The sequence below is a fragment of the Phoenix dactylifera genome, chromosome 2 (genome assembly GCF_009389715.1).
Source record: "Phoenix dactylifera cultivar Barhee BC4 chromosome 2, palm_55x_up_171113_PBpolish2nd_filt_p, whole genome shotgun sequence".
Lineage (NCBI taxonomy): Eukaryota > Viridiplantae > Streptophyta > Magnoliopsida > Arecales > Arecaceae > Phoenix > Phoenix dactylifera.
In genome coordinates this window covers 14263339-14335243 of record NC_052393.1, presented here as the reverse complement: position 1 = coordinate 14335243, position 71905 = coordinate 14263339, and the positions used below count along the sequence as shown (strand labels likewise).

The following is a 71905-nucleotide window of genomic DNA, read 5'->3' as shown; positions in this document are numbered from 1 at the left end:
TGAAACAAGTTAAATAGTTTAAACGGTTTTGCATTGCCACCCTTAGACAATATTAATATGTCTTTAATTTAATTTTCCTTACATATAGTAACATCCTAGATTTGGTTGCACATGAAGCTTAGCTATCTTATTATATTCATATTCATTTCTATAATGTCAATATCCAATTTCATGCTGCATATATAGTGATATCTTTGATTTGATTCTTATAAAAATTAATTTTTCTATTTATAACCATATTATATCTATATTGTTAATACCTGGTTTTCTGCCTCATTTATAATGATACTTTTGATTTAATTGCCAAAAAAAATTAACTATCCTATCTTTATCTATATTATCAATATTTGATATCTTGGTTTAAAGACTCTGGTCTTATTAGATTGGCTCAGGGCCCTTCTGCTATACTTAAGATCTTGTCCTCATTTTCCCTTCGTTTCTTTTTTTTCTCTGGCTTATAATTCTTTTTTCAATTGCCTCCTCTTTTTTTCATTTTAAATTCTTAATGCCACAAAGGTTAAAGAAAAAAGAAGGCAAAATCGATTGCTTTTCCTATCTTCTCTATATTTCTATTTGTCTCTTACATTTTTATGTTATTCTCTATTTTCTCTCTCAAAGTATGATACGAAGAAGTTTTAACCAAAAAAGCCCTATACGAAGAAAAGGTAGAAAAATAGAAATGGTTTGGAATTCTAATGCAAGATTCATTTCTTTTTCAGCAGACTGCAAGGCCGACTTCATGTACTTGATGGTACACAAAGCATGTCGAGGACTACTAAGTGCTACCGCCGCCGCCTCTACCTCGACCGTGATAGCTGCGTCTAAGAAATGTTTGATTGAGAAAAAAATTATTTTTTTAAGCCAAAGTTTTAATTTTTGCCCTCCTCGATCGCTTGTCCTCATCTTTTCTTCTTTTCTTCTCTCCCATCTATTTATGCCCAACTACAAATCATAGAGGAATATATAAACAACTGTATATGATTTCTTTTCTATCACAATTATTCTCTCTAATTCTATGGTTCATGGATTTTTCATAATTTATAGCAGAATTTTTCTTGGCGTTAGAAAATCTTCACTCTGTTTTTGTTTTCATCTCGATCTGAGAAGAAAGCATGTCCATGGATTTGGCTAAATTTCTCTTTATTTTCTTTGCTTCATGTCAAGCCGTTACCTTGCCGACCTTGCTGTAGAAATAATGCTTGAACTTCTGAGTTTTGTTATGAGTTTGCTTGCTTTTCCTCCGCTTCGATGCTCTCTTCTCCGGTTTTTTTTTTTTTTCCTTCCCTCTCTCTATCATTATTTTAGGTTCTTGCTGTCTTTGGTGGAGCTTTTATTAGAGTCGCTCACGAAGGGCAAGACATTATGGGAGTCCATAGTGGTAGCTGAAAAACAGGAGCCACTTAACCTCTTTGGCATTGATGACAATGTCGATTGCCTCTTCCATAAGCATAGCCTTGCCGCCGTGCTAAAAAAAAAAAAAAAGAAAAGAAAATGAAGAGCTTATTTGATTCGTAGAAAAAGAAGGAGAAAAATATGGTCAATGAAAAAGTAAAGAGGTGTTTTTTGTTTGGTTGAAGTTTTTAAATGAAAGAGACGAAAAAGTTGTAATTTCGTGGAAATATAATTTCCACATTTCATGAAAAAGTATTTTTCATGAGAAACAAGAAAAAGTTTTTCATATGAGAAGCATGAAAAAGTTATTTTTCCATGAGCCGAGAATCGAAACATTTTTATTTTTTCTTCAAAAAGGCCCTTCAGCTATCCTTATTTAATCCAAAACATTAAAAACCTAATTTTTATTAAGGGTATAATAGGAATTACACGTAACTTTTCCAGAAAAGTGGATGACTAACCAAAGGGTAGTTCTATATACACCCCCCCTATTGCTCAGGACACCCCCCAAAAACCAAAAAAAAAATACCCAAACTAACCTTTAGTGTAATTACCATATTGCCCTTGAAATTTTCTCATACACCCCCCCTTCCTCCTCCTCCGTTTCGTTTTGAAAAGAAAAAAAAAACCCCCCCTCAAACCCCCCTTAAACCCCTCGATCCATTTACATCGTTTAGGCGATCTTTGAAGGAGATTTAAGCCCCATTCGAAGCATGGACAAGCAACTAGTGATTTGGGACGAAGAATCGGCCGCAAAGGTACGTGTTCCACCTTGTTTCGAAATTTTTTTTTTCACGGTTCGTGCTCCGTTCGGCACTGGATCGCCGAACAAAAGGCTTCTGTTCGGCTGCACAGTGCTGAACAGAAGCCTTCTGTTCGGCTGCACAGTGCCGAACAGAAGCCTTCTGTTCGGCACTGTGCAGCCGAACAGAAGGCTTCTGCGCGGTTGAGGGTTGCCGAACAGAAGGCTTCTGTTCGGCACTGTTCAGCCGAACAGAAGCCTTCTGGTGCCAAATCGCGTGCCGTGCTGAATTTTGTGCCGAACAGATCCTCTGATTCATTAATTCTTGGTGATAAATTATTTTACTGGTCGTATGTGGAGTGCATAATCATCCCGCTGCAGAGAATCTGGAGGGGCACTCATATGCAGGGAGATTATCTGAGCAGGAGACGGAATTGTTAGTGGATATGTCGAAGAGTTTGGTTCGTCCAAAGGACATATTATCCACATTGAAGGAAAGAGATGCCCTCAATGTTACGACTATCAAGACTATCTACAATGTACGTCAACGGTTTAAGGTTGCAGAGAAAGCCGGGAGGTCTGAAATGCAACATCTATTAGGTAAATTATCAGAGGCTAAATATATTGAGTGGCATAGGAATTGTACTAATACGGATGTTGTGCATGACTTATTTTGGGCACACCCTAGCAGCATTGATTTATTCCGTGCATTTCCCCGTGTGTTGATAATGGATTGCACGTACAAGACGAATAGGTATCGTCTTCCGCTCTTAGAGATTGTGGGGGTGACATCTACTGACATGACATTTTCAGTTGTTTTTGTATACTTAAATTCTGAGGGGGAAGAAAGCTATACTTGGGCATTAGAGAGATTGCGCAGTGTCATAGCTGATGATGTTTTGCCTGAGTTGATTGTTACAGATAGAGACTTGGCTTTGATGAATGCAATTCATAGAGTATTTCCTACTGCTAGACATTTATTATGTAGATGGCATATTAGTAGGAATGTTTTGGCCAAGTGCAAAAAATTTTTCGAATTGAAGGAGAAATGGGATAAATTTATTATGAGTTGGAATGTACTAGTGCTGTCCTCCACGGAAGACGAGTATAATGATCGCTGGAGTGCACTGCAGAGAGAGTTCGGTACCTATCCAGATGCACTACAGTATGTGTCAGATACTTGGCTGAGCAAATATAAGGAAAGATTTGTTGCGGCGTGGACGGATACATGCAGGCACTACGGAAATGTGACGACAAATAGGTATCACAAATAAAGACTCATTTAATTTTAATTTGCCTCAATTCTTATATCTAACTTTCATTTGTTTACTAGGGTCGAGAGTGCACATGCAAAGCTCAAAAAGCAGCTTGGATCAAGCCAAGGAAGTTTCGAGTCATCTTGGACTAGAATACATGGATTGATTGAGTTGCAGCACAGCTCCGTTAAAGCCTCATTGGAGAAGAGTTTATTGGTAGTGCAGCACAACTTCAAGCCAGCTGAATTCAAAGAGTTGCGAGGTTTCATATCTGTGCAGCCGAACAGAAGGCTTCTGTTCGGCACTGTGCAGCCGAACAGAAGGCTTCTGTTCGGTTGAGGGTTGCCGAACAGAAGGCTTCTGTTCGGCACTGTTCAGCCGAACAGAAGGGTTCTGTTCGGCGATCCAGTGCCGAACGGAGCACTGGAGGCGGGGGAGGGGGGGGGGGCTACCTCGAGGTGGTCGTGGAGGCGCCGGCGAGGTGCTCGTTGCTCGGGAGATGGCCGGGGAGGTGGTTCCGGGAGAAGCCAGCGAGGTGGTCGGAGATCGGGAGAATGCCGGCGACGAGAGGGAGAAGGGGGAACGGGGGGGTTTTGGGCGTTGGCGAGGTGCAATGCACCGACCGGCGACGAGAGGGAGAAGGGGGAGACGGAGGGGGTTTGGCCGCCGGCGAGGTGCTTGAGGCGAGGTTTTTTGGGCGGAAGGGAGAAGCCGGCGGGTATTTTGGAGGGGAAGAGCGGGGTGGGGGGGGGGTTTGGGGGGTGTAGAGAGCAATTTAGGTGAGGGGGTGGGGAGGGTGGGGGGTAATTTAGGAATTTTTAATTTTTTAGGGGTGTCCTTAGCAAATGGGGGGGTGTAGAGAGTATTTAATTTTTTTTTAATTTTTGGGGGGTGTCCTAAGCAATAGGGGGGGTGTATATAGAACCACTCCTAACCAAACATAAACACTCTATAAATCCATCATTTTTTTATGGTCAACCAAACATGCCAAAAGTACTTTCCCAAGCATTCTCTTTCTAGGAATCTACTTTCTAGAAATTATATTCTTACGAGGAAAAATGCTTTCCGCAAACTAAATAAACCTAAAGTAATTAGGGCTCGCTGGGCTTATCTTGGAGGTATTTGGGGTAGAGGTGAGGAAGGCCAGCCAAGTGAAGATGAGCTGGTGGGATCAAGAATTCCTCACCTAGAGCATATGGCATATGTCGTTATGGATGCATTCTTCTCTTTTGAGATTGGTAGACGACTCTTCGTTTAGGATCAAGTTCCAAGAGCAATGCAGAAGTTTTTTATCGAAATAATTTTTTTGAGAAAGCTAATTAATGAAAATATGATGTTGAAAAAATAGTTTTAGCGTGCTCATTTGACTATAGAAAAGTAATATATTCTAAAATAGCTTATTTTTGATTGCGCATCTACTTCTTATAAAAATTATATGAAATATTGATTATACTCTTAATAAAAAAATTTATCTATAAATTTTGATGAATTAAGAATAGTTTTGAAAAAAATTACTCCCAACTCTCAATCAGTGAAATAGTAATCTTTTTTTATAAAATATAAAATTTTATTTCTATTGAAATACTATTTTTTATTAAAATATTATTTTATTTTTTTGAAAACACTAATCAAATAAATAGTTTTCTTCATTGTTTTTTTTTTTTTTTTCCTGCGAACCAAACGTGCCTATAAGAGATGAATGGAGAGGTTAGATTGCAACAAAAATTATATTGAATGAATCCAGGGAAAAAAATTAAAATGGGCAATATGAGGAAAGTTGAGAGGGTTAAAAGATAATTTTACTATAATAACATATTACTTATATTTTGTATCGTATATATTGTCCGATATTATTTAAAACATCGGGCATTGTGCGGCCTTAAAAGAAGAGGTAAAAGACATCACCCTCCAGCTGGATTCCTTATTTTAATTTGATAGATATAATGCATTGGTGCCCTCAAAAGTTTTGCACTTCCAAATTCTCCAATATCACACGTGCATCTCACGTGTCCAGCGTCCCCACATCTCCACTCTTTGCAGGGAGTCACACGTGTGAACCATCCCACGCTTCTGCCAACCACCCGTCAGCCAGCTAGGATGAAACGCTCTCCGAGGTCCAGTCACCGGACTAGGCTTACCTTCCGCAAGAAATGAATCGCGTTGCCCCCGACCGCTGCAGGCTCTCCGCGGTCCAAATCATACCTCCTACCCCACGGAAGTTCCCGACACCTAGCGGGGAAAACCGATTTCATACTGGGCCCCACCAGGAAAAGGCCGTCACGGGTCATTAAATGAGTTGAAGCATAAGTCTCGATAAAGTGTTCTGAAGCCAGGTGGCGCTCAACTTCATATCCGAGTCATCGTCTCAGCGGTTCGGATTTTTAAGTTTTGCAATCCCGTCACCCCCGCAAGCGCACCCAAGAGACGTACCCCAGACGAGCACATACGTTATTAACCGTGTTATGTTAAATTTTCCTCAACTAGGCCGGTTTATGTCAGTTGGGTGATGGTGGGGTATACATGGTCTATTAACACTACAACAAGAAATATATTTAAGAACCCCTCTCGGGCGGTCCCGGTCATTTTCCGGCATTCTTTAACACCATGGCCACTCTTCCCCCATGCCTCCTTCCTTCTTCTCCATAAGATCTCCACTAAAATTCTAAAGTATATTTCAAGAAGGACAAAAAAAAATTTCCCATCCCATGGATTCCTCGCCTCCGGCGACCCCATTCCCGGACCTCAACCTCGTCCCCTACCCGCTTCCCTTCCCCAAGCTCGAGCCTAAGCCCGAACAGCCAGACATCGACGGCCCCTCTCCGCCGGCAGAGGACGGCTCTGGGCCCCGAGAACCCCCTCCCCCGAACCCTAACCCTAACTTAAGTTCCCTTCTTAGCCCGGAGGTACACACTCCTCTCCAGCAGCTCTCCCCTACCGCCGATGAGGACGCCCTCTTCGCCGAGTACTTCCGCCTCGCGCAGCTCTTCCTATCCTCCTACAAGCGTCCCGTCCCCCGCGCCACTGGCGCCCGCTCCCTCGTCCCGGCCCCGCCGGCGGGGCCGCCGGCGGCTCCGGGGCCGGAGAGCAACGGGTCCTCCTCCGCCCTCGTCGTCTCCAAGCGCCGCAAGGCCCGGTCGGCCGAGATGGTCCGCGTCTCCTCCCTCAGCGTCCGCGACCAGATCTACTTCCGCGACCTCGTCCGCCGCACCCGCATCACCTTCGAGTCCCTGCGGGCTCTCCTGATCCGGGAGGAGGAGAAAGCCGAGAGCTTGGGGTTTCTTGCCAAGAGAACCCGCGCCGACCTCAAGGCGGCAGCGCTGATGGCGGACCGCGACCTCTGGCTGAACCGGGACAAGAGGATCATCGGGGCGATCCCTGGGATTAACATCGGCGACGTCTTCTTCTTCCGGATGGAGCTCTGCGTGATCGGTCTCCATGGGCAGGTGCAAGCCGGGATCGACTACGTGCCGGCTAGCCGGAGCTCCAGCGGTGAGCCAATCGCCACTAGCATTATCGTGTCTGGTGGCTATGAGGACGACGACGATAGTGGGGTGGTGCTTGTCTACACCGGCCACGGCGGCCGGGAAAGAAACCAGCTGAAGCATTCCATTAATCAGAAGCTCGAGGGGGGAAATCTGGCACTGGAAAGGAGCATGAATTATGGCATTGAGATTCGGGTCATTCGAGGGATCAAGTCCGACCGGAGCCCCACCGGAAAGGTGTACGTCTATGATGGGTTGTATAAGATTGTGGAGTGCTGGATGGATACTGGGAAGTCTGGGTTCGGTGTGTACAAGTACAGGCTGATAAGAATGCAAGGGCAGGATGAGATGGGCAGTGTGATTCTGAAGTTGGCCGAGGATTTGAAAGTGCACCCGCTGAGGGTGCGGCCAGCTGGTTATTTGAGCCTCGACATTTCGATGGGGAAGGAGAATTTCCCTGTCTCGCTGTTCAATGACATCGATGATGATCGGGATCCTTTGCTGTTTGAGTATCTTGCTCATCCCGTTCACCCTCTTGCTGCTTTTCAGGGAAAGCACACCGATGGAGGAGGCGGGTGTGAATGTACGTCGAATTGCTCGGTTGGTTGCTGTTGCGCAGAGAGGAATGGAGGTGAGTTTCCTTTTGATGGAAATGGGATGCTTTTGAAAGGGAAGCCATTGATATATGAGTGTGGCACCATGTGCCGGTGCCCACCAACTTGTCCTAACCGGGTGAGCCAGAAGGGGTTGAGAAAACGGTTGGAGGTTTTTAGATCAAGGGAGACAGGGTGGGGGGTTCGGTCACTTGATTTGATTCGAGCCGGGTCCTTTATCTGTGAGTTTAGTGGGGTTGTGCTGATGAAGCAACAAGCTGAGGTGCTTTCGATGAATGGCGACAGTTTGGTGTGCCCTGGCAGATTTCCAGGAAGGTGGGTGGAATGGGGAGACATATCTGATGTCTTCCCAGATTATGTGCCGCCTGACTTTCCTTCTTTACCTGATCTGAGCTGTTCGATAGATGTCTCAAGAGCAAGGAATGTTGCTTGCTATTTGAGCCATAGTTGCAGCCCGAACGTCTTTGTGCAGTTTGTAGTATATGATCACTATAATGTGTCGTATCCTCATCTAATGATTTTCGCAATGGAGAACATCCCTCCTTTAAGAGAGCTCAGCATTGACTATGGTGTGGTGGATGAATGGGTGGCGAGGCTAATGATGTAGTTAAAGATTGCTAAAAATGTTGAAGTCTGTCATAATGGTCTTTTCTGTGAACATTATCATCAGAAGCTGCTTTTGTTGGGTAAACATTCCAAAGGTAATCTACTCAATCTTTTATAGTATATAATTTTCTCCTCATTATTGATGTCATTGCTTTCTATTTACTTGTAATAGCCTTCTTTAATTTGGTAGCAAATTTTGATGCCATGGCATTTACCTCACCTAACCTAGAAAACACACATGCACATGCTTGCACTCACATGCATTCTGTACAACTGTTTGCTGATCAGTAAGAGTGTGTGCAAGCAATAAAACCTTTTCTATAACAGTTGCATTTTCAGTAAAAATGCATATCTTTCACTTTTATTATGATGTTTCGCTACATTTCACTATTTAAATATTGAGACATGGAAACTCTCTTATTTGTTGTCTAATGCCAAAGAAAAATGCTTTGGGACCCATCCTGGTACTAAAAAAAAAAATTCCATTGTCATGTGGAACAAGAGGATTAGTGCTTCAAAACACAAACCTGTCATGTATTGCATTGCCCCCTTGAATTGTGCCAATTCCTCATGCTGTATGGCATGGATTTTTTTTGGCTACCTTAGGAGTACCTGCCAAAATATCATGTCCATACAAATAGTGTTGTATTCTACTTTTTTATATGTTGGTGGTAGTAGTATATTCAAGTATATGCAAATTCACAAAAGACCTTGTTAGTGTTGCTCTAGTTAACATAATAAATGTTTTATATGCTCTTTTAGAAACCTTGAAATCATGGTTTGCACGGACTCATCTAGAAGGTGGCAAATGAATAATATTATTAGTTACTATGATAGATGGCTCTTTACCATCATTTTCAAAACTAATGTGAGATTGGCTAGTAATAGAATTATGTTGAGACTTGAGAGTGTAAATCTCTTTTAGTCAATGGAAGTTAGAGGTTAGCAGAGGTACCTTGTTAACAAGAATTTTATGGTTTTTGTGATTTATCTGCATTTCACAAGTGCTCTCAACTATGGGTTTAGTTGCTGTATTTTTTATTAATACTCCAAATAGGACGTTACACATTATGCTTTTATAAGCTTGCTTTTTTTACCTTGCCATGATTTTATTTGGTATGGTATGCTAATGGCTGTAGTCAAATTTTTATTTGTAGAATTTTTTTGTGCACCTTCAGTGATTTTTCTGTAATTGTAAGTTTAAATACATTTGCATCCTGAGTTGTGACAGGTCCATTTTTCATGTTCAATTTTTTCCTTAAGTTGGGGATAATTGTCTTTAGATCGCAAGGTCAACCACCGCAAGCTCAAGTGTCACATCTTGATCATGTTAGTTCCTCATAGCAGTACCTACTTTCTTCCCTCTTATAAGGAACTCCACAGCTACTGAGTCGAAGGGGATGGATCATGGTGGGAGTTTCAAATACAAACATCTGAGCATGTTCAGAGACTAAACGCTACATCAATCCACAATCAATTGAGAAAGCAAATCACAATTTTCTCTGCATCAGTATCATGTTAACTAATGTTCCCATGTATTTTCTTTTCTAGTCGTCCCCAAACTCGTTCAGTTGATTTTCTTGTACAAATACTTGTTGTCTAATATTTTTGATGAATTATTGACTCCAATATGTTTTAGAATTGAATATTAATATATTCGCTTTGATCTCAAGTTTGCTACAATTCTTCTTATAAATTTATCTCAACCTATTTGTTAGAAGTATATCACTCGTGAGTTATTTATTCTTCATATTAATATCAACCTCGTCTTTTGTATTGCAGCAATAGTTTCTCCAGACACCACTTTTTAAATCACTTTGGCTTAATTTTCTTGTGAATCTGGTTTATAGAGAGCTGGTTATTCTAGTTAACCCTGTTCTTTTATCTAGTTAGTACTCATATCCATTTAGATATCATATTTCTAGTGACAATGCATTGTGGTCCAGAAGAATGAAGTTTCTTGATGAGTAAATATGGATGATTTACTAAAAGGGATCTTGACAACTAGTCTGTTCTTTCTAACCTAATTCCAAAAAGGTCCTCCTTTTTCGATAAAGACAAGAAGCCCCTAGTATTTAATGAACATGGAAAAAATGGTTCTTGATGTCCATTTTAGTGTTAACTCTGTCAGCTTTATTTAGTTATGGAAATTTGATGTTTTATAGAATTGCTATTATGGCCCTATAGAGATTTGAACTCATTAACTGTTTGAATAAATGATTTTCTTCCACTATCTTGCCCACCCTCACTGTCTGGAGCTGTTGTCATCCACCCGCCCACTAGAGTAACCTATTAGAGGCATGTCTTAGATCAGCCAAAAGATACTTCGAGCCAAAACAAAACCTATGCTTGTTTTCTCTTAGCATGAAACAAATCACAGACGACGTCAAAATCCCATGACCTTTGTTTTATTTGTTCTTTATTCTACTACTCTCACATCCCCGTCTCCCAACAATACTTCAATTACTTTCGAGACTCCACTAAATATTTCTCCTCTTATATTTTTGTCCATCTTATTGAAGTTTGGATGGGATTTAGGGAGCTAATAAAAAAGAGGAGAGTTCCTCCACCCATATGCTCAATGCTTCAAGTTCCCTCCTTCGAGACAATTGGGACCTTTCGGCCCTAAAATGGAGAAGTCGATTTTTGCAACCTCGATTGTTCATGTATTGTGTGATGGCTTAGCAACGGCTCCTCCCAAAACCAAGACTTGTGTAATGGGTATTCAAGTATATTGGCCTCCGATATACCTACAACTGCACAAACTGGATCGCCTTTGGTCTCATGCTCCTCTCTATCACTACTCTTGCCTTCCATGACGCTCCACATCTACACCCACCATGTATGCGAACTTGACCATTGATTTCTTCAAGATTCCATCCTCTGGTGATCTTGACTTTGCTATCTATGGCCTATATGCTGCCTGGCCATCTTGAGCCTTGTCAAGCATTAACATGACAACCGTCCTTGGCTAGGCCTAGTCATCATCATCTAGGTCAGATTCAACATGACTACCTCATTTTCAACATCCTCAGTACCTCACCAACCTCTTCCATCTTCCCTGCTTCCCCTATGATCTTAAATCCCTTTGTGTCATGGTCATCATCTCCTTCCAATTAGTCAGACACTAACCATCCTTGCTCCCTTAAGCATTCAACATCATTGACCTCGCTACATGGAAAGAAAATTGAGTTAAAGACATGTCAACATTGTCACTTATTTTCTTTCATGAGAGAGACTACAAAGTACAAACAGAATCGGATATTCAAATACGAATCGCTTAGATGTCTATCCATATTTATATCTGCTTTTCTTTGATGGATATTGATCCAAGAGGATCACCTAACATGTCGTGGACCAAGTTTGTCACTTTTGATTGGTTTGGACGAGTTTCGGGAGCAAGAGCCGCCACATTGAGAGTTGGCTTGCACATTAATACTTCTAGAGGCTGTAACTTGCTCATGCAACATTTGCTTGAGATGCTTTTTTATTTTGGACAACCTTTTGAGATATATGATGCTGCATCCATCCATAAAGGGTTCGACACATGTAGTCTGGTGGGAGGGCAAATTCTCTTATTTGAATCTCAAAATAGGACGGTTAAACTAAAAGTTTTCTTCTTTCTTTTCAAAAACACTTTAATTGAGAATATCTCAGAATCCAAAAAGAATTGACCAAAGTAGCTGAAGATAAAGCTAATTTTCCATCTGTTTACATTTGCTACCCACTCAGCCCCCGCCCCCCCAACTGAAAAAACAAACCATATGCAAACATGCACATAGGAAGTCCTTGCTAGAGAATGATTTTGATTCTAGGAGAAATAGTTTTCTTATGAGAAGGTGATACCTATAATGGATGGATGGGAGAATGCTAGTATAGCTGGATCAAAGGTGTAAGCGTGGAATCCAATATTGTCAATGCAGAGCATGCACATGGGCATCTTATTGAAGTCCTTATATAAAAACGATTCTGAATTTTTGGCAGGAAGTACATGGTAAAGAGATAAGGGTGGGGAGGATATTTTAGTAACGTAGCTGGATTTAAGTGCAATTGAAAACCAACATTATTATGTTTAATCTTCTGAAAGAGTTGGTCAAGTATGGACTCTCCCTTAACCAAGCTATGTATTGGTCAAGTATGCTAGGTTGGTTCATTTTTCTTACCAAAGCCTGTTACTTTATCAGAGAATTTCTGCCTATAACTGAAGATTGTTATTCAGTTCATATGTTGTCCTATAGGGGTTGCAACCATATTAGAAAGACTGATATCCAACCTGGTTTGGACCTAACCCACTGATGAAGTTAAGATTAAAGGATCAAGCATGGTTCTTGAGTTCAGACCCAATCTTCCAACATGTTAGTTATGGATTCGTCCTGATCTAACCCAAATGAACCTGATGCAACTTGTCAAATTGGTTTGAAATTGGGGATTAACCCTGCAGACTTAAGCATGGTCTTGGACTCAAGCCAGCTTGATGAAAACCTGGGTCTAGCTATCCCAGATGAACTTACTAGGTCCATGTGTAGTCCAAATGTCCAGATACTAAGACATTGATGCCTGGATTTCTATTGATGCTTTTTAGTGGAGAGGCGAAAAACTACTCAGAGAACTGGAAACTCGTAAGGGACATTAGGTTGAAGTCCATTTTAGCACACTAACATAAATGCTCTTTGTTTCCATTGTCTAGCATGGAAATGTTATCATTTTTCCCCATTTTCATGCCTTTTTCTTTATGATTAATAAGCTTCTTGCAAAAATTAAAAAATGTCAGTGCTTTATGTATTCGATAACATATGATAGAAGATGCTGACTTGCCCTTTTCATGAGCATATACCTCTTCCTTCTTATCTTCTCCTCTTTTGTTTTTGTTTGCTTCTCGAAAATCAGCCATGCTGGGAGATGATTCCCTCAATTTTACTTGAAACATTTGTCAGGGTCATTTTTTGATTTGATTGCTCATGTTCATTTTCCCTTAAAATATTCCTTCATGATGATACTTTAAAAATGTTCCACTTCATAAGAAAAATATAGCTACACCCTCCAAGGTTAGTCCTTATCATTTCCCACTCTTGAGACATTCATGTTAGAATTATAGGTTTGTAATAAAAAATTTTGTTATATAATTGTTATATTTATAAGGTCAGGCTACCGGGTGTATTACATTATAATTATTATGTAACTGTAATGCAACATGATTATATAATTATATAATTATGGCATTACAATTCCTGTTATAGTTGTAGTTTGGAGATAAATTAGATTAAACCATTGAAGTCCGCAGTCCACATGAAACCAACAATCTTTCAAGAGGAATAACATGTGAGAGAAATAACAGATTTTGATGATCTTGGTTTTATTGAAAAAACCTTTTTGAGATCTACAATTGATATCTAATAGCCCTCAATGAACTTTTACTGTTCTTTTGCTCAAAACATGGCTAAAATTTATTGTTGTAATTTAATGACATTTTATTTGATTTTTTTGGTAAGGCATAACTTTTGCACAAATGAATTTCAATGATCTTGGACTTGTTCAAGAGGACCTTTTAGGATTTATGGTTAATATCTCGTCCCTTGGCGAAATTCCAATGCCCTTTGGGTCAAAAAAGTGGCCAAAATCTATAGCTGTAGTTTTGTAACGATTTTCTTCCAATTTTTGGAATTTTAGTTATATTAGGGGTCCCTTGGAGAGCAATTTTAATGGCCAATATTTTTTTCGATTAGATTGAAGGGCTGTTATAGCTTCTGGACAAAAGGTTTACTGTTCTCTTTTATGTAGTATAGATTATGTTTCTCGAATCAGAATTATAAAACTTGTAATATTTGGTTGTATGTGTGTGGTGGTTAGAATGGGTGCTAGCTTGAAATATGTGGAAAAAGGGTGATATTCTTATGTTTAACCTGCAATTCACTAATAATATAGTTTTTCAGTGTGCTTATTTCAAACAAAATAGCTTGGTTTCACCTTTCAATTTTCATTTCTTCGTGATCTTTTTACGTGATCTTAGGTCAAAAATGTAGCTTGTCAAAATTATGATATTATCAATTGGCAGCAGATTACATGTATCAGCTTTCAGTGTGGATTAGGTGTATACAGGTTAAGTGCTGGTTTGAAGGCTACTTACAAGACCTCAGTCATCGACAAGCTTGGGTGGAAGTTGATCCCTGCAAAAGATAATATAATTTTCTTGTATGGGATAGTTCGATTTGATTAAAGCTGTTTGATTTGCTTGTCCCTTTATATCATGCCTGCGAATATGCTTTTTGTACCTTCTATCATCAATCACTTGTAATTTGGAATAACTTCAAATGTGGTTGTAGTGTGATGGTGGAGGTAATCTAGCACTATCTGGGAGGATTCATTTTAAGAGAGGCAGAGAAGACTTAGCATAAGAACATGTTTATTTATGTTGTGATTCTAGGAATGGTGGTGAAAATGTAATACTAAGTACATATGAACATTGGAAGCTAAACATGTGAACAATAAATTGGCGTTATGTTATAATTAGGAATGCTAAGGGGCTAAGTTCCAGGATTATGTTTTAATGTTATATAACTTTTAAAAATTATTAGCAACAAGATGATTTTCAGATGATGAAGTATGTGCTATTGAAGTTGATACTTAATCTGAGATCATGTCCTTTAGATACACGCACCGGTACAATACGGCATATAAAATCGGTTCCGACCCCTTCTGGGTCAGAACCGATCGGGGAAGAAGAAGAACAGGAAAGAAGAGGAAGAAAGATGAAGAGAGAAGAGGAAGAAGAAGAGAAAGAAGAGAAGAAGAAGAAGAAGAAGAGGAAGAAGAAGAGAAAGAAGAGAAGAAGAAGAGGAGACTTACCGGTACCAGGCCTCATTGGGATTTGCTCGCAGGAGAAGAGCGGAGGAGAGAGCATCCTCGTCGGGGCTTGCCCGCGGGAGAAGAGCAGAGGAGAGAGCATCCTCATCGGGGCTTGCCCACGGGAGAAGAGCGGAGGAGAGAGCATCCTCGTCGGGGCTTGCCCGCGGGAGAAGAGCGGAGGAGAGAGCATCCTCGTCGGGGCTTGCTCGCGGGAGAAGAGCGGAGGAGAGAAGAGAAGACACCAGAAGGCTCGGGAAGAAGCAATCCGGCTCGCGAGGGAAACGCGCCCGCGAGGAAAACGGCGCGTGAAAACTCGTTCGGGTTCCAGTTTTAAGTGGAGAAACCGAGGGAAACGAAGATGCACTCTCGCGCGCTGTGTCCCCAACCCGGTTCGGTCCAGTACCGGTACTGTACCGGTGCCGGTGCGTACCGGTACATCAATACGGCCGGTATCGCAGACCTTGCTTAGTTGTATATCAATTTCATTTGGCTATATAGTTTTAAGGATGGGGGACTTTTTTCTTGTTTAGTTCTTTCCATTTAGTTCAGAGTATTTTACACTAAGCATTTGGATCATTTTGAGGGTGTCCTCTAATCTGACATGCAAGGTGTTCATACTGAGTTCTTTGCTATTTTCTGTTTTTTTCTCTTCACAAGCTTGGACAAACTAGTCATTAGATTTAATAGGTTCCTTTGGTCATTTCTGGTGCCAAGTATCGTAATGGGGCATGTCATAAGATTATTGATGTTCATCTCCTTCAATGGGACCATAACTTGTAAACTCAATAACTTGGGAGGATAAGGTGATGATGGGCCATGTTTTCACCACATGACATATTCTAGCTTTACGGAATCATTATGTGGTAGTGTTTTATGATTGATACCTTGATCTATACATCCAACCGCTTATTTTGGAAAATAGAGAGGTTCTTACATATAGTTGATTACTAGAGCTAGTGGGTTGACATAATAGACCCCTAGAGCGTGCTCTCTTCTAAAGGGTACTCACTTGGGCTACCTATTCTGCCACCTAGACAGCGGTAATCCCCTGGCTATTGCACTTAGGGCCCAGGCAGCCCTGTATAGAGTCAAGCTGCTTAGCGGACACTCACAGTGACCAAACAAGTTGGTTTTCATGAAAGTTAGCCGAGCACATGTGGGTCTAGGCAGGTTATAGAAACTCATTTTCACTTGTTCCCTCAAGCGCAAGTGGTGAGAAAGGTGAGAGAGGAAATAGAGGCTCCAGTGGTCAAGCAATGCGCAGCAAGAAGCATACATCGGAAAATGGTGGGTGGCGGAAATCTAGAAATAGCAACTGAGGTACTCTTCATCTCATCCTTCCTTCTCCTCCCTCGCCCCTCCTGCCCCCCTCCCTCCTTCCTCCTTCTGCCCCTAAACTATGCTGCCCTTGGTAGTCATTTGCCTCTCCATGCTGCTCCTATTCATCTCCTCTTCATCTTATACTGTCCGTATCACTTTTCTTTTTTATCCCATTTCTACGCCATTTCCTGCTTCTTTGTCTGCTCCATCTCTTACTCCTCTCTCCCTCGTCCTATCACTCTTGCCACTCCACTATTCTGGTAGTACTATCACTTAATTGCTGCTTAATGTTTGACTAATTATTTTTCTTAGTTTTCACCTCTTCATATTTATTTCTAATTTTCTACAAAATATACTTATTTTTGAAATTCACTTTTTTATATTATTTTAAATTCAATCAACCTAGGTCTAGGTGTCTGTGCACCACATAGGTTTCATGCAGTCTTGTTGCTGCTCGCATACTGCAGCAACTTCTTAACCTTACGCATGCTTGAGCTCAGATTTATAGGGTTTCGTTCATTAAGCTAAGATCCATCGGCATATCGTGTCTATACCAGTCTCCGAGGTGACAGCTAGTTTGTTATTTTTGCTTGTGTTGGTATTCATGCTTGGTTCTTTTTCTTTCTTAGGTCCATTTTATGACTTGTGAGGTTGCCGTCATTATTTAAAAGATTCTGAATGCTTACGTTGTGCATGTTTTACCTAGTTCTGCTGAAGTGTTGATTGATGGGCAATGATCAGTGTCGCATGGACACAGACATAAGTCAAATTCAGACACTACAAATATCTGAGTCAACAAGAGAAGGGGAGGGGAAGTAGATATGGGGTTACATAGAAAAATTTCAACTAATATATACATATTTAAATATTGCATAAAAAATATTAAAAAATACTATTTGTTAAGTTCTTCCAATGTGCATGTATCTCATCCAAACTTCCTCCAATTAGCTCAAGAATTTTAGAAAATTGACATTTTGCAAAGTTCATTTAAATTCATGCATCCTTGGCTACTTTTGACATTATTATAGTGAGTCAAATTCATTTTCAAATCCAACTTTCTCTATTAGAATCTGCAATTAGAAAAAAAGACCGATAAATATCCATGCATATCTGAATGGATTCTAGTAACTGGATGCATATATGAGTAACACAGACAATGATGCAAGCGTTTGGAATTGTTTGAGAAATATATAAAGATATGGTATACGGGAGGTGAGATTTTGGTGGGCCAATTACATGCAATATTCAGGATATACCATATTGCATATTATCATGCTCGTATGCTTTAAATTGCAAACTTCATGATGTAGATTGCCAAGTATTGCCAAAACCATGCATGTGGAAATGCAAAAGGCGGTGCAAAATCTGCCAGAAATACCTAGAAAACCTTAATTTTCCTATGTAAAATTTTTCAAAGCCAGTTTAATCTAAATATTTTATGTTTTGAATATCAAAACATGTTTCCCTTCTATGAGCATATCTTATATGAAAACCCTCTGACTTATGCATGTTTTTGTTAAATCAGCATCCAATATCAGTATGACATTGCATATGGATATTAGATTAACGTTATGAGAGTGGCCCAATAAAAGCTATTATGCTTGCACTTAACGAAGAGATGTCGCAAACCTAGCATAACAAATATTGTGGGTCCAGAGGGTCCAAGTTATTCTAGCACTTATCGTTGGAAGATGTAGAGATATACTGTCTCCTAACCCGCCAATCGATACACATTGATGTTGATCCATACTTATATGCAAACATTATGCAGATGTGCTCCTTGATGATACAGGGATCTGCATTGCTAGTTGAAAACCTAGCATCTGTTATATGACATGGTTCGGTACATATCAGTATCTCAAACCATAGGTACCATAAAAGTACAGAAAATGCGTTTCATTTCTGCACTCCAAGGAGTGCCACCATTAAGGTCGGCCATTTCAGTATCGAACCCATATCGATACCATCCTATTATTATGTCACTTCGCCCGGTACGGAGGCCGGTTCGGCATATTGACACTCGGTACACTATGTACCGCATGCCGTATGGTATGGTACACACCGGTACCGACCGGTATGGCAAACCTTGACCACCATTTTTGTAGCTCTTCAGATTATCAATAAATCATAGAACATTATATAAGAGGCAATGCTACAAAGTAGCTTGCATTACTTCATGTTTTCGTGTTTCCAAGTTTCTTTGTTCTGCTTTGCTGTATACCTGACCTTTTATCTTAATATTAATAGAACTCGTTAACCTGTCTTGTCAAAGACTTGTTCTCAAGACTTAACAGGTTCAGCTATAGCACCCCATTGTCCAAGGGGGACTAAGCTGGATTACCAAAAGGTAATTAAAATAATAAAGTACTTTTTTAAAGAAAGTACTAGAATTTTAAACTTATTTATGGTTTCGTATTATGACATTCATTTTGGTTTCAACTTTATTTTTTTGTCCTTTATGTATTTTTTGCCTATTCGGAAATATTAAAAAGCTAATTAACTGTTTGTTTTTATGCAAATTTTGACAGGAAAATTCTCAGACCAAAGAATAAATGTCGTGTGACACAACATTAATAATGACATTCATAGCAGTTTTGGAGGTCTCCTGTTATGTTATATAGGCATAATGGATTTTTAAATGATGGCTGTTATTTAGCTGTTATCTTGTTACAATGGCTATATAATGGGAATAATGGCTATGTATCGATATATTCACTGTTCATCTGAATAAATAAATATTTTCAAGTTTAAAACTCCTCGCTAACTGGAAAATGAATTCTTTATTTGGTGAATGGTGCTTCAATTAATTAATCTGTTGCTATTTATCTCCCATGTAATGGTTAATAACGGCCCGTAGAACAGCAAATATTCTATTCTCAAATAAATCCAGTCCAGGGCTGTCTTGGGCAAATAATGGCCACTATTCCATTATGATGGGATATAAAACTATCCCTTTATATGGAGTATTGGCTGCACTATGACATTGTTTCGAACATGAGTATAATCTGTTATTTCTGCATGTTGACTTGATGTGGATAAAATTGTGGAAGTGAGATAGCCTTGAGCAACTACTCCCATTTAGAGTCGAGTTGTTTATAGAACATCTAGAAAAACAACTCCTATAAATGATTGATGTTGTCCTTCACTATATAACTGTCAAAAAATTGATGCCAAGTTTGCTTTAATAAAGAAAAGCAGGACCAGAGATGGATGCGTGTGAGATCTAACAAATAAGGAAACATAAATTATCTCTGGTTTGTTTTTGGGAAACGTGTGCTGACTGAGGCTGAAACAAGATACTTGAGCATCAATTGACAGCAATCAAATGATGCAGCATCAATTGATGCCTGGAGAAAAGCTTAACTTGAAGATGTCAGGGAGGTGGGACAAAATGCTTCAAAGCAGAACTTTAAACTTAGAAGTCATGTAATGGATAAATTGTTTTATTAATAGATATTGTTTTTCCTTTCTCCAGAAACTCTGAGTTGAGAGATGCTGTCCAAACAAAATATGAAATTCCTCTGTGCACATTATTGTTAGGACTTCATCTGAAAGATTTTATATCTCCACTTTAGCAGTATGCTGGCATTAGCTCTTAGCTTAATTTGATCAGTGATGATTTGTGGGACCTGGCGGATATACCATGCATTTGCATTTTCTGATTACATGCATTGTGAACGATCTCAGACATGCATGATCCCTGTGCTAATTTTTCAAGGTTCTTGTGATATGAGATTTTTCCAATTTTTTAAATGCTGTTGACAGTTCAATTTTTTTTAAGTATTTGACTTGACCTATGTTGGTTTTTATGCACTGGCATTAGTTCTCTGTAAATAGTGATTAATGACAATTTATGGATCCTGGGAGCTTTTGAAAATTTCAGGATTCTATAAGTTAATTTTTGTAAATTTTGATTGTCTGAGATAGTTTAAATTGTTGATTTATAAGGAGCATTTACTGAAACTGATGAAAGTTGCCTTTTGGTTTCTTTCAGCTAGACATCAGGTGGATTCTACATGCACTTGTGGGCCTCTCGGGAATGCATGCAAGGGTGCCTTCCATTGTCTTCTTGGCCCTTTGCTTTTTGAAATCATGAAGAATACTCTGTGAAGTCAAAAGAAATTAACAATTGCCAATTGTAAGACTTGGATCACAATTTTCATGTATATCATGTATGAGCAATTTTTTGCACTGAATCTTGTATCTATGTCCTGTGAGCATGTATGAACAATCTTACAATTTCCTTCTACATTATTGACAAGCAGCCATGCAGACAACTTATGGCCCATAAACATGTCCTGATGCCAAGTATCTATGGCATAGTCTTTGCTTTTGCGGTTAACATATCCATTGCATGGTTTTGGGAATCTGGTGTACAATGGCACAAAATGTCATCATATATGACTCATAATTTATTCTCAAGTTGATTTATGTTTGGTTAGGGTATCTGATTCAAACAGACAAGGTGGTGACAGCATGCATCGTATTAATGTCTTCAAAAAAAGTTGATGTTTGTTCGTTTCTTTCTAGCTGAGCAAAAGATTACTCCCTTACTGTTCTTACAAGGCAGTGCCTGATCCACTTGTAAAGGAAATAGCAGGGACAAAGTGATTCCTGGGAATCTAAGCTTCCCTTAAAAGTTGTGAAGTTCCCATCTCAGACGATTGCAAGAAGGCAAATGAAACTATTTCTATGTTCTCATAATTCTCTGGTGGTCTAGCTCTCTATCATGGCTCTTGGGGAAAGCACCTCTGCCTACTCTAAGCAGGATTTTGTGATCTTGAATGGCAAAAACACAGGAGCTGCAATGTCCATCCAGGGACATCCTGCAGGCGTGCCAGAAAGCAGCTGCTGCTGCATCAACATCTACCTCAACAACAATGTCCAGGGGGTGACAAATTCTATTTTGTTCGGGAGCAAGGTTGTCATGGGATATCCTCGAGCAAAATTATCTTTGAGATGGCGCCATGGAGGATGCAAGGATGATGGGTGGAGGTTAGAGGCTGGGGAGGTTGAATCTGTGAACGGCGCTCCAGGATTCTGGGTCATACTAGGTTTGCTGAGTTTTGTTTTATTCTTGGTATCCTGTGTGTGGCGATATGTAACATCATGACCCCATTCAACATCTTGTAACAGAGTCAATACAGGAAATGAAAAATTCCCAGCAGATTGTATTGTTGCTTTTGGTTTCATTTCATGTTTTTCTTTTTCAAATGAGAATTACTAGAATAGATTATGTTGAAAGGTGAAAACAAAGAGGCTACTTGTATAAATGAAACATATTTTCTCATATGCAGTGTTGCTAAATATGATGCTTATCGTTACATGGTTGGAGATGTTTTAGTCTCAATCCTTTGTTCACGAGTCCATGGAGGTCATGGCAGCTTTGCAAGACCTTGGGAAAGGGGAGACATCAAGCTTGAAGGAGACAGTAGCCGAGATAGAGTGATATTAGCATGAGCTGCACGTTTTGTGTAACAATTGAAAGTTTATTTTTTTTTAGTAAATTGAAAAAAAAAATTACACCACTCTATTATAAATACATCTATAAAAATCAAAAAATAAAATATTCAAAAATTGAGATGGTAGATCGATCGTAGAATCTCATAATATAGTTCCAATGTAGTTGGCTATATAATATTTATTCAACAAGGTTACTACACCCCCAATATGAGGAGGTGAGACTCCATCCCAAGCATATGAAATCCAAAGAAGACTAACATAGTAAAGAGGGAAGAGAGATATAGGAGAGTATGAAGGGACCAAGAAACCAGAAGAGGAGGATAAGAAAGGACACAAGGAAATGCTGGTCAGAAGGTCGGCCAAAAAAGTGTCATCCCTGGGATGGAAACAAAGCAACCAGTCACGAAAAGGGTTGAGGCATTCTTAACGACTTGGATATTGCTATGGCCTTCTTTCAAGAAACATCACTTTTTATTTTCCAGCCAAATTGTCCAGAAAAATGATTCATGACTTCCCATCACAGTAACCTGGCAACATGGAACCTAACATATAAACTAGAGTTACATACTAATTTTGCAGCTTAAACTCGCAGAATTGGAAAGCAACCATCAAGAGACTAGAAACTTGAAGAGCTAGAAGCTAAGACTCTGTGTTCAAATTTGGGACACTACCATAAGCCACAAGATCCAGACAACTGTATGTACTTTCCATGACTAGGCTAACCAAACAACAGTGATTGAATAACCATGACCAAAAGTTCATATTCTTAACACCCATGCATGAGATCTATGGTGGTCATGCACCAGATAATTCTCCGAAGAATTCCATCAAATTCAAGACAGATGGTGAATATCAAAAGGTTCAAAAAATCGAAAGCAAGGTTCACAAGTGACAAAGCAAGAGAAACTACAGTCCACAAAACCACGAAGAAAAGGAAGAAAACATGATATAGTTATGCTCATTAATTTAAGGTTTTTTGGTCAAGGAAAATAGTAGCAAGCAGTATGTGCATCGATATTCAGTGTGCGAAAGAATATTCCAACAAATTTTACATACATTGCATCTGGTTACAAGTGGTTCCTGACAATTTGCATCACCATTCTTGAAAGTTTCTGAAATTCACTACATATCAAGTTCGGCTCAGGCTTGCAACCCGAATTAGGCATCATAAGTCATCTTTTACTGAAACAGCCTTGTGAAGTTTCGACAACTGATCATGGGTAGAACTGTAGAAGCATCCATCAGTGCACATGCTTCACAAAGTTTGCATTTTTATCCCCTAAGGTTTCATTGGTTCTGTCCTCTTCCTTTCTTGGATTTGCTCTTGCTTTCCTGCATCTTTTTCTTTGCTTCTGGGGTTGTCCAAGTGTAATTAGGTGGTATCACAAAAGGATCCTGAATATCTTCCATGCGGCTACTCGGTCCTGATGTTGTGGAGTACGACTGATGGTAAGGGGCCCTAATCCACTGAATCCATGAGCTTGATGGTTGCACTACGGGACTCTTGTTTTGGGGGCTTGATGGAGGTGTGGCAAACTCTTCCAAGGGTTGTAGCTCTTCAAACTTCGTGAATGTAACTAGCACCCGGATAGTAGGTACAACTGGAATTGCAACCTGCAAATATCTACCAGCTTCTCACACAAAAGATACGAAAAGATAATGCATCCAATAGTACCATATTTATATTTATAAGAAAGAATCTAGTTGCAATTGACTAAGAGAACTCAAGGAAGCGCTGGAATTCAAAGAAGCTATTTTAAACCTCAAGAATTTTCAGCCTACCGATTGTGTTCTCTCCTTATTAGATGTTCTCAAAGGACTGCAAAATGAATGAAATATATTTCTGTTGTTTTCATGTCATGTTCTCCCGAATGGTTTCAATGATATCTCAAGGTGTCCAAAGTCACCACAACCTCAACCTCAGAAAAATATGATATGATGACATTGCTGTACGGTACAGATAAATAATTGCATGATAATATCAAAGCATACAATTGTGCAGCTTAAATACAAAAAAACTGTTGACATACTTTGTTAAAAAGTGAAGTAGCATTACTCCAACATTTAAGAAAAACAAGTAAAAAGTCTGACTCTTCACTATAAGTGTTGAGTCATTAATGATTAAATATCATTTGGCACCAGATATTTTTGAGAGTTCAGGTATTGCTAGTTGCAGGTTAGAAACAGTTCGAATTTTTTGGAAACTGAGTCATATTGTGTCTGTGTCTGAAAGTGTCGGCATTGCAAAACTTTTTAAAGCTGGAGTATTCAGACGCCAAGAATTTGTGATGAAACACCGACCTTGCTGAAAATGCAGAACGCACTTCATCTTTTAATTTCTACCAAAGGCATCATTTTTTGCTAACACAAACTTTTTCAAATCTTTCCTTCCAAACCATCATAAAGGGAACCTAATGATGTTAGCATGAAGGATTGTCAATGGTCTCCCTTGCCTGAATACTCATACTGGTGGCTTCACTGGCTTGCTCGGTCACTGGTATGAGATGTCAGGGTTCTTCAAACTCCAAAAACAGGATTCCTCATAGAACCACATATATTCAGATGCATGTCTGCATATTGCAAGTCTAAAGCTAGGAAGCACGGAAAGGACGTGGGATGCAGATGCGATACCATATAGATATTACTGATACAACATATCTTGAAAAAGGAGGATAAAATACTGTATATGCATTTTATACATAGATACATGCATAAAATATACATACATACATACATACATACATACATACATACATACATACATATGCATGTATGTATATATGCATGTATACATATAAAAAAAGATCTACATAGCGAGTAAGCTATCAAAATAACGTAGTCCATGCATAGCATCAACTTTGACAAGTTTATCATTTAAAACCATAGACTGAAAATCTATATTTCATATTTTAACATCAACATACCAGACTCCAAACTTGGCCAATCACTATTAAAAGCTTAACATGAAAAAGAAACAAAAGCTCTTCCTCTCATTTTTCAAGGCATAGGGAAGTATCTCAACTCTCAAGTGCATCCAAGAAGTATCCGTTTAATTGTTTTTAATTTTGATACTTAATATAAGTATCAGCCATGTATCCGATAAGCATCCACCAAGTATTAGTATTTGATTTGTATCCAGTATGGACATGGCATGTGAGTTGAAGTATTTAGACTTTCTAGTCCTAACGTGATAGACTTGTCAATGTATACTAAAAACTACAGTAGTTGAAACATTGAATAAACCATAGGACGTGAACTAGATAGGGGGCAGATGTAGCTTAAGTGGATCAAGGCAATGGATTGTGAATCCACCATGAGCAGGTTCAATTCACATCGTTCGCTCATCACATTATTTCAAATACCAAAAAAAAATGATTTTCAATATCCCTATTTAAGGCGATAAGAATAAAACTATCACTATATTTTTTTACTTTTCCTACTTCTTCCAAGCGCAAGATAACCCCAAGGGGTTGTGGGTACCAGGCACTGGATAACCCCATTGGGATGGTCTACAGGGCTCAAACATTTATCAAGATTAAGCAAAGAATTGGAAGCTATAGCATCTTTTATCTGCATGACTAATTTATCAGATTATAAATCCACATGAACCCCATGTCAGAGATGATTATCACATTCAAGTCAAAAATTCACCCAAAGATGGATTTTTCCTTAGCTTATTAAAGTTTTTAAGACGAGTGTTTTTTTTTACAGCTACGATCATTATCATTTTAATAACTTAATTAGTCACAAATAGCAAAAGAACAGAAAAGGTTATAGTTTTGCAAAAGGATCCTTATAACGTATATTAAGATAGTAGGGTTCGAAATAGGTTCTAAGTGCTGGTTAGCTCTATATGCATGTAGAGTTGACTTATACTTGACCTGACCATCTTTGGAGTCATAGTTACTCAACCCATATCCAGCAATAGCTAATAAAAGTGACCAAAAACTGACCCGCCTACACTGCTAATTAGCTTCCTGCATAAACCACTTCATTAGCTCATAGTGCAGCTAAAGAGTGAATTATAACAAACCATCACAAATGGACTAGCAATAATATTAGTATGGAAGTTTAAAACAACATATTGCAATTTGGCCAAGTGGGTCATGTGAGTATTGATCCATATAAATTGCAGACAACAGTAATTGACCCATAACTGGCTAGCAAAGGAATATTTGCCTGGTTATACCAACCTTTAGAAGGTTGATCAGGTTGTGTTTGTGGCTCAAACATAAAGTTGCCAGCCCTAGAAGATGAGGCGGCGAAAGATTTCTTCAAAAACAGGAATTGTTCTAATCATGAAATTGTACTGAAAAGGTGCAAAAAGGTGGTATATCACTAAGTTAAACGACTTAAATCTCTTTCAACAATGTAGAAGCAACATTAAGGCAATGCACATTGTTTGACAGTCAACAAATTTCCAAAACCAATTAGATGATCTAAAATTGAAGCCATAACCAGAATTTAGAGAGGCCAAGGAATCTAAGCAGAAAATCAGATTTAATGGCATCCTAGGACCATGATAGGCGTATAAGAAGCCTCTTCTTAAAGAAAAAGCATGAGAAAAAGAGAGGGGGTAGAGAGAGAAGATGGAGAAGAGAAAATAAGTCACAATCATCTAGCCTTTTCCCAACTATATGGGGTCAGCTAGAGAAGAGAAAACAAGTAAAATAATTATTTTTTTTTTTTCGAAGACTGGAGCTTCATAGGTCAAGGTCCGTTTGCATCAAGGCCTAATAAACCACACCAAGAGATGATGCTAATAAGCTTAGGACTTGCGAATCTAATATTTACGTCTCCATTTGCCAGCATATGATCCTTACAAATAAAGAAAAACACTAGTTTCCTAATTACAAAGAAATCATGATGTGAGATTCGGGCTGAAGTCGGCAGCCCCAGCCGACTTCAGCCCCGTCTTCCTCTTTTGGAAGGGGCGTAGCAGGGGATCGCAGACGCGATCCCCTCCATCTTCTTCGGGCACAGAGGGGCATCCCGCGGCTGCACCGCGGTCATCCCGCGTCCACCTCGCGGCCGCACGCACGGCCGCTGATTTCGCCTCCTCCGCAATTCCCGCGGCGGAGAGCCGTTACAATGAGGCTATAAAACCCCCGTTCCTCCTCCTTCGGAGATCACCCGAGCCCTCCTCCCTCTCCTCCGTCTCCTCCTCTTCCTCTCCTCCCTCTCCTCCCCCGGCTCTTGCCTCTCGAGTGGTCGGTGCCGCCCGATCGCCGTCCGAATCCCCTCCGCAAGCCTTCCCCTGTTTTGGAGATTTGCTTCCTCTCGGTTCCAAGTGCCGCCGCCGCCGCTTGACTGCCGGATCGAGCCACCGGCAGCCGAGATCTTCCTCCCACTGCCTCCGTCGACCGCCGGTAAGCTTCTTCTCTTTACTATTTGTTCCGATGCCAATAGCCTTGATTTCCTTCCTTTCGGCCCCCAACCGAGATCATTCTCGGATTTCTTCTTCACGGCCGAGCCGCCGCGCCACTCTGCCGCCAGCCATGACCACTCTGCCGACGGCCGCGCCACCCCCTGCAAGCCACTGGCCGGGCCATCAGCCTCCTCCTTCTTCTTCCTTTCTCCTCTTGGTCTTCTCATGTCCGTGGGGATTTGGGGAAGAAGGCCCATCGTGGGCCGAACTGGGCCAAGCTTGGGCCCTGTTCACTGTGGGCCCAACTTGGGCCCAGTCCAGTCGTGTTGAGCCTAGATGGGCCGTACCCATTGTGGGCCCAACTTGGGCCCAATTCAGCCTTATTGGTCCTATTTGGGCCGTACCTTTTGTGGGCCAACTTGGGCCCAGTTCAGATTCGAACCCGAAACCCATTTCAGATCCGAAATCCGAAATCCGAAATCCGGAACCCGAAACCCGAACTCGTTTGGCCAATAAATGGAATTTTACAGTTAAGCCCTTGATAGTATATTATTGCACAAAAGAGCCTTCTGTAATTTATGTTTGATCCCTATAAGAAAGATTTATTACGTAAAGGTCCTCAAATATATTATTTAGTCCCTTCACTCCAGCTTTATTATAGAACAGTACCCCGTAATTAAGTATTAGTCCCTACAATGAATTTTATTGCATGAATAATCCATCTAGAGGCCAACTTTGGGGGCCCTATTGGGTCGAGTCTATGCGGGCCCATTGGCCGTGTCCGATATGGGCCCTATCGGGCCATACCCATCATGGGCCAACTCTGGGCCCTGTTGGGCCGTGTCCAATAATATTGATTTTGGTTTTGCTTAGCTCTGAAATTAACAAAGAAATTAATTAAACAGGTGTATCTGACATGTTTGCCTGAAGTGGAATTTAGAGCAAAAAGAGGTAAGTAACTTAATACTTCGAGTGTGATTTCTAAATTATTTGATAAATAGATTAAATTCTGAAATATGTTTTGTATTTAGTAAAATGGGTCTGGCATGTTAAATTTCTGAAAATTATACTTTGAAATCCGTAAACTATGATTGGAAAATTTATGAAATCTGTTTTTATATATATGTATTCTCAGCATGGCTATGATCTGTTCTGTTCTGTTCTGGCCCCGCCAATGGGGATTATACGTTGGCCCTGTCGACTTGTAATCTGTGAGGAACCGGTTTCGACACCGTACCACCGGTGATTAGAATAGTGGTATTTGGACACCGTACCACCGGTGCTTAATAATAGTGGTGTTTGGCACCTTGTGCAACCCATGCCACTGGGTTACGTGGCCGTAGCCTATTATGTTGAGATTCTGGTATAAGAGTTTTTGGAAAAATGATAATAAGTTTTGAAAACAACAAATGATGTTATTTATGATTTATTCCAGACATTATCCTGTATTTTGATCTGATATGCTCTGACCCTACTCTGGGGTATTTTGTTGCTTACTGGGCTAGTGTAGCTCATTATTCTGTTTTCTTCATTTTTCAGATCCAGAGGCTTGATCACACGGGATTGGGGAGTGCGTTAGATTTTCTGACGATTCCTTCAGTTATTGACATTTTAGTTAGTTTAGTTTGGACATTTGAATTATGTTGGCATATGCTATTTTGAAATTTTAGTCTGCTTTTGAACAATTTAAATAATTATGTCATCTTTGAATAGCTGTATCTGCTTTGATATGATCTGCTGCCTTGCACGCCTGTGCGGTCCGCCGTGTGGGCGTGCGGCGTCTGCCGCGCCTCGGGCTCGGGGCGTGACAGATTTGGTGGTATCAGAGCTCAGGTTTCAGATTCCTAGGGATTGTGTTTGAAATAGTCAGATGGAGCTTAAGTTTTAGGATCTTTAGGATTCATCGGAAAGTTTGAGAGATGGGTAGACATTAGGCCATTAGACGAAGGCATTTATTTGCTTTTGTTATTGATAAATTTGAGTTATTTTATCATAATTTTGAAATGCTAAAATTAGAATGAAACCTAATTATGGTCGTAACCGAAGTGTGAATAAGCTATTCCGAGAGTATTCTTGGTAGAGCAATTTGTATTTCAAGTTATGATTAATTAGATTTTGACTAAATTAAGTGAAGGAATGTTAATCATGGAATATTATCGTGCAATGTAATTATTTTTGAAGTTCAACTTGATATCAGGTATTGTGGATATTACTTCTAGTTTGAAGTTAATTATTTGGTGGCAAGTTAAGTTTCGTTCATAGGAAGTTGTCTAATGCTTGAACTAGGAGAGATTTTATGATATTTTTCGAGGTTAAAATATGTAGTCGGATCAAACATGAAATTGTTATATATAAGTAAAATATATTTAAGGATGAGACTCAAGAGTTCTTCTTTGGCTCTACTTGGGACTTGAAATTTTATATCTTTTCGTTTTACAATTAAGATTGGTATTTTGATGGGAAGTCAATTAGTACGTCTTGAGAATATTAGAGTATTAAAATATTTTTGGGTTGGTCGAAAATAGGTCCTCTTTGATTTGGAAAAGTTCTTGATGATTTTTCTTGTTAATGAAAAATTTCGTTGGAAAGTATAGTGTTTCTGATTTTGATCAATATGGATATCATTGTGTTATTAGTAGATTCTTTTATCTGCAATATATATATTAAAAAAAAATGGGAACTATTATTAAAGGGATGAAATAGTTAATGAGTTTGTGGTGTTTTGAATAGATTCTCTAAGTCTAGTAGTTTACAAGATTCCGAAATGTTTGCAGTATTGCAAATAAAAAAATATTTTACTTATTTAAGGAATTGATCTCAATGAAAAATCATAGAGCTTATATCTTGGAGGAATTTCTTGTAAATCTTTGAACCAGATTATTAGATTTGTGTGAGTTAAATATTTATTAATCAAGGCTGTGAGTTGATTGTGGATTTTGTATCACCATATGAGAAATGCAAGTGGGATTTTATGAGAGGCCCAAATAAGTTTAGCCTAAAAGAAAAGATTCGGGATGATTGAGTAAGCTCCTGAGTAAGTTAATCTAGAATCTTTTAATTAACAAAGCTTAGAATAAATATTAACTTGTATAATGGAATTGTCAAGGGAAACTAGAATTGGCTTAGTTCAAATTTGGATCTAGAATATGATTACTTGATTATACGATGGTACAAATACGACAACTATCTCAAGGGTTAATCATGACCTAGTATACTTGGAAAGCAAGGATAAAATTTTGCTTGAATAAAAAAAAAAAAAGAAAAAAATGTTGATGATCTGGGATCATTAAGAAATTTTGGAGAATATTGATCAGAGTTGCGCAGCGAAAGTATGATGGACTGAGTCAATTTAAACTGGTCAAAAATATTGACTGTGTTTTGGTAACATGTTATTATGAAAGACTATGTTGTTCAATAATGAAAGATTTTGTTAATAAGGGAAGGTGTATGCTATTGATTCTCAGGTCAATCATGATAAGATTATGTTATTTCTTGAATAGACTTTGCTATTTTTGGGTATGCTAAGAAAATAATAATAATAATAATAATTTGAACGTATCATGACTCGGGTTAGTTGATTGTTGATCAAATATGGTCTAACTTGTTAAGTATCTGAATAAACCATGCATTATTTGCTCCCATCTTATAATTTATAAGTTTAAGTTAAAAGCTTTGTGGCATATTGAATCATGGTATCAATACTTTGCCTTTTTAGACCTGCTTTTGTGATTTGATGCAAATCATTTTTGAGATAAATCGTTGCTATCTAATGATCATTAGTACATATTCATTTTGTGAATCATATTCTTAGCAATATAATGATTTAACTCTAAGGTTGGTCATTATCATTTGAGGGATCAGCACACTACCTTGATAAGTGTATGAGATCCATTTCATTTCAAGTTTTATCTTAAACGCAACTAATTTTAATCAATCCTACTGTGAATCGATCCTGATCCGATTTCGAGTGAACATGCATCAAGATGATAATTTCAATCTGAGATTTTAGTTAGTCACTTATCTAGTGTTAATCTTGCAAGTTTATATGAAGGTTTTGATAATTGATTCAAAGTTATCTATCACACTGATTTTGATCAAGGAGAATGAGATCTTGGATTTATATTACTCAATAGGCTGAGCATTTCTAAATTTGAAAGACATAGTTCTCTTAAATTTCGAGGACGAAATTTTTTTAAGGGGGAGAGAATGTGAGATTCGGGCTGAAGTCGGCAGCCCCAGCCGACTTCAGCCCCGTCTTCCTCTTTTGGAAGGGGCGTAGCAGGGGATCGCAGACGCGATCCCCTCCATCTTCTTCGGGCACAGAGGGGCATCCCGCGGCTGCACCGCGGTCATCCCGCGTCCACCTCGCGGCCGCACGCACGGCCGCTGATTTCGCCTCCTCCGCAATTTCCGCGGCGGAGAGCCGTTACAATGAGGCTATAAAACCCCCGTTCCTCCTCCTTCGGAGATCACCCGAGCCCTCCTCCCTCTCCTCCGTCTCCTCCTCTTCCTCTCCTCCCTCTCCTCCCCCGGCTCTTGCCTCTCGAGTGGTCGGTGCCGCCCGATCGCCGTCCGAATCCCCTCCGCAAGCCTTCCCCTGTTTTGGAGATTTGCTTCCTCTCGGTTCCAAGTGCCGCCGCCGCCGCTTGACTGCCGGATCGAGCCACCGGCAGCCGAGATCTTCCTCCCACTGCCTCCGTCGACCGTCGGTAAGCTTCTTCTCTTTACTATTTGTTCCGATGCCAATAGCCTTGATTTCCTTCCTTTCGGCCCCCAACCGAGATCATTCTCGGATTTCTTCTTCACGGCCGAGCCGCCGCGCCACTCTGCCGCCAGCCATGACCACTCTGCCGACGGCCGCGCCACCCCCTGCAAGCCACTGGCCGGGCCATCAGCCTCCTCCTTCTTCTTCCTTTCTCCTCTTGGTCTTCTCATGTCCGTGGGGATTTGGGGAAGAAGGCCCATCGTGGGCCGAACTGGGCCAAGCTTGGGCCCTGTTCACTGTGGGCCCAACTTGGGCCCAGTCCAGTCGTGTTGAGCCTAGATGGGCCGTACCCATTGTGGGCCCAACTTGGGCCCAATTCAGCCTTATTGGTCCTATTTGGGCCGTACCTTTTGTGGGCCAACTTGGGCCCAGTTCAGATTCGAACCCGAAACCCATTTCAGATCCGAAATCCGAAATCCGAAATCCGGAACCCGAAACCCGAACTCGTTTGGCCAATAAATGGAATTTTACAGTTAAGCCCTTGATAGTATATTATTGCACAAAAGAGCCTTCTGTAATTTATATTTGATCCCTATAAGAAAGATTTATTACGTAAAGGTCCTCAAATATATTATTTAGTCCCTTCACTCCAGCTTTATTATAGAACAGTACCCCGTAATTAAGTATTAGTCCCTACAATGAATTTTATTGCATGAATAATCCATCTAGAGGCCAACTTTGGGGGCCCTATTGGGTCGAGTCTATGCGGGCCCATTGGCCGTGTCCGATGTGGGCCCTATCGGGCCATACCCATCATGGGCCAACTCTGGGCCCTGTTGGGCCGTATCCAATAATATTGATTTTGGTTTTGCTTAGCTCTGAAATTAACAAAGAAATTAATTAAACAGGTGTATCTGACATGTTTGCCTGAAGTGGGATTTAGAGCAAAAAGAGGTAAGTAACTTAATACTTCGAGTGTGATTTCTAAATTATTTGATAAATAGATTAAATTCTGAAATATGTTTTGTATTTAGTAAAATGGGTCTGGCATGTTAAATTTCTGAAAATTATACTTTGAAATCCGTAAACTATGATTGGAAAATTTATGAAATCTGTTTTTATATATATGTATTCTCAGCATGGCTATGATCTGTTCTGTTCTGTTCTGGCCCCGCCAATGGGGATTATACGTTGGCCCTGTCGACTTGTAATCTGTGAGGAACCGGTTTCGACACCGTACCACCGGTGATTAGAATAGTGGTATTTGGACACCGTACCACCGGTGCTTAATAATAGTGGTGTTTGGCACCTTGTGCAACCCATGCCACTGGGTTACGTGGCCGTAGCCTATTATGTTGAGATTCTGGTATAAGAGTTTTTGGAAAAATGATAATAAGTTTTGAAAACAACAAATGATGTTATTTATGATTTATTCCAGACATTATCCTGTATTTTGATCTGATATGCTCTGACCCCACTCTGGGGTATTTTGTTGCTTACTGGGCTAGTGTAGCTCATTATTCTGTTTTCTTCATTTTTCAGATCCAGAGGCTTGATCACACGGGATTGGGGAGTGCGTTAGATTTTCTGACGATTCCTTCAGTTATTGACATTTTAGTTAGTTTAGTTTGGACATTTGAATTATGTTGGCATATGCTATTTTGAAATTTTAGTCTGCTTTTGAACAATTTAAATAATTATGTCATCTTTGAATAGCTGTATCTGCTTTGATATGATCTGCTGCCTTGCACGCCTGTGCGGTCCGCCGTGTGGGCGTGCGGCGTCTGCCGCGCCTCGGGCTCGGGGCGTGACACATGAGCAATTCCATCAAGTTCTACATTTGAGAAAAAAGGCTGAATCTAAAGACCTCATATATCTTTTTTAAAATTTATTACACCTTATAAATACAATCCAGGACCAAGAATCAAGACCTCCTTACATGAAGTAGCATGAACACAAATGCCATTTTGTCCTTTAACCCATTTTTTTTTATGTTAATGGATGAAACTATCATATAGGCAGTGCACATAAAGTCTAAAATTTTAGATGATTACTTTGTGGTAGGTGTAGGATAATCTATGCATGAGGATTTGTACTTTGTTTTGTTTGGATGGGATGTAAGAAGAAGAAGAGGAAAGAGATGTACACATGTGAGTTATATTTGATGCATGCTTAGATATTTTTTATTTTATTTTCTTGTATCTCTAATTGTCCGATTTAATTTCTCACAATTGCATAATTTTTGAATCCTTGTTTCATCATTTGTCTCCCCTTGCATAACATCTTGGCTCCACCATTGGAGAATACAATATTTGGACACTACGGATCCTCCCAAGTTCAGGGAAGAACTTGACAGTCTGGTTCTGCAAGTCATAACAGTCCATGTATTGCAGGATGGCCAATAGCCCATGCCGTACATGGTACGGCCCTCCTCAATACATGGGGCCTGATGCATCATGGCCTTTCCCACAAGACACGGATGGCCATGATTGCTACATGGACCATCAAGTTCGATTCGCGAACTTGGGAGATCCGAACTCATTTGGAAAACTAAGAGGTAATACATTAAGGAAAAGAGATAAAGACTTCGCAAGTCTTTGGTACAAATCAAAACCAGCCATCATCTCAAAATATGAGGGTGCGAGCCACGGGCATTAAGATACTAGTGATCTAGCACCCAAATGTAACAAAAGCAATTTTTTCAGTAGTGGGGAGATTTAAGTTAGATTGAATCAAAATATTTGCCTTGTACAGCAGGTACACGTTGATTCACCTGTCCAATATGTTTATACAATATTCCTCCTATCAAGTTTCCCAAATCCATAGGTTCTTGTTGATCCCACCATTATGCCAACCTTATGACTACTCCCAGAAGGCCAGAATTGAGTTTGACGTAGTACATAATGGTTCCGCTGATCCACAGTCCAACTATAACTACTCCACAGCAAGGTCAACTCTGATCGTATCTATCCCCCACTTCAGTAGGGATCTTCAACAGATCCCCCCATCAAAATTGTGTGCAAACAATCAATTCATATTCACAATTTTCACTTTTGATGTTGCTTTGAAAGATCAAATATCCCTAAATGCATATAGAACAACTGCCCCAAAGATCATTTGATCATAGTAACCATAGAAACAGCTACTAGCTATGCACTTTTCATTCAGTTATCAGTCTGGAAAAGCAACATTGGATGAGAAGCTGCTTATGAATTTCGTATCTCTGAAATTATCACCATGTCTGAAAAGATCTGAAAGGGGACATCATATTTAAATTATCACCAACTAATTGCACAATCTTGGTTGCTTTAAGATCTTAGAATCATAGGAGCCTGTACCTTTGCATCATCCAACATCAACTGACATCACCATCTACTAGCCAGTGCATATCAAAGTGAAGTGACAGCTAATACAGTATATCAATGCATAGCAACACTTAGTTTGCTTTCATTTTCATTTTCTTTTTTTTTTTTGTGGAGGATCTTTGGTTTGATTGGTTGATCTAGCCGAAAAAGATTCCTCAAGTGGCTCATGTCTATTTTTACATGCGAGATCATGTGGGAAGTACATTGGGGAACAGTCAAGGTTGTTTAGGCTTGTTTGATCACATGAAAAGCCACATTTATTTATTTTCTCTTTATCTAAAGCCTGGGTATACTAACATTGAAAAGCACACTTTGTCTCCTATTCCATAGAACACCTCATCCATTGAAATCTTCTTCAAAGGACTCCATTCCAACAATTCTTTCTTTATGTTTTCCACTCATTACTACTCAAAGAAATAGATCAAACCAAGGTTGGCGGAACCGTCCCGAACCGGGTGGTTCCAACCGATCCGAGCCATACCAAGGGCTCACCAGAATGGTTCCGGCAATGGAAACGAGATCCGTTGCCGGAGCCAAAGAAGGAGAAGGAAAGAGAGAGAACGGGGGAGGGAGGGAGAGGGAGAGGTCAGGAGGACAGACGGAGGCTGCGGCCGGCGAAGCTGCGGCCGGTTTTTCTGTTTCGAATGGAACAGGAGTCCGGATGCGGCTTAAAAAATTTTGAAATTTTTAAGAGAAGTCGACAAATCACTTGCCAACTTCACTTAAAAATCTCAATTATTTTTTATTTCGCAATTTTTAAGTGAAGTCGGCAAATCGCCGACTTCATTTAAAAATCGTGAAATTTTTTAAGCCGCGGGAGAACCAGTTGCGGCCTCGCTGCTGCAGCCTCCGCTGGCCCTCCATCGGTGTCTGCCACCCTCCGTCGGCGTCCGCCTCCCTCCCTCCCCCTTCTCTCTCTCTCTTCCCTCTCACCTATGGTACTGTGCTCTTACTCGTCGGTACGGGCTTGGCACATCCCGTACTAACTCGTGCTGCCGAGAAACAGGTACGGTGCCCGATACTAGTTCCTCCGACCTTGGATCAAACCTTTCTATTTTCTTTTCTTGCACCAGGCAGAAGAGCATAAGAAGGAACTGGGTCCTTGCATTTTCAAAAGGATCACCAAAAGCTTGTGCGGCACAAGGGGTGAATCCTTAGGATAACAGCCGCATGCTCTGAACCAAACTTCTATTAACTTTTTTCTATAATCTCTTTGGTCATCTTGAATAAAATTTATATTTAGATTTTTCATCATTCTTTCCCAACTAGATTAAAGTTGCCTAAGTATCTAACGTTTGAAGAGAAGAGTATCTTTCTGCTCTTGTAAACACGTTTTTATACCAAGTTTGTGGTACATCTACGACCACCATGTCTTTTCATTGCATAAATCTTGTTATTCTCACACTTATGGAAAATCCACGGCAAAAAACTGTAGCAAGCAAAATAGCTCTGCTTAAAAGAACACCACTAGTTGTTGGTTGACTGAAAATTACAGTCATTTTTACATCATATGTTTTCCACTTAAATTCTGGTCTTCTCGATTCCTTTTGATGCAGAAAACTAAGGAATAGCCTGCAAAGAAATGCCAGATCTAAAACGCTTAGGTAGTACATGACAATCTGATAGCTTACTCCATTGTCATGTCACAACAAACAAGACAGAACAAGAGAAACTTGTCAAATTAATTTAACAACCATGCCCAAAAGATTTCTATTCTAAACGTCATGCAAAGGTAATGCTTTCTGTAGAAAAGGTATTTAGGGTTCTAGGGAAGCCAAAGAGAGTCCATGGTAGACTTCAACAAAAAATTTAGATTGCAAAAATTGTTATAGAGCAGAAAGTAAGAGAAACAGAGTGTAAAAATCCAAAGTTTAATTGAAAAATCATGATATATAAACAGCAGAAAATTACATAATTAACCAATAATAACAGCACAAAAAGAAATCTTAGCTCAATTTCCTTGTTCAAAACGATGATATGAGCAGAATAAATTGTATGTCATGAAGAATTTACTATGGTCAAGAAAGGAGGAGGAGGAGGAGGAGAGAACATTAAGGAGAATAGGAGGCTGACTTAGATATACCACTTCTCTTATATGCTCAATTCTTCTTAAATAATAACCTTATTTTCAGCCTTAAACAACTAGAATATAGGACTCATTCAATTTAATCTATCACTTGGAAACCGAGTAATTTTACCCCCAACTAATTGGCCCAAACTAAGAATTTTATAGACTCAGGCTGCATTTGGATACTAAATAGCTAACTTGGGGCAGATAGATCTAACAATTCGTTAACACTCCCAATCAGCTAACCACCAGTTAAGGTTATCCGCTGTTTGTTTGACATTCCTGGGGTTAGCAGGATAAGTTATGGAAAAAGTGAAAAATTAAAGAGAGAGAAGTGTGAACTTTAGTTTTTAGTTTTATTTCACTCTCCCCACGAAATAAAGTCAACCAAGTTAGCCTACTTTTTGGGGCATTGACTGATTAAAATTATCATGAGAATTTGGGCTCTTATTTGGCTGGTTAAACTGCTAACACCTAACCAGCATCCAAACAGGGCCCAAGTAACAAAACTCCAAAAAGGAAATGAAAGGGACTCCAACAAGACGCTTGTCATTGTTGACACTTGACAGTACTCTAGAATGGACAATGTTCTGAACTAGTGAGCCCCTTGAGAAAGTAAGCTTCCAGTTAAAAATAAAACTTCCTATAACGTGCTTCAAAGATCTACTATCTAAGCATCAAATAGATTGAATATTTAACCAAGTGACCTTGAGACTCCGAATTGCTCCTCGAATGCACCAACAGATGGATGTGGATCAAGTACAACTTAAAATCCTGATGGTTGCACAATTTCAACCTTCTGGATTGATTTTTCTGCATGGCTACACAATGTCAATCTTCTGATTTTTTTTAATTTTTAATCCATTGTGTCCTTCCTTCGGGCACATCAAACAGTTTTTTGATCATTGTGGCATCAAAGCACTTGATTTCCCATGTAAGCTACTGCTGAAGCACTATGAAAGAATGGAGAGAAAAACAGTATTGCATGATGTCAGTCTTCTGCTCCTTTTGTCCACTGTGTCCTTCCTTCGGCCACACCAATTGATCTTTGGTCATCATGGCATCAACACATTTGATTTGCCATGTAAGAAAGAATGGAGAGATGGAAATTAATATACCTAAGAAAATTGAAGTTAGATGAAGTGGAGATCTTTCTGGGAGTTTGAGACCAATCCTTGGCAACTTATTGTATATATAATAGAGGAAGTATAGGAATTGTATAGGCCGGGAACAATGTGATGTAAAATTAATGAGAAAGTATGTTCTTGTACCATGGAGAAGAGCAATGAGAAGGTATGTTCCAGTACCATGGAGATTAACAAGAACCTAATACAGAGGGGTGCTCATATCTGCATTGATGGGTCTAGAACTGGTAAAAGGACCAAAGTTTGCAAAGATGGAGGTCATGACTTGTGAGAAAGGATTTGCAGAATGTTACCATTATATCTTTTTTAGCCTTAATAGGATTTAGTGAAGAATTGTAAGCTAACCCACATAACAAAGACAATATTGAATAGTCTGGTCATTGTCATGACTCATGACACTGCATTTAAACATGAAGTTGGTTTTGAAAAAGCATAGTTCAAACTTCAAAGTGAATTCTTAATTAGAAGACTAACAACACAACTACATCCATGGATAAAAAATTGAAGAAAAAATCAGAAACAAGTCATTAGCATGAGGAATAGATATAAAAATAGTTAACCCCAAGGCAGAATAATTGGGTTCAAAGACCAAAGGCGAACTGACACATGGTTTCTTTTTTTTTTTTGTGGGGGGGGGGGGGGGGGGGGAGGTGTACTGAGTGTCAGTACACCAGATTGGGTACCGTACAGGACATATCGATATTATAATAAGATAGTACTAGTACAGGGTCTAATACTGGGACGGCAAAGCTTAGCTAACTTTCTTTTTCATTAGATTACATTTCCCAAAAGAAGTGTACCAGCAACTAAACATCATATTAAAGAACATTTCAGTAGATTTTCTTCTCCCCATTTTTCTTCATTATCCCATAATTATAGAATAAGTCAAAAGACTAAATTCAAAGGACGAAAACAGTAGACTAGAACCATAAATCTGGCATCAAAACAAGCACTACCTGAAAGGCACATAACTTATTCATTGCTACATATCCAACCTAAATATTTAGTTTTCTATTTCTACAGCAATTGCATGACAACAAAAGCAAAACCAAAATTGTGATTTGTGAAGATAAATTTTGTCTCTTTCAAATAGATCAGGGTCCTTTGTAATCTTCAACTTTATATAAGATAGTTCGGATACATTACAGCATAGAGTTTTCTTTTGCCATTAACTATTAAGAACATCAGGCTGACAAATATAACAACAAATTCTATATCAATTTCAACATTTATCGGCAAGACAGGTGTTACTGATGTAGCTAAACTAAAGGTGCATGGTGGTATTGTGAGGAGTAATCACAGTTATTACAAGGAGAAGATGGAATAAAAACTATAAATGAGACAAAAATTAAGACGCACAATAATCATTGGTTTTGTCAAAGAAGAAATATGTTACAAACAAATGAAAATTCTCTGCTAGGCTTGAAGTTTCTATTGAGGATATTAATCATGTAAACAACTAAATTCAGTTCCAAATTCAAAGCATGGTCTTCTAGTGTTGCATTCAGTAAGCTATTTTGAGCAGGTAACAATTAAAATAATGTGAGATAATAAAGAAAATGAATAGACCGATCTACTTCTAGAGACCATACAATCAAGGAGACACATTGAGTGAGTGATATTTGGTATTACAGGAGAACTGGGAAGCAAGTACCAGCTACACCACCAAAAATAGGAATAATGATGCAAAAATATCGTATAAAAGCTTCTGATTAAAGGATATAGTTATTTTTTCGAGATTTAATTGCCATACTAAAATAAATAAAAGCCTAAATTCATGTAGTTGAAGTCTTGTACCTTGACTGGAAAAGTTCCAGGAGGAAGCTTTGTTGTAAGTAGGTCCCTTAGACGACGGATTGCCTTGACCTTGTTCGCAAGAATGTCGAGCAATGGAAGTAGCTCTTCAGTCCGAAGGGGAAAGTCAGGAGAAAGCCAGAGAACAGGCCTTAAACCTTTCTTATACTCACTCTCCTTGGTACTCTCACTGCGCCGGTGTCCATTTTCTGTACTCGCAACAGATTTTTTTGAATCTCTATCCCTTCCCCCTCCAAGATCAACCTCCGCTGAATGCCTTCCTGGCCTACTGTGATTCCTAGACGGAGAATCACCAAGGAAATCACTCACCTTCTCATCCACACAAAGTGAGCTCCTCGGCAGTACAGCCTTCTTCTGCTCTTCCTGCTTGTGAATATGACCCCTCTTTCCCCACCCACCAAACCAACCTTTTTTCTCTTGCTTACTCTCACTGTTACTGCAGCTACTCATGTCTTCAATCGGAATGTCCCATTGCTCATAGCAACTATGCCGGTGCACAATGACCACATCAGACTGGCTCTCATCAATCATATCCGAGGATTCCATCTTGAGTGCATTTTCCAATTGCTTCTGCTCCTCATCTGTTAAAATATCCTCGAATTCTTCGCTTTCAGTATCATTCTCATTGGAAGAAGAAAAGAATTCCTCATCCGTCATAGCACCAGGGACCTGCCGAGACTTCACACTCACCACCACATGATGCATGTCATACACCTTGGCCTTCCATGGGCCAACCATCTCCGTCCTCTCCTGCCTCCTCCATGTCAATTGTGGGAGCAGCACAGCCTGAGTCACATCAATTCCCGGCCGGAAAATATTTGTTTGGGACATCCCCGACACTTCTTGCTGGACCTCCGCCTCGCTGGCCAGAGCCCCGGCACCATCCAAAGCATTCATCACGTCCTTATCCTTATGAGAAATCATGCACAGGGACCCAGGCGGCACCTTCCCATCCTCTGAACCATCTCCAAGAAACAGAATGCTCTGGTCGGACCGCTGAATCCGAAAACCATCGAAACCGGCCAGGGTCATGTCGGCCCGAAGATTGGAACCCCTCTTCCAGATCTTATAGGTGTCAGAGGGCGCAATTCGGGATATAAAAGGGATAACCGAGCTCTCGAAGTGGAAGGTGATCTCCATGTAGAAATCCCTCATCCTCCTCATCGTCGCCACGACTCGGGGCAGCCTCCGGCACCACTTGGCCCAAGCTAGGGGCTGGTAGTGCCGGACTATAATCTTGGCAAGATTCTCCTCCCGGGTACAAATTGCCTCTTGGAGAGGACTCCACCCCTGCTCATTCTGGAGGCTCCAATCAGCACCGGCCACCATCAGCATCTCAGTGGCAGTGGCATCTCCGAGCTTGATGGCGAGGTGGAGCGGGGTTTCTCGATTGGGGACGTCCCGCCGGTCGATCACCGCCGAGATTTGGTCCGCCTTTTCCTCCTCCGCGAGCGACGCCGCCTCCGTCCGGATCTCCGAAGGGTCGGCGAGCCGCGGCAGGGAAGCAAGTATCCTCTTCAGCCCAATGTAGTCCTTGGCGAGCACCGCCTTGTGGACGGGGCTGTGTGTATACTTCCAGGCATCAATTCCGGCCATTTGACAAACACCGGAAAAGATCAAAATCGAAACTTCCCCACAATCACAGCACAAAAAACAATACCCATTCCACAAAGAACCCAACTTCCCGCAGAAGAACACATGAAACTTCAACACCAAGAACTGGATTTCGAATAAAAATCCGACTTTGAGCGCACGCAGCAGCTGAATGGAAGCAAATCTTGCTCCGGAGAGGGTTTTTCTTGGAGAAACTCCACCTCCTTCCTTCAAGAAGGGATGGAACAGCAGGCGCCTCTGATCTGTGATTCAGAGGCGACAGGCCCTACAGATGATGCATATGGCTCACGAAACAATATATTATAGAGCAAGAAGAGAGAGTAGAAAGCGAGGAATCAAGGAAGGAATAGAGGAAAGAACGGCATGAAAGCAAAGGATCTTGCAAGGAAAAGAGGGAGAAAAACTACACTTGGCAGAGAAGAGTAGCGAAGCGTAGGGAGAAGGAGAGAGCGAGAGAGAGAGCAAAGAATTTCTTTGCGCTTGGGGGGAGGGGAGGAAGCAAAGGCACTTCATTGCCATTTTTGGGGCAGTGGGTCCCAATGCAAAAAAAATAGGCGTCGGTGATGGACACCGAATCAGCGGTGAGCCAATGGGGAACGGAGGGTCAGGAGGTGGCGTCGTTCTCCGGGGTTTGTGGGTTGGACGGTGGAGATTGGGTTTTGATCCGTTGATGTTTATTTGAAAAAAAGAACAACGGCCAGGATGGCAGTTTTTGCCGGTCATTTGTTTTGATTAGTTTGAGAGACGTCACAGGGAGGGACGTTAAACTAATTCTCTGTTCCACGTCCCTATCCATTCGTTTTGTTTAATATTGAGATTCTAATATACTGTGAGTTACTAAATTGGTTTCCTGAAAATTACGGCAACTGTTTGTCTTATCAACGATTGGTCCAAAACAAACCATAGATACGTGGCTGATTTGGCTTTTGCATGTCTCCACAGCTGGCTGACTTCCCACAACTATCTATATATATATATATATATATATATATATATATATATATAAGTTTTGATTATTTATGTATATGGTTTAAAACACAAGCATTTTTTTAAAAAAAAATTATGAATATTCTTCTAAAAATTTTAATTTGTGTGAATATCTTAATAAAATTTATATTTATTTTTATACCCTCATAAAATATAGTTTTTGCACAAATGTTTCTAATATAACGGTTATTCTAATACTATTAATAAAAATCATATTTATTTTAATTAAAATAAAATAAAATTTTAAAATTATTTTTTTATCCTCCATCACGGTCGTCTTATAAATATTTTTTTTGCACATCTACTCATTAAGAATATTTTAGTCATTTTAATTTGAAATTGTTAATTTTTTAACGGCATTAGATGCATGTCGTAGGTACATATGCAAAAATAAGGATAAGAAAAAGGATAGAATAGGAAAACAAGTGTTTTACGAGGATGTGTGTGTGTATATATATATATATATATATATATATATATATATATATATATGTAAATATCAATTTGGAAAAGTTATTCATGCAAAATTTGATATTTAAGAGGATATTCATGCACAAAAAACTTTTTTAAAAATGATATTGTAAATATCCAATAAGTGCCGATGCAAGTACCACTATTTATTTGTCAACCAATGAAAATCAATATCCAAAAAATATATATATACAATTCCATAGAATGGTGTAATGTATGGTATGCAACAAAAATTATACCTACTAAAAACTTAGTTGGAGTTAGACAATTGCACTGCTATGGTTCCCTGCTTCATTTCCTGCTCAGTTTTTGACCCAAAACATTTTTTATCAACTAAAAGAGAAATTTAATTCTTTTTCCTTTTATGGGGAAAAAAAAGGATTTCAACACCAAAAATGGAAATTAGGTCCGAAAGAGTCCTGTCATTAACTTTTAATCAAACATCTGATGGTGCTTAAAGGGGACTTAAGAGGTAATTAGTTGAGCTAATCTTCGGAGGTGGCAAGTGAGCCCAAGTACTTGCACTTTCTTTAGGGGCATTAAAAAAAAAGGGGAAATCCATTCAGCTTTCATTAGTTCATGCCATCCATTATTCCATCTCTCAGAGCATTAAAACTCGGGATAGCCAGGTGGACCACCAGTTCTTGAAGGGAGTGATAGGCTGAGGACCACCCATAATCTGATGTCGTAGATTGTTTTTAAGCTTAGGATCCTTTTGTCCTCATGTGGGGGTGGATGCCACTAGGAAAAGGATGAAAAGCCGTCAATGTTATTGGGAACTGCAAGAGGGGGGAGGGGGGGTGCAAATGAGTCTCCTCCCTGTCTGGGGGGGAAGTCAAAAATGCCTTTGTTCCTCCCCATTTCTCCAAGGTTATGAAAGCTTCATGTTTGCACTGGATATCTATTATTATGGATTTCTATACAAGTTAACAAAACCATCCTTATTTTTTTAACATGTTAAGTATTGGTGTAGATCTTGAGGCATGAAGTGCCCAATCATGCATGGCTTGTTCAGATTTCAAAAAAAAATTGTGGTTATCTTGGGTTTGCATGGTGGGGTTCTTGTGGATTCTATAAAGGAGGTGGAAACTTCAATTGGAATAGGTGCTGTGTGGGAGTGGCCAATGAAGACAACCCCACTCAAGGGAGGCTTTTGTTTGTTTTGGGGGTTCTTGCTCTCTCCCTCTCTCTCTTTGTGTCTGTATATATGTGTGTGTTTGCTTGTCAATGCTCATACGCATGCGCAAGTTCCAAAATGTCTGCATCAGAATATTTTTCTGATAGAAGTTTGTTCTGTGCCCAAAGATTGATAGGGAATGGCTTCCATTATATAATGCTATTTTTCTTGAGTTAGGCTACTTGACCAAGAAAAAAAAGAACACTGAATTGTTGCCATGAATGTCATGCTACGTAAAAAACTCCTACATGAGCATTATCAAACATCTTAGGTAAGATGTGACACCTAAGTCGGATAAACTAGAAGCGAGCAGGCAAGTCATTACCAATTCAGATGAAAGCGCAGAAGAATGGGAATAAACAGTTGTAGAGGAAAACGAAACCTAGATGAAACTAATTAGCATAACTTCATCACAAACATTTCGGCATAACCTTCTGAAGATGTTCAAGTCATGCAGGTTGGCAACTAAAATATGATTCTAGCAATTGTTTGTCTGCTTATCTAATCCACATTGTCTGAACAAAGTCTGCCCAGCTCCTAGGATGACTAAAAGTTGTCCATTTGTCCCTCACCAAAACCTTTTAAGAAACCAGGTCCCATACTAGGTAGATTGACCTAGAAGTCTTTGATATTTCTGATGTTTGTGGGAGTGGTGGGGTTGTCGGAAAGCTTTTAGATTAAAAAATTTTGGAGTGAAGTTGGCAGGTGACTGTATTCTCCAGTTTCATAAGAACTAATATGGAGTATATATACTGCTCCGACCAGCAAAGATAGGCCTATAACATTTAGTTTAGCTTCTTTCTTTTGTGTTTGCATTACGTGGATGCTTAAGGTCCTGTTTGGGGGAGCTATTGGCAGTAGAGCTTTTGAAAGTAGAGCTGTTAGAAGTAAAGCTATCTGAAGTAGAGCGTTTATAAAAACCTGTTTGATGTTTGGTAACTACATTTATAAAATGTTGTGGCACTTTAATATGTGTTTGGTAAACCAACTGAGAAAGTACTTTTATGTGACAAAATAACCATAAAGGACATTACTAGTATTATACAACAGAGCATAATAAAAATATAATATATATTAATACATAAATATATGACATAGTATAATATTAATGTAATGTAATATAATATTATTATAATATAGTACTATAATATTGTATATTATAGGATAATAATTTAATATAATATTAAATTATTTAACATAACATATCAATGTAATATGATATAATATTATATAATATTATATTTATAGTATAATATAATAATAAATGTATACAAACATTAGCAACTTATAAAATTAAATTTAGTTTAGCATTCTATGTAGAATAATTAAATTTCCTTCTTGGACATCAAAAACATTGGAAGATCCTACCAAAGAACCATCAGGGTGCCTGAGTAGGGATATGAAATTCCATTTCGGACTAGTTGTAACTTGGATTTAAAGTCAACAACAAAGAATTGGATGATCAGTCAATTCTACAATTTGCATTAATTAAGACTATAGTTAGGCTTCGAAATCCACCTTGATACCAATTCCTGCGACCGATGCTCATGCTTTAGCACAAAATTTGCTTGCTTTCTCCGCATCTTATCTTGACATTCCACGGAAAGATTCATCTACTTGAAGAGAACCATGAAAAGGTCTAGTTAACATGAAAAGGTCCATTACATTATACTAACTTCAGAAAATATTTGAAAAGGAAACTAATATACCAATTTATTTTTTGTTGAATTAGATGATGACCCTAATAAGCAACCTTGGTTAGTTTAGTTACTCGAAATGTGACCATCAACCAATTAGAAGCCTGCTAAGTTATTGCATGGCCAAACCCTAAGAGATCATCTACTGATGGTGTTAGAGCAGGGAATGGGACTGCGTCCCCGCAAGAGGTATTGTCCGCTTTGGAACAGGTACCGCACAGGTCGGCCTCCCTCATAGTTTTGCCCTTTAAAAAGCGTCTCTTGAGGGAAGGGTAATCAAGTCCTCCATTTAAGACACAATCCTTTCCGCTACTCAACCGATGTAGGACTAAAGCCCCAGGTCCCCCATCCGCCTCCTAATACTAGCCCTCCAGCAGGAAGGATTCGTGACAACCTGAAGGTTTTACAGGATGGAGAACTAATACTAGCTCTCCCACTGGAGAGGATTCGTGCGGGAAAGTTACGGCGGGGACCTGCATGGGCCACCACTGATAGAGTAGGAAATGAGATTGTGTCCCCACAAGAGATATTGTCTGCTTTGGAGCAGGTACCGCATACGTTATCCTCCCTCACGATTTTACCCTTTAAAAGGTGCCTCTTGAAGGAAGGATAATTAAGCCCTCCATTTATTGCACAATCCTTTCTGTTACTTAACCGATGTGGGAGTAAAGTCTCGGATCCCCTATCCTCCCCCCAACAGATGGTAAACTTCCTCTGCTATTAACAACTAATGAAAATCCAAGTATTTTCGGCTTTTTTAGGGCAACGAAGGGCCGAAGCCCGCCAACTATCATTGATCAGGAGAGAGAGAAAACCCAGGAAATCCAAAAGTCACATAGCTAATACATTTGTGCATCATAATAATAGTAGACAGTCAAGTCCTTTCAGGTTTCAAATGTGGCCACATTTTCTGAAGGAAAAGTCCCAAACTACAGAGAATTTTGCGAAGAGCCTTCTGCAGTACCATGTGCACACTGGATTTTAACCCAAAGTGCAAGAATTTTCAAAAACAGCCCAAAGGTTATTGAATATAAATTTACAGTTTGAGGCCCGACCCATTGCCGAGTCGGCCCCACCCTAGGGCTGGAACCTTGTTCGAATTGGAGAAAGAGGCCATCTCTGGCTCCTCCCCAATTTCACTGGAGGCTAGAGAACCCTAGCTTCCATCTCAATCTAATCACCCTCCAACCCTTGTGATTCACCATCGTGGCCGATCCCATCTCTCTCTCTCTCTCTCTCTCTCTCTCTGAGTTTTTCTAAGCATCCCCCGGCCTCATTCAGAAGCAACTCAATGCATTTGGGGGCATAAGCCTTAAGGCGAGCTCAAAGGCCCGAACATAAATGCATTTGGAGGCCTTAATGCATAAATAAGGAAAGAGATAATAAATTTCTTTAGATAAGAGATATGTATTTGGGGGCCTCAATGCATTTATAGCTATAAAGATATGTAGTTATTAAGGCCCTCTAATATATTGGGGCCTTGATGCATTTGTACGCTCATCTTAGAACTCACTATAATAAATGCATTTGGAGGCCAGGGTCTTAAGCGACCGTCTTAATCGCCTAAGAGTTGAGCCGACCCTGTATCGAGCCAGCTGAGTTAAGCAACAACCAATTGCATGGACATAGGGGTGTCAATTGACCTCCAAGACTGTCAAAACCTTGTATCCAGACCAGAATCGGGTTTATGTAAGGATGTTTGCACTCAAAAATATCCCACCAACTAAGCTACAGCTTGGGCTAGAACGTGCTCCGTCTCTTACCTTCCATGCTGGACCCAACGGTCTATCCGAACTGCATTCTTTCCTTCTAGCACAATATGACTGCCGTGTCAACGGATATATTTCCGCCCATGGGACGGCCCATATGTCAAGCACCACCCCGGACGTGGATTACTCATTACAGCCAAGATTGGTCAACTTGTTCATCATGATATGATATGATTATTTTCAAAACTTTGTGTTTCAACTGGGAAACCATGTGCTTCCCATCTTGGAGATCATGTACTTTCACCCGCTCATCATGCCACCATTAGTCCACCCTAAATTTTTCGTTACTCCCCAACCCAATAAATATTCATCATATTACTAAAATAATATTTTATATCATGATGTTATGAGCTTATGATAATGCTTGTCAGCCAAACAACATTGTTAGTTGCCCTCAACATTCACTTTGACGCCAGTGTATACAGCCCGCCCAACACACAAGATACAGTTTTTTTTTTCTTTTTCTAACTATCCTTGAACTACAATATAAAATAGATATAGCAAAATAAATAAGCAAAATATAATATAATAAATATAAAATTTATTTTTTAAACTAAATTTTTGCTATTAATATTATGATATACTATTATTACACGACATACTAATAATATATATATATATATATATATATATATATATATATATATATATATATCTATTGATGTAGTTAAATAATATATTATTATAAAATAATAAGATTATTATCTAACTTTTATATAATAAACAATAGAAAAATAGTGGATCTATGGATATTTAAATACAATATAGTAAGATCGTTAGTGGTCCTTTCACTTTTAAATAAGATTATAACCATAAAAGTATTAGCGCAATTTAATAACCTATGCAGGATAAAATATTAATAAAAAATATTTTTTATTAATATTAATATATATTAAGCACATATAGTTATTAATAATAATACTAAATTCTGCATTAATTTAGTTAATTTCTTGTTTAATAAATATATATTGAGTATATATCAATATATATTAAGCAAATACTGTTATTAATTATATATCAATTTTACAGTACCAATGAATCTTTATTTAATGTAATTTAATAAGCTAATAATTTTTATATTATATTAGTATATTTTAATAATGAATATCTGCTCTATTAATAATGTTATTGATATAAGTGTCCAGATTTCTGTCTACAAAGGATAGAAATAGGTAGGTGCTTAAAGATGGACATACATCGGCGTAGAAAAAAGATATCCATTTTCTACAGAGATAGTCGGGCCTAGCTAATCCATTCACTCAAAAGAAGAAAGAGCACCCGAACCAACATCTGTTGAAGGAAATCGATACTATTTGAAGTTGCTGAAGGTCTTTCAGTGCAGCATTTTTCTGGTAAGAAAATGGAGCTTCCATTGAAAGTTTTTTTTTTACCCTTTTGTGTTTCCTTTATCGAAACTGGCAAATTTCAGAAAGAGGCAATTACATGGTAGTCTTTATGCAAGATGACCTGGTAGGAGAGGTTTTTTGATAACACCGTGCACCAGATCTAAGCTCGAACTGCACAGTTTGCTTTCGGATACTTTTTTGGGCCCGCTCTCTTGAGCCGTGCTCGGCTTAATTTATAAAAAATTTATCCCAAATGACCGGCTTCATGGCAGCCTCGATCTTCATATTAGTTACTTTTTGATAAAAAATAGTATTTGGTAAAATTTTTGAAAAGCTGTTTCAGCTTTTGCGGGAAGCTAAAAACAGTTTTTGGGGAGAAGTTCCAATTTGGAGCTTTCCGAAAATGCTGTTTTTAGCTTTGTCGGGAAGCTATTTTTTGGACGAAAATACCCCCATTTAAATATCACTTTTTTTCCCGAAACCCTCATCCCATCTCTTCCTCTCTCACCCATCCTCTCCCTCTCCCTCTCTATCTTCTTCTTCCTCTTAACGCCGCCGTCTCTATTCCTTCTTCCTCTTTTTTTTTCTTTTTTTTTTTTGTTTTGGGAGCTCGTGGCTGCCCACGGTGGCAGCCACCATGCCAGCCACCACCCATGGCCGGCGACCCTTCTATATTTCAATGAAATAAAATAATAAATAAATAAATAAATAAGTAAAATAAATAAAAAAATAATGAGTGAGTGGCAAATAATCTGATCTAAATAAATAAATAAATAAATAAAATATTAGTAATTATTTAACCAATTTTATCACCTAGCTAGAAAATTTGTTAAAGAGATAAATTGTCATTAGAAGGATGAAAAATTAATTTTCATTAATAATTATAATATTTTATATATTTATTATTATATTATACTATAAATATAATATTATATTACATTATATCATAATACATTGAAATGTTATGTTAAATAATTTAATATTATATTAAATTATTATTCTATAATACATAATGTTATAGTACTATATTATAATAATATTATAGTACATTACATTAATATTATATTATATCATATATTTATGTATTAATACGTATTATATTTTATTATGCTCTGTTGTATAATACTGGTAATGTCCTTTATGGTTATTTTGTCACATAAAAGTACTTTCTCAGTTTGTTTACCAAATATATGTTAAAGTGCCACAACACTTTAAAAATGTAGTTACCAAACAGCCAACAGCTTTTTTTAAACTCTCTGCTTCCAACAGCTCTACTTTTAATAGCTCTACTTCCAAAAGCTCTACTACTAACAGCTCCTCCAAACAGTATCTTACTGTTTAATGTTACTCCATAGCGAACGTTTCCGGCGTCTAGCCCTTGCCTTGTTAGGTTATTAACGTGTTAAGAAAATGGCGAGCACCGACGCGCCCAGCAACTTAAAAGCTGGCAAAGTTTCATCTCGCGAACGGCGCATCCGCCTAAGACGTGTCGTGTCCTTACGCGGTGCAGCTCCGTTAACCCGGACTTCAGCACATGACGACGCCCCCAAATGCGGCTACACCGCCACGTTTCGACTTTCCACCCTTGCGGCCGCTGCGGCCTGAATAATTGCATTAAAAATGACGTAATTATTTAAGGGCCTTTTCTTAAAGTTATGTTATTTTAGAGAAATAGTTTAAAAAAGGCATGGAAAGAGACCGGGTTGAATCTAGAATGCGCCAGGGCGGCAAGTTTCTATTGATAGGGAGTTCGTCGGCTCCTTCCTCTTCTTTACTTCCGCGGTCGATTTCTCTGTGAGTTTTCCGGTCTCCCAGTGCCTCGCCGATCTCTTCTTCCCTTCTTTTCGTTATCAAGATCTGGTTTTTACTTCATTTCTCGGCTTGATTCGGTACAAAAGTTGTTTTTTGTTGTTTTCTTTTCGATTTCTTCCTTTGAATTCTATTGCTTTTGATGTCTCTAGGTTTCCCGTGTTGCGATCAGGGTTAGGGTTCGTTTCTGCTAGATGTGGTTCGAGGTATGTTTAGGATTTATTTGATGATTTTTTTAGCTGTTTGCTGATTCTGGGGAGCGCGGTGGAGACTGGGGCCCCGTTACGTTGCCCATTTTGGGGTTCTATATTTTGGACTCAACTCATCAAGTTTTGATTTTGAGAAGAGGATTATATTTAGCCTCTATAATTGGTAGGTGAGATATTCTTGTCTTTCCTTTGGCTGTGGTTGATTCCAAAAATTTGCGCTATTTAAGGTGAGATTCAGGGTTAGGGTTTCACGGGAGAATCCATTGGATCAACGGCCAATTTGGATTTGTTGCTCATATCGACGAGAATTGAGTAGTTGTTGCTTAGAATCCCATGAGACGGCGACCGCCTTCATCCAGTCACCACGAGGAGATGAAGACCAATGGCAAGCACCCACCGTCCCGGCTCTGCTTCTTAGCCACACTATCTGCCGTGTTCTGGGTCTTGATCTTCTACTTCCATTTCGCCGTGCTCAGTAATAATCCCATAAATCCGGCGTCGTCCAATGCCCAACATTTCTCTAAGGACAACCTTCCATCTGAGCCACTTGTTATGCCACATTCCGAGCTGCCTGAGACCGATTCAGCACCCAAAAATTTCCCCTTTACCCGGGCCCTCAGGACCCTGGAGAACAAGAGCGACCCTTGTGGTGGGAGGTACATCTATGTCCATGACCTCCCTTCCAGGTTCAACGATGACATGCTTAAAGATTGCAGAAAGCTCAGCCTTTGGACCAACATGTGCAAGTTCATGACCAATGCCGGAATGGGCCCGCCCCTTGAGAATGTCAACGGAGTCTTCTCGAACACTGGGTGGTACGCCACCAACCAATTCGCTGTGGATGTGATCTTCAGCAACCGAATGAAGCAGTACGAGTGCTTAACCAAAGATTCCTCCATTGCAGCTGCTGTCTTTGTGCCTTTCTATGCTGGTTTCGACATAGCACGGTATCTTTGGGGTTATAACATATCAGTCAGGGATGCTGCCTCTCTTGATCTGGTGGATTGGCTCATGAAGAGGCCAGAGTGGAGTGTGATGGGTGGGAGGGACCACTTCTTGGTGGCTGGGAGGATCACATGGGATTTTAGGAGACTGACAGATTCTGAATCAGATTGGGGGAATAAGCTTCTCTTCTTACCGGCTGCCAAGAACATGTCTATGCTGGTCGTGGAGTCGAGCCCATGGAATGCAAATGATTTTGGGATACCATATCCTACCTATTTTCACCCAGCTAAGGATGCTGACGTTTTTGTTTGGCAGGATCGGATGAGGAAGTTGGAGCGGAAGTTTCTTTTCTCCTTTGCAGGGGCACCACGCCTTGATAACCCAAAATCAATCAGAGGACAGATTATTGACCAGTGCAAGAAATCTAAGGTTTGTAAATTGTTGGAATGTGATTTCGGGGAGAGCAAGTGCCACTCTCCAAGCAGCATAATGCAGATGTTCCAGAGCTCTTTGTTCTGCTTGCAGCCTCAGGGGGATTCTTATACAAGGAGATCAGCTTTTGACTCAATGTTGGCCGGTTGCATCCCTGTTTTCTTCCATCCTGGCTCAGCTTATACCCAATACACTTGGCATCTTCCGAGAAATTATTCAAGGTATTCAGTCTTCATCCCAGAAGATGATATTCGCAAGAGGAATGTTAGCATTGAAGAAAGATTGAAGCAAATTCCTCTAGATGTTGTGAAGGATATGAGAGAGGAGGTCATAAATCTCATACCTAGGCTCATATATGCAGATCCTAGGTCAAAATTGGAGACTCTTAAGGATTCCTTTGATGTGGCTGTACAGGCGATTATCGACAAAGTGACAAAATTGAGGAGGGATATAATTGAGGGTCATGAAGATGAGGACTTCATCGAGGAGAACAGTTGGAAGTATGCTTTGCTGGAGGAAGGTCAGCGGACAGTTGGACCACATGAATGGGATCCATTCTTTTCCAAACCTAAGGATGGTGGTGGAGATTCTGGTAGTTCATCTGCTGAAGCTGCTAAAAAATCATGGAAGAATGAGCAAAGGAGTCAATCTTGACCAATTTGCTAGGTTTAATCAGCTAAAAGGGCTAAGAGATCATGTGATCCATCATCAAAATCTACTTCAGTGTAGGCACATGACTGAGATCAAAGTGGAGGTTCGCGGAAGTACAAGTTCTGATTATGACCATGTTTAGCATATTTGATGAATTGTCTAAATTTTGAAAGAAATCATGCCTACAACAATATTTGGGATTAAGTGGTAGGCACCTGATGTTCTTTATATGTATCTCTTTTTTTCTTATAGTTTAGGAATTATATCCATTATCGACATTTGCTTAATAATTCTGTATAACTGTTATTTTACATGTTTTACAAAGATAGAAATACTGTTATCATATCTTTTCTTCTCCGTTTTAATCCAATCAGATAAGATAAGAAATATAGTGAATTAATAAAGTTCTTGTCCGAAGCTGCTTCTCTACATTGTGAATTTTTCATTTAAATAATATTTAATATAGAATTAGAAGCGAAATGTAATCAGTTTTAGAAATTTGATACTTAATACAGTTAACTGGTGTAGCTTGTGTCGTTGAGGCAGAAGGCCTCATGATTGTTTTATTTTATAAAAAGGGAGGGAATAGAAGCATGATATTAACATAATGTCCCTGCAATTACTCAAAATACATACCTGTTGTGGTTGCCAAGAGGATAATGTGAATAATGCAATTGCCATAATTTGACATCAATATCTAAACAACAGTTTTAATTTTTAAGAAAAGCCTAAGTTCCACCTATCGTTATTAGAGTTATGGAAGTGAAATGTTGGTTTAATCTGCACTTTTCCTACCTCAGGATGTCTTTTGCAAACCAAGAATTGTGATATGCAGATCAGAATTTTCTTGTTATAGAGTGACTCAGTCTTGGAGATGGACAAGAATTTTATTCATGTAGAGAACATTAGTGGACAAGCTAGTATACTTTTTCATATACAGCTCAAATAAATATTTCATATATGTTTCTTACATGTATGATTGCTTGAGTGTAACTGATTGTTGCTTAAGCTAGATAACTAAGTTGATTGAATACAATGAACTGTACAATTGCTGAATATCATCAGTCCTTGTCCTTCTTTGGCCTCAGAGAGTTTTCTACCTAGAAACTGTAGGAATTATTCGATCCTTGATTTCATAATCTGAAAGCAGGGAACTGCAGCAATTGCTGGAATTTCATGAAGACTAAGTTCATTTGCTCTTTGCATTTGTCGATTTTCAGTTCCTTTTCTTTTTGCTGGAGAGCAATGTTGAATCCTCATTCTAGCTTCTTTATTAGGTAAAAATGAAAATGGCAAGGACGGGAGTTAATTATTTCTGTACATTTTGAAGCTTTGAGATAGCTCTGTTTTTTGGGACATTTGGTTGCAACATGTCTTTCATTGCTTGGTTTAAAAACTAATACTAGTTCCATGTGTATATAATAGCATCATTTATCATTTCGTCTTCGCTGTCTAAGAAGGGATACTTGCCCTTTAAGAGGAAAAATGGAAGACAGAGGGGATATTGCATGTTCTATGTTTTATATATGAAACATTTGATTAATTTTATTCCTTCTTACGTCTGGTGACCTACGGCTGCTTGTGTACCCATGTTACGTCATTTCTCTTTTGTGTCAAAGGTAACACAGATGTCTGTGGTGCATTAACTCAGCCTTGTCTGAGGTTCTAAATACGTGCTGATGTGCATATTGCTTAGGTTCTTTCACAAGAATGAAGTACTAATTAGAGTGAAATTATGTGTACTCAGGGTCTTTCTCTTAAGTGACCAGAAGGTGTTCGGATTAATAAGGGTTGTAATACCATTATTCCTCTTTTCTAGATAGCACGAATCGATAAATTTCCTAGTACTGTCAACATTTGTATGCTTTTAATAAGCCCATTCTCCTACCTGGTTAAAAACATGTTCAGCAGGCTCCTGCTATGGAATGTACATAGGTTAGCTTTTCTTGTGGGGCACTTGTCTATAGATTGCAGCTTACAAGTTCCAACTTGCCTAATTGTCATGAAACCATTCAATGAGTTATGAAACCCTACTTTTTGATTGGTAGCAATCCTTGCATCATGATAATTGACAAAAGGACAAACTGTTATTCCTTTCTTCTAATTCTACTGCATGATAATCATTCCCAACTCGTGCTTCTAAACGATGTTGATTTATTATTTTCTTATCCCTCATCCTCTTCCTTCTATTTTTTGCATGAGCACACCTGCTTCACTAAACATTATAGTGCACAATGATTAGTATGGAATTTTAAACACTTTAACAGTATTTTGAGAGAGAAAACTGTGCTTAAACTTAAACATACATTGGGGGGGGGGGGGGTCCAGTGCTTGCTTTTGTAATGGACTTTTGCTTTGCATATGCTTTATGGAATCTTTCTTTGAGAACCTGGAGAGAGGATGCAAAACTATTTGGTGTATTTTGAGAGTAGTGAGCACTGCTATTGTTGTTAAATATTGTCTTATTGCCTAGAAAATAAGTTACTTTGTAATTGTAGCCTTATTTAAATAAGATTAGCTCTTTAGAAATCAAAGAATGAGGAAAGAAGATATTAACAATCCTTGAAAATATCCAAGAACCTTGGCCCTGGATTGGATCAGGAATAAACACCACTGCTGCATACCATTATGAAGTATGAGAAGTTTGCAAGTTAGACAGATCCATACGAGAAGGTAATGAAGATGATCTTCATTGCAGGTTAAATGTTTTCAATTTTGAATTAAATAAATTGAAAATGATCGTTGGACAAGTTTGAATTGTTTTATAAGAATTAAATCTATAATGAGACAATTAAAGATTCGTGATGGGATATTTTGACTGTCCCATAGAATAATAACTGCTTTTGGATTAGGTAGCTGTTTCCATGCTATCTGAAGAGTTACTGTGTTGTCTTCGAAGCCTGGAGTGTTGTAATATTGCAAAAGGATTAGCATGACATGATATTTAAGTCCTCATGCAATGGCATAATGATCGCATTGAGATCTCTGCTCCATCAGCTAAGTCTGTCTTCCATCAATCACTTTGAAATTACGGAAAATATGGTAGAAATTTATTGGAAAATCTTCTATTGGTGCAGTACTGCAGATAGGAAAAATGCTCGTGTTTGGTGTTGTATGTAGTACTTGATGACTTGCATGGTGCAACTTTCAATGGTTTCGGAAAATTTAGTATGTTGGAGCATTCAAGAAATCTATGTATGACTTCAAATCAAGAGATCATATATAAGTCTTCAGATTGTATTCTTGAATTGGGAAGTTGGCGCTGATGCTTAAGAACAGTGAGCAGCAAGGTTCATTGTTTACATGAACGTGCATAAGTTCAGAGAATGCTGAGACCATGTTACAGATTGGTGTTATTTTAATGTGGCCGCAGTCAAATATCCTTATTCCTTTAAGAAGTTGGGAGCATTTGGATTGTAATTACTGGATTCCCAGTCCTTAACAGGTGATACAGTAATTAAACTTCCTATATGGAGCATGAAAATTCTGAACATGGAAAGGGACAGAACTAGTTGGATATCCCAACATAAGGTAAATTCTGTGTTGATTTGTGAACTAGTGTATTTTGATATTAGGTAGGTTGCAAGTTATCAAGTTGTTGTTTGATCGGTTACATCTCGGCGACCAGAAACCGCCGCAACAAGAACACCACCACATGGTTCAGTCTGGTCATTCATACAGTTCTTTTGCCTACTCATGGTAGAACCATATCAGTATTTCTATGCTTCGGTTAGATATATTTTACTCTTCTCAAGACTTGAGGGGAAAATATTATGCAGACCTTGGTGAAAATAATTTCTTTTCTAAGCTCTTCAAGCAACATACTTGTGTGTATAGATCATTTAATAATTGCTGTATTCCTGTTTTGGTTAAGGATGCAAGTCTTCTGTGCTTGCTTCGAGAGTGCAGCTGTTCTTACCAGATTCCTCCAAGAAATGCAGAAATATTTTCCCTTCAACTTAATGATGTTCATGTTCTTTCAGAATAAGTGGTTGGCCTGCACTACTTGTTTGTTTTAAATATTAGAATTTGTATTCTTGAACTGGAATTCATCTCTCTATGTTCAGATTCTTGGTGCAATTTAGTATTAGATTTAGTTGACATGACCATTGTTTGCCATGCTGTTCTGTTTTAATTTTGAATTCTAGGAACGCCAGACTTTGGCAAAACTGTTGAATAACCCTCTCACTACCCCTCTTTCATTATATCTGGCACTTTGTAAAGTTTTTAATTGGTTGATAGTATTAAGAGCCCAATCTAGTCTATGCGTGCATCATGCACCTTTTAAGCGATGGAGTCGCTATATTTGTTGCCTTTAATCATTAAGTGATTTGCTCCATAGGCTTTCATCTTAATCAATTCGTAGAAAGATTTCATCATAATTGGAGCAATTAGAAAAAACAACTTGACTTGCTTTACAAGCCCAACAACTATCATGCAAGTACGGGATCACTTTAAACCTAATAGAAGCTCAGAAATACTTATAAGTGGAGTCAAGGAGATTTTAATGATTTGCCATAGAAAAGAGTGCGAGGGATCAATGGAATTACGCTCGAGAGATTGCAGGACAGTTCAATAGCCTATTTTGTTGATGTGCTCATCAAGAGCAGGTTAAAGATCTAACTCATTTATACAGCAATGGTTTATTGCATCTGAAACTGTAGTAAGGTTCTAGATAGAGCAATTGTAAAGTGGGTTCAGTGCTTTGATGGCTTATTGACAATGTCTGCCTGGACCTTGCATCTCTGTTATGTTATTTATCTCAACTACATAGCCAAAAACAATAATACTATATAACACTAATGACATTGAAACAAATCTAATGGTGGTTTAAGATTAATCAAGGGAGGCAATTGATTTTATGGCATGAAACAACACCTTTGGTACATATAAGGTGGCTTAAAATTTGTTTCCAAGGAATTTGAAAATCTCTTAATGGCATTTCGAAGATGATCACATTTGATTGTTCCCCAAATTTTCCTGCCAAATTCTGAGGGCTCTTCATTGAAAATGGGGAGCAAGGCTTCGATTGTACTCATCTCATCCGATCATGAATAAACAGCTAAATAGGCAGCAGTAGAGAATGCAAGCTTCGACTTAGAAAGCTTGGCCAAAAACAAGGAAGAGACAACGGAATTGTCAGGATACCAAAATAAGATTTGCTCATAAGCATTCGACCAGTTAAATTACTCCAGGTGGGCTATTTGATGTTGTCTATGGGAGAAATCCTAACATCCATCCTTTCTGTATTTAATGAACTTGGTTTAGATTCAAAGTAAAAAAGCAAAACAAATTATAAAGGTTGACATGCAAAGCTCAGTGGAACAGGCTGCCATGAAGAGAATTTCTTGTTCATAGACCTTTACTTAACCAACAATTTAGTTTTTGTGATTTGTATCCCAACGTTATGGAGGATACTGATCATGTTCTATGGGAGTAACTTTATGCACAGGCGTTTTGGTAGGAAGCCTTCTTCAGTCTTGATATTCATATCAATATCCTTCAAGGGCTTTTTTACACATTGCAGGCCGAGTTCTCATTGGATACACAAGCACCATTGTGTTACAATGGATGGGTGATTTGGTTCTCTAGAGATGAGAAGCTTTCAACTCTCCACTAACCAAGATCATTGATAGGGCTCTTCATTTGGCCTTGGGAGTTCAAGCAAGCTACCATTGGAATTCAACCTTGTAGAGTCTGTTTGGATATCGAGCTTGTTGGCTTGCCCAGCCTAAAGTCTTCTAAGGGCCCATCCAAATCTCAAACTATGGGCCTATTGGTCTGCATTAAATAAATCAAAAAATGGGCAACACCAAAATGGGCTGTTCGATTCATGAATCCTGTCAGAAATCTAGTCCAATCCTGTTGGATTATCCCCACAAACTCTTAGTGAGTCCAAGAATAGGGGTATCTCAGGGCTAGATGACTCTTCTCCTCTGTCATGTTCAATATATGCCCCTTCCCTCTGGATAATTTAAAGTTAATTTTGATGGTCATATTACTGCTCTGCAGGCTGATATTGGTTCCCTGATCAGAGATTCTAGTGGCCGAGTGGTGCGTACTACTTAATAGAACACTCCTCATTGCACTGCACCACAAGCTAATCTTTGGTGCTGCATGGGAGGGCCTCAGTTTGGATGGTGATTCTGCCACTGCCATAGCTTGGATTGAAGACTCCTACTATGACTTGGAAAGCTCCCATTTCACTTTGTATCTTCTTAGAAACAAATAAATTTCTGATGCACACCATCCTTCTACCAAAAGAAAAGGAAGAAAAAGAACAAAAAATAATAATAAAATGGACATGTTTTTGCGAGAAGGAACCTTATTTCAGAACAGGCAATTCCCTATACCTATGCATCCAACCATTCTAAAGACCATTCATAAGATCCTACCATTCATTTTATTTTTGCACATCCAAAGAGCAAAGAAGAAGAAGAAGAAGAAGAAGAAGAAGAAGAAGAAGAATTACATACAAAAATAAGAATGATTCACAAATGAGAAGCAGTTCAGCCCCCCATGCCTACAGGAACTCAGAGTCAGGGGAGGTGGTAAAAATGGGCTTATCCTTGGCCACCACATTGCTCCCGACGCTGGTGCTGCTGCTCTTCCGCCTCGGCTTCGCCTCACCGAGCATGGTGAGTACGTCTCTCATCGATGGCCGGTCCTTGGGCGACCTTGCGGTGCACAGCACCGCGATCCGCAGCACCAGCAGCATCTCCTCCCGGACGTGCTCGCATTGGCCGCCGATGCTCGCGTCGAGCAATTCCTCGACTGCTCGATTGCTCCTTAGCCTTTCTCGAACCCATCCGACGATGTCCAGGCAATCGCCGAACTCTGGCTCTATGGGCCTCTTCCCTGTGAGCAGCTCCATGAGGACCACACCAAAGCTGTACATGTCGCTCTTCTGATCCACCTTCAGGGTGTAGCCATACTCTGATACATAGAAAAAGAAAACAGATGTTACCTTAGCACATGCATGGTTTGTCTCTGAGATGTAAATTTCTAGTCCAAGGAAAAAAAAGAAGAAGACATAAGCTACTATAAAATAGAAAATGTAGCTATAGAATATTTTGAAACAAAAATAAATAAATAACTGGTATCACGAATCATTCAGCTGACGAAAAATTATGTAAAATATGAATTATTTTGAAGTAATTTAGAAACTATATATGCTGGTGCACATATATATATATAAAAAAAGAAGGGGGAACATGGTAGAAGAGAGAGCTAGAGAGATAGTACATGAGAGGAGGTAGGATTTATTGTAGATTTTTTTTGGGAGAAGAAAAATTGCCATAATTAAGAAAGAGATTAAGGGCTCATTGTGGGATTAATTTTCTTGGCATGCGGTTTCAATGTGACCTTAATTTCTACTGTAAATAAATCATTTGTATTTTAAAATTTAATTTATTAAAACATAAAGCTTAAATTTGTCAAGAGGCCTACAAAAGTTAGAATTTTCAGGATATATTGTGAGGATTCGTGTGTTTATGCACACATCGGTTATTCGCTGGATAAATTTTGAGTACTTATACAGGATCAAAAAATTCAAATAATATATTCCAGCTAGTTATTTTAGGTAAAGTTCTGAATTGTTATAAATAGTATTAGAACGGATCTTGTTCATAATTTATGTGGATTAAAAACTACTATAGCAGAGATCTCTATAACTTTCTTTTTTTTTTTTTATTAAGAGTCTCGCCAAGGAGTCCGGCTGCGAACTTTCTATTATTATATCAGCAGAGAGCCAGAGACGTAACTATGGCTGAGGAAAATGACGTACCAGGAGCGATGTAGCCATACGATCCAGCCACCGTCGACACCGTCTCATTCTTCCGGACCATCATCCTCGCCAGCCCGAAGTCGGCGATCCTCGCCTCGAGGTTCGCATCGAGCAGCACGTTGCTCGACTTCACGTCCCGGTGGATCACCGGCGGGTGGCAATCATGGTGGAGGTAGGCCAGTCCCTGCGCAATCCCGGCCGCCACGTTGTACCTTGACACCCAGTCCATCAGCACCCGGCCGGCCTGCTTCCCATGCAGAGCCTCCCACAGGTTGCCGTGGGGCATGTATTCATAGAGCATCATCGCGTCGGCATCGTTATGCAGGTAGCCGAGCATCCGCACGATGTTTCGGTGCCGCAGCCTCCCCAGAAGGCTCACCTCGCCGACGAAATCTCCGGCGCCGGATTCCCCAGGCTCGGCGTCTCCTCCTCGCCATAGCTTCTTCACTGCCACAACGCCATGGTGCCTCGGAATCTCAGCCTTGTAGACGACCCCGGTCGCGCCCATGCCGATGATGTTCGACTCCTTAATGCATGCGAGCACGTCGGCGCTGGTGAAGTTCAGCCGCTGGAATGCCGTCAGCCGCCACGGCCATGCGCCGGTCTCTTCGTCGAACCGCTCGTCGCAGCACCACCCGTCAATGTACCACCGCTTGTAGAGCTGGTGGGCTCCGACAACGGCTATGCCGATTGCCAGCACCGCCGATATCCCGATCAGCCATCCGGCGACAATGTGCTTGAAGTGTGACCCTCTGCGTCTCATCGATGCCGATGCCCCCGGGGAATTGCCGGCACATGGAGTTAGCACGCCACCGCAGAGGCCCGGGTTGCCAGCGAGTTCGTCGGGATTTATAGTCCTCAACAAGCCACTGGATGGCACCGGGCCGGAGAGATTGTTGTAGGCCAGGTTCACCATTTCCAGCGCCGGCGAGTTACCAAAGTTACCAGGGATTGAGCCAGTAAGGAAATTGTTGGATAGATCAAGCATTGCCAACGTTGACATCAGGGCGATTGCTGCCGGGATCTCTCCGGTGAGTCGGTTGCTCCGAAGGTTCAGCATCACTAGCCGCTTGCACGAGGCTAGGCTGCCGGGGATGCTCCCCGAGAGGCGGTTGTTGGAGAGGTCGAGGGCGGAGAGCGACGGGCAGCCCTGGAACTCATCAGGGATCTCTCCGGTGAGCTCATTGTCTGAGGCCATGAAACTCTGGAGGGTGGGTAATGATAGTATGCTGGAAGGGAGAGACCGTTGGAGGTGATTGTGGGAGAGATCAATGAAGGAGAGGGACGATGAGAAGGCGATGTCCTCTGGTATCTCGCCGGAAAGTTCATTTCCGGCCAACTCTAGCCGTTGGAGCTCCGGCAACTTCCCGAGCCCGCTGGGGATCGTTCCATCGAGCCTGTTGTTCTGAATCCTGACCCGAACCAACGAGAGACATCTCGCGAGGCTCGTCGGGATCGGCCCCGAGAAGGCATTGTTGAACAGGATGAGCTTGGTGAGGTTAACCCGGCTGCACAAGCCGGCCGGGATCTCACCGGAGAAAGAGTTTGTCGACACGTCCAGCCACCGCAGCGGTGAGTTGCGGCCTAGATTGGCCGGCAACGGCCCGGAAAACGAGTTGTTCCACAGTGCAAGCACCTCCAACTGCGGCAGCTCTCCAATTCCAGCCGGCACCGGACCTTTGAGCTGGTTGCACATGAGGTTTAGCAGTTGGAGGTTGCTCAACTTGGCTAATTCCGGCGGCATCGCGCCGGAGATCAGATTATCTGAAAGATCCAGCATCACCAATGATGAAAGGTTACCTATTTCTTTCGGAATCTCGCCGCCCAAATTGTTCTTGTACAGGTAGACAGTGGTTAGAGACTGCAGCTGCCTGAGGTCGGCCGGAACAGCTCCATCCAGATTTCCGACCGCCATGTCGAGATACTGGAGATTGGTCAGGTTCCCGAGCTCGGCTGGAATAGGCCCTTCGAACTCATTGTATCCAATAATTAGAGTTTCCAGAGAGGAGAGCTGGCCAAGCATGGCTGGGAGTTTTCCAGTGAGGTTGTTACCCGAAACGCCTAAGAACTTGAGTTTCTGCAAGTTCTGGTAAGACGGCGGGATCGAGCCGGTGAAGAAGCCGCCCCGAAAGTCTAGGCTCTCGAGGGACGTGGCGTTGCCAATGTCGTCCGGCAGCGGCCCGACGAAGTTGTTCCCCGATACATTGAGGCTCCTTAGGCCCGGGCATGCACCGAGGCCGGTCGGGAAGTGGCCGACGAAGTTGTTATCGCCGACGTCGAGCTCTTTCAGCATGGTGAGGTTGGAGAGAGACTTGGCGATCCGACCGCTTAAATTCATGTGGGAGAGGTCGAGGCCGTCGACGGAGCCCCTCCAGTTGCAACGAACGCCGGTCCACTTGCAGTGGGAGGAGCCAGCGGCGTCAGCCAGTGGCCTCCAATCTCTAAGGGCGTCCGATGGGTCGAGGAGCTCCGATTTGATCGAGAGCAGGGCCGACACTTCGTCGGCGATGGCTGCATTGGATATGACAATGGAAGAGAAGAATGCCAAGAAGATGGAGAGAAGTAACTTGGCTGGCATTTTGGTCGTTCGATCTCCTCGTAGTTCTCTCGTCTTATGCTGCCATTGTTTCCAATGGTTTTCTTCTCTGGAGCAGGAGGGAGGGGGGGAGAGGAAGAAGGGTTTATATGAAGGTGAAGAGATGATTGGCTTGGAAGAGTTGAGGAAATGGTGATAAGAATTTTTTTTAGTACTTTGTTTTCTGGTTTGGGTCTGTTTAATGGTTTGTTAGCTCGTGGGGCCTAGGGATCAGCAACAGCTGTTAATGACAGTGTAATGAGTGGAACCTGTGGACATACGCTGGAAAGTCTTTGGATTATTGAGAACATACTCCGACATCAAGCATGGAGAGAATGTGTGTGAGCATATCATTCACGCATAGCTAGGTATAGCTAATTCCGAGAAGAGAGAAAGAGAGAGGGAGAGAGATGAAGGTAATATAATAGATTTGCCAATAACTTAAGGGATTAGGCCCCGAAAGCCTTTTTTTTTTTCTTCTTTTTTTCCATTCATTCATGACGACTCCAATAGGCTATAGTGATGCATTGATATTTGTTAAAGAGGTCGCCACCAAGATAGTAGCACAGATGGAACGGAGCGTTAGCTTTCACCAGGTGGCCTAGGTTCGAAACGCGCAGGTATCGATTAATTTTGGGGACCGGATGGCCCATGCCTGGACGCTGCTGTTGGGAGCTATTCTCTAATAAAAGGGGGGCAGGGCTGCTAAAAAAAAGAGAATGTTGTAATAGAGACAGTAGGCATTATTATTGCGGCTATGTAGGCCACGAGACAAGTATGGTTTTCACCTCACTGTTACAAGCGGAACAATAGCTTCAAAACTATTGGGTTTTCAAATGGGGGTCTTAGATGTTTGTTCTGAACCACTTTAAGCTCACAAGTCAAGCAGGGCATAACTGAGATAGGTTTCATAGGCTTACTTCTGGTCTATTTCAGCTCGGCTGGATTAGAGTTAAAATTTGGTAAACTCATATACAGTCCATTAAGTGAAGTCGAAATGGTGAACTTGTGGACTTTCAGATTTGGGATACAGTTTTAGTGAAAAACACCTTTTAGGATCACCCATCTTTGGATGATTTAATCATCCTTTAAGACCAAAGCAAGAATACAAGATGAAGTCAGAGACCATGATCCAAAATAAGTAGGGATTGCACATGGAATTGGTTCAGCTCTCTCTCTAGGTCAAGTCTGGTTCGAGTCTAAGCTTAAAATTTTCGACCCAGATTTTTAAGTTAATTTTTGACAAATGAGACTCGTGATCCAACACAAAAATATTAACCTTGACTATATGTGAAGTTGGATCAAATACATGCCGGATCCGAGCCATTTAACCTACGTGCACCCTTCAGAATGAGACTCGAAGGGAAACTGGTTCTCCCACCAATTTAAATTCATTGAATTCCTTCCTTTACATGAGGAGCAATGGAGGAAGCATTGAACTCCTCTATATGAAACAGAAAAAAATAGTGAGAGAGAGAGAGAGAGAGAGAGAGAGAGAGAGAGAGAGAGAGCAAAGTTTGCTTATCATTAGGACTTCATGAGCATTCGAAATCATATCAATCATTCGATCGTTCATGTACTAGTTTGCCACTTAAATATCAATTGCTCTACCCTACCCACTTGCATCAACGGATGGTGGTTTCCACCAGGGTTACCAATCCTTACCACATAAAATGAGATGATATTAAGTAGAAGGAAAGAACAATTTAATTAAGCTCTCATAAACCATCAGCATGAACTTTTTCACATGATTTATTAGTTCAAGATCTTCTCCATCGGCTATAGGAAGATGATTCCTCCCAAGTCAGCTCAGCAACGCAAGCAAAAAAAAAAATATTTCGAGATGAACATATTCTACCATTTGATGATGGTTAATTTCCTTCCTTGTAGGCCATCCAAGCAAACGAGACATGACCCTTGTCCTCAATGAAAAGTCATCCCAACGGACTCAAACCGCTCTCTTTTCCTTTGCATCCTCTATGTACGATCTCAAATATCATATTCCCCGGATGTAGGTGAGTTAGCGAGCAAAGTACAGGAACCCAACACACCAACTTAATCGTTGGTTGATTGCTCCAAGAATCTTTCCATGTTATTGTCACCAGCTCGTACCTATGAATACTTTAATTTTCAAATGAGAGAAGGGGTGGCAAATTAACCTGGCCCTTCAGCTCGCACGGAAAAAAAAGAAGGGAAGGGTAGGCATCCAAATGCAATGATGGAGATGTGCCCACCAACCGTGATACCTCCAACTCATGCACATGCATGCACGCATGATTCGAGCCATATTTTAATTCATCCACATGGTCTCAATGATAAAAATGGAAGGGAAACCTTGGGAGAAGGATGGTGGCCATGTGAAAGCCTCTCCCTTTGCAGCTTCCCCGTCCTTTAGAAGTCGATCCCTTGATTGCCATGATTGGGCATAAGCCTCCCATCTCTATATATGGTTGTATATGCCCATTTCAAGTATCTAGCAAAGTGTGATGAGCCGTACCGTCGGGCAAATTTTGTTAAGGATTGCACCTTGGTCCTTGCCCGATTATTAAAGCATAGTTTTCTTATGATGAAGTGTTTTGGTACTTGGAGAGCATCTCAATTTTCAAGATGAGCTAAAGGGCATGAATTTTAAACCAATTGAAAGGCGCCGGCTTAGATTGCTAGTTAAGTCTTTTAGTAGTTGTATCAAAATGATGTTTATCGATACAAAAAATTTTGAGTTAAGACTACTCTCGATTGTGTGCCATCCTATCGCGCTTGTTCACCAACTAGCCCCAACTCGATAGTTAGCGTCTCTCTTCATCGGTCATTCAGAGAGGTCTAGGGTTCAAATTCTAAAGATACCATCCACATTATACTTATCAACATACATACATACATACATACATACATACATACATACATACATACATTATATATATATATAAAGTTCTCAAGTAAAAAATTGTTTGTGCTCACTTATTGTTTTACAATCGAATTTTAGATGCTAGGTGCTGTGGTTCATATTTGACCCGAGGATGACCACGACGGAGGAGCCCGAGGGAGCTGCCGGATGGGATGGAAAGGGAGTCGCTTTTTGAATTTTTTCTTACTAAAAAGCCTTGTTGAGTGCGGGGGAACGAAAGGAGGTGGAATTTTTGATGAAGGTTGAATCGTCTATCGAATTCAGGCTTTCTTGCTTCTCTGGTGGGGACTTCTCCTTCTTCATTTCTAGGGAGAGGAGGACATTGATCGAGCTTTTCCATGCCCAGACAAAGATAGGTTTGAAAAGAACATATTTGGTCTGGCTTATGGAGGATTGGGCTGGGGAAGGCAGAGAAAGGAATCTTATTAAGCTAGTTATTGACGGATACTAAAAACAAACCTTTTTTTCTCTATTCCTTACTTGTGGTATCTTCATTTTGCGCGCCGGCGGACCTACACAAAGCCTCGCCGGTGGGGTTCCGATGAAGGCCCTCCGATGATGAAATTAGAGTAGATTTTAGATGGTCCAGCCAAAAGTCGTTGTGCGTTACCTGATAGGACTATTTATAGTCCCCGCAGAGGTGCCCAGGTGGCATGCAATCAGGGCTTGCTTGAGGCATACAGTGTAGACCGTTCTTGTGAACGATATGGCGTTGACATAGGTGGCAGGGTATGGCCCCTGGTTGACATATCGTGGAGCGGCCAACAAGCAAAGCATGGCGCAGTGAGGCTGTAATATACGGCCACGTATGTGGGCATAGGGGCGCGCATAGGTGCGTACGTGGACGTGGCTGTGGGTGAGGTCGGGCTCGCTTGGAGGGCTGCGACATATAGTTGGGGAAGTTGGCTCGGCGGACGCTGAAGTCGGCCCAGCCTCCTCGGCTTTAAAGTCAGCTCAGTAGGGAGGCCCAAGCTCAGTTTGAGGCGTTGTTGCAAATGCCTGTTGTCGACGGGGCTTCTTCGACTCTTGGTCAATCATGCAGGGTGCTCCGAGCCCGGCTCGAGGGGCATCATTTGTAGAGACCTACGGTCGATAGGCCGCTTCGGCTCTTGGTCGATCCTGCGGGACGCTCCGGCGGAGAGGTCCGGAGGAGATCTGGCTCGGCCTTTTGTAGGGTCTGGGGTCGAACTAGTGTTTAGCAGGACTGAGGTCTGGCCTGCTCGGTGCTGATGTCTATTTAGCTGAAATTGGGTGGTCCCATGTTGTGAACAGGACGATCCATTTTGCCCCCCATCACTATGGCATATTAGATGGTTCTAGTGAACCCACAAACAAGTCTATCAATATCAAGATTCAGGCACGAATCCTACAGTTGATGTTACATTCATGTCGAGTGGGATTTTTTTTTTTCTTTTCCATCCCCATCTTTGCACTTGAACCAGACCATATCATTCATGCAAAGATTCTGATGTGCAAGTGGGCACACCATGTGTCAACTTTGATGATTGGTAACTGGTAATGAAGTGGGGTAAGGCACCACTCAACCTTTTCGCATCATCATATTTATTAGTTTTTATGTTTAATTTAATCTAATATAACGGACTTCTTGCTTGTTTATGGGTTGGCTTTAGAACAGTTAGTGATTTTAAAGTAAAAAAGAATTAGGCTTGAGAGACAGAGAGAATATCTTTGAGGTGTAAGTGGAAAATGATTAATTAAGAAGATATCATTTGCACACCTGGACTCTTCAACTACTACTTAATAAACGTAGCAGCACCGCTCCTTCAAGGGATTGTTTGCTTGAGGGTATTTGTTTCTTTTTTCTTTTTTTTGGAAAAAAAAAGACCTCACCTGCTTTTCTAATTATCTTTGCTGATTCTAGATGAAGGAACGAAACTTCTCCTCGAAACAGCGAGAAGAAAAAGAATATATGAATACAATAGCCAAATCAAGCAAGAAAAATGAAGAATAATAAAAACTCTCCAAGTAGACCATCTACACCAAAAGATATAAAACAAAAGAGTTTCTATTACAAAAATCTTTAATTAACTGAGGAGGATATCATGGAGGGTCTTCCACAGTAGCATCAAGGCACCTAAGTTATATCCAACTTACTGCCATAGAGTGATTTCGGATACCAGATCTCAAAGACAAAGATATTCCATCTCTAAGTTAGGCAGTGATTTAAGAAGTAAGAGTAATTTAGGATCACCGTCATATAGGATCATTGTGGTGCAATCAAACACGATAATCTCATCATCTCCATCTACATTATTCTTGATCTTGGTATGATCACACCATACCAAATGCCCTCCTAAGTTATCCTTCTGATGTTCTAAAATTCCAACATTTTCTTCTCACATATCATGTGAGGAGATAATAATTAAAATATAGGTTTTCAATTTCTGTGAAACTTTGAATATATACAATTCAAACTCCCTATGATTAGAAAGTTTGAGCTCTCAGAGAAGATGACGAGAAAAACAACATAGAAGTCATTATTTTTTCAATTTCCTTGTGGAATTGTTTTTGCCCCCATTTACTAACAAAACTTTTCTTTTGCAGCAGTTCAAAGCAGCATGCTGATTTTAATATACCTGCAGATGCACTCACTAAAGAACCATTCTAAAAAGAAGAAGAATATAGCAAGGGCCCACCATTTTAGTTAGCAACTCATTAAACTATTCCCTTGGATCGTGGAAGTACTCTTCAATCAGAAACCACGCAATGACGCTTTCCAAACTGCCATAACGAAAAGTTGATGAAAGAGAGGAAATTGCTTAATCTCAATTTAAATGCTGTAACATCTAAAACTATCTATTTTCTGTTCCTCTGCCAATTGCTTCTTAACCCAGCTTGTAGTTGTAGCACAACATCGTTGGCAAACCAAGTATCTGGGCATTCAGGTCTTTGACAATGGGTTCGGCCTATACATATAAACGACTCAAGTAATGGGTTGAAAAATTTTAAAGACGTCGCATTTCTCGAGCTTCCCATGATGGGTTGGATAGGTGGGGCTTTACAAATCCACTAGTTTTGCATGTATTATACTTCACCATTTATATCATGCATGCGAACGGGGCGGTGGACTTCATACCATGAAATGGGATCATTGCAGTACCATCATGAATAGCCACCCCATCATTCATCTTCGCATGCTTTCTCTTCTTTTAACTTTCCAACATGTCGCCCACTAAAAAATATGGACATCTTTCAGAATAAATAAGAGCAATTTATCTGAAAAATATGGTGGCTATCTATGGTAGTATAGAACTCTACAATGCATTTTGTTACCTGATATTTCGTCATAAGAGTTAAATATTTGTTTTACGGTTCTTTTCTATAAATTTACCAATGATTGTAGAAAAGAATTTGATGGACACTGGTATATATAAAGCCGTTTAACATGAGGAGGATGATCTAGAAATAATCTAGAACTATCACTATACAATCTAGAACTATGTAGTCATTGATTCAAATACATTTGCTTGCCAGTCAGTTTGGAGAGCTCAACCATTTGGTGTTTCTGCAAGCAAAATCCCGTCCAATTCTGGCTTCTCCAAAAAGCCTGCCTGATTTCCTTGCCTGCCCGGAGGTTTTAAAGATTTTCCCATCAATCCTTGGTTGTTAAAGCACCTAACAAAGCTCGTGGTTCTACTGTCACATTCCAAATTCGGAATATAACACGACCATGATGCTACCAAAGGGTACAGCTTACGGTAGTACGAAGCCAACATTTATATTTAACTTCCAAATCCATGATCAGAATATAATAAATTGGTCCAATTTCATCATCCATTAAATACTTAGATAAGTATGGGTTCATAGTAGCTAAATCCAAATTAAAAAACTAAAATCCAAAACTTCAAAATTTAAGAAGTCATTAACTATAAATTCATAATCAATTTAAGAACTAAAATTCTTGCTAGCACAAACTATAAGCCTAACCATCGATCATTCATTCCTAATATTCCTATTCATCTAAAAAGAGAAAAATAAAGAGAGATATGAGCTACACAGTTTAGTAAGTAAATTTTTCAATAAGATGTTGTTACAATTTCAACTATTTATCTCAATTCATAAATAATAGGACAAATAATTGGGAATGTAACAAATTTCTATGGAATCCTATTATATAATTTTATATATTTTTTTCGTTTTTTTGGGTATGTAATAGGTGAACTCGAGTTCTTTGAGGCCATCAGTCAACTTGTATGGAATTTTTATTCCGCGTTCTCTGCCGATAATGATGCTATCTTCCTGCTCCCCTCGCCTCCATTTCCTCCTCTGATGGCTCACATATCCGGCACAGTCCTCACCACATGCACATGAGCATCCTACATATCCACTTAACATACCCAACCTTTGAGCAAATTTCATCTCCTCGGAACCTGCCTAAAATAAAGCAGAAGAATGTTCATTTGAAGTGCGAAGTTGGCACTATTGGGGCTTCCTTTCATCTTCCCTATCTTGAAAGATTCAATGATACAAATATTAATCTATCAAAAAGTCTTAAACCTGGCAGCTTGGACCGGCCTGAGTCATGCCAGGCGTGTGCTACAGGCCAGCTCAGTTATTCTGGAGGAAAATTTAGCTATCGTGATCAGCTGGATTCAGGGCAGCCTGAATGGTGGCGAAGGAGGACACCTCCTGCTTCGAGATATTTGGGTTATGATGAGCGATGGAGTGGTCTTTTAGACTAGGTATGTATTTAGGAAGGCCAATGAAATAGCGGATTGGGTGGCTTTTTATGTGGCCTGTCATTCCGGAGGCACCCTGTAGGCTGGAGAGGGAGAGTTACCAAGAGCACTCCGAGATTTGTTGTTTTCTGACTTTATTGGGTATATTCGTTCTTAGCAAAAAAAAAAAAATCCTAAACCTTTTTTGGGTTTTAAAATGAGTTGGGTTGGGTTTTGGTTAGAAAAATCCCAATCCCAAACTTTTAAATTGTGATGGGTTAAGGTCGGATGACAGAGAGTCCTAGCCAGGTTAGAGTCTACCCTCCATCAACCCAGCCAAAGTCCATCCAAATCCCGTAGGGGGGAGAAAGATTTTCTTTCTTTTCTTTCTATTTTTTGGGTGAGTTTTAATAATAGATTTGCATTTGTTTATCTGCTTCCTTATCCATTGAATCTAGATGTGCTCGTATTAGAGTTCCCAATGAATCTCAAAGATTTTCTTTCTTTTCTTTCTATTTTTTTTTGGGGTAAGTTTTAATAATAGATTTGCATTTCTTTATCTGCTTCCTTATCCATTGAATCCGTAGATGTGCTCGCATTACAATTCCAACTATTTATCTCCACTATAGCCCAGGGAATCTTAGTTTCCTTTTCTTCATCATGTCTTCT

General features: G+C 40.0%; 4 protein-coding genes across 13 annotated transcripts; 2 read left to right on the top strand and 2 right to left on the bottom strand.

Moving 5' to 3' along the window:
* The first annotated feature begins 5970 nt into the window (after window positions 1-5970).
* LOC103721289 (histone-lysine N-methyltransferase family member SUVH9-like) lies at window positions 5971-20622 on the top strand. 7 transcript variants are annotated; one of them, XM_008811433.4, is made up of 3 exons: window positions 5971-8187; window positions 14189-14281; window positions 20250-20622. In XM_008811433.4, the coding sequence occupies exon 1, from the start codon at window positions 6096-6098 to the stop codon at window positions 8091-8093; it is 1998 nt and encodes a 665-aa protein (XP_008809655.2). In that variant the 5' UTR covers window positions 5971-6095; the 3' UTR covers window positions 8094-8187; window positions 14189-14281; window positions 20250-20622. The 7 variants fall into 7 exon arrangements, with proteins under 7 accessions (XP_008809655.2, XP_017701712.2, XP_008809654.2 ...); XM_017846223.3 differs by lacking the exon at window positions 14189-14281 and having other exon boundaries at window positions 5971-8172; XM_008811432.4 differs by lacking the exon at window positions 14189-14281.
* Window positions 20623-22648: 2026 nt separating this feature from the next.
* Window positions 22649-42297, bottom strand: LOC103720502 (ankyrin repeat domain-containing protein 13C-like). Of its 2 annotated transcripts, none has more exons than XM_039122992.1 (2): window positions 40167-42297; window positions 22649-23342 (listed from the first exon to the last, which is right to left on the bottom strand). In XM_039122992.1, exons 1-2 carry the CDS (start codon window positions 41778-41780, stop codon window positions 23277-23279), a joined length of 1680 nt encoding a protein of 559 aa, XP_038978920.1. In that variant the 5' UTR covers window positions 41781-42297; the 3' UTR covers window positions 22649-23276. The 2 variants fall into 2 exon arrangements, with proteins under 2 accessions (XP_038978920.1, XP_038978915.1); XM_039122987.1 differs by having other exon boundaries at window positions 22649-23332; window positions 40167-42286.
* Window positions 42298-50914: 8617 nt separating this feature from the next.
* Window positions 50915-53636, top strand: LOC103720503 (xyloglucan galactosyltransferase KATAMARI1 homolog). Of its 3 annotated transcripts, none has more exons than XM_039122996.1 (3): window positions 50915-51039; window positions 51207-51260; window positions 51491-53636. In XM_039122996.1, the coding sequence occupies exon 3, from the start codon at window positions 51597-51599 to the stop codon at window positions 53292-53294; it is 1698 nt and encodes a 565-aa protein (XP_038978924.1). In that variant the 5' UTR covers window positions 50915-51039; window positions 51207-51260; window positions 51491-51596; the 3' UTR covers window positions 53295-53636. The 3 variants fall into 3 exon arrangements, with proteins under 3 accessions (XP_038978924.1, XP_038978929.1, XP_038978923.1); XM_039123001.1 differs by having other exon boundaries at window positions 50956-51105; XM_039122995.1 differs by having other exon boundaries at window positions 50956-51134.
* A 5943-nt stretch (window positions 53637-59579) lies between these two features.
* On the bottom strand, window positions 59580-63997 carry LOC103720511 (MDIS1-interacting receptor like kinase 1-like). Its single transcript, XM_008810242.4, has 2 exons — window positions 61078-63997; window positions 59580-60227 (listed from the first exon to the last, which is right to left on the bottom strand). Exons 1-2 carry the CDS (start codon window positions 63653-63655, stop codon window positions 59815-59817), a joined length of 2991 nt encoding a protein of 996 aa, XP_008808464.2. The 5' UTR covers window positions 63656-63997; the 3' UTR covers window positions 59580-59814.
* Window positions 63998-71905: the final 7908 nt, after the last annotated feature.

Coding starts and splice junctions, on each gene's coding strand:
- LOC103720502 (XM_039122987.1), bottom strand. CDS start 41,780: ATGGCCGGAATTGATGCCTGGAAGTATACACACAGCCCCGTCCACAAG. Junction 23,333..40,166: donor CTGGAACTTTTCCAGTCAAG/GTACAAGACTTC, acceptor AGATATTTGCAG/GTTGCAATTCCAGTTGTACC.
- LOC103720503 (XM_039122996.1), top strand. CDS start 51,597: ATGAGACGGCGACCGCCTTCATCCAGTCACCACGAGGAGATGAAGACC.
- LOC103720511 (XM_008810242.4), bottom strand. CDS start 63,655: ATGCCAGCCAAGTTACTTCTCTCCATCTTCTTGGCATTCTTCTCTTCC. Junction 60,228..61,077: donor GTATGGCTACATCGCTCCTG/GTACGTCATTTT, acceptor TCTATGTATCAG/AGTATGGCTACACCCTGAAG.
- LOC103721289 (XM_017846223.3), top strand. CDS start 6,096: ATGGATTCCTCGCCTCCGGCGACCCCATTCCCGGACCTCAACCTCGTC.